Below are 72,089 nucleotides of genomic sequence, written 5' to 3'. Positions count from 1 at the left end.
TATCAATAAATAACACATTTACATAAAGGAAAACTATGCCTTTTCCCTAAATATAACTCTTTTCTAATTTTTAAATATAACAAAACATATTTAAAAATCTTGATAGAAATTAAATAAATTCCCTGACTCATAAGCTTTATAGGAAAAATATCAGAACTTATAAATTTTCAATCAGTAATTTTATAAAATTTTATTTAAGATAATTTTGAGTCATTTTTTAGTGTTTTCGACTGTTTTTGATTTTTAATAAATAAAAACCAGTTCATATAAATGCAAACAACCATGTAGCATAAGAAAACATATTAAAAGACATATTTTAAAAATATTAAACTAAAGAAATTATCATGCCATATCATTTATTTTAGATAAATCAGTTAGACACTTACTTGTAAAACCCGCGGGTCGTCGTCACGTCCTTGGAGACCGTGTCCTCTTGCTGTCTAGCCACTATCCAGCCATTGTGCATCGCAAACTCAACATTTCTCGTCTCTTGAGAGATCTTATCACTTCAGATTAGATAAGTATATCGAAGGTCCAGTTTAGCGTCAAGAAAAGGACATGGTGATGATTTGGAAACATGTAAATCATAATTATGTCTTTGGAAGCGCGTGTCCAATAGTCCAGCCAGGAAATTTAGTCCACTGAGTCATCTCAAATAGCAAACTCCTTGGGTTTTCTTCTTCTCTTCTTGATCTCTCACTTTTCCAAATTGATCCACAAACTCTTGCTCTATGTGACCCGAACCTTAAGTAATATTTAAATAAAGGCTTGAATATTTAAAAGCTTAAAAGATTAAATTCTTCTATGTCTCTTCCAACGACTGATGAACGATCTGATTGAGGACATGTGGGATCCTGAATAAGTGATATTTTGCAGGCAAAAGATTAGTCCAATTATGCTTCCAATCTCTCTACGACTACTCCTCATCACGAATGGCTTCCGTTTGTGAATTGGCCTTCATCGAATTCATTTTTTAACACTATAACGATGAGGCCTTAATTCAATGAGCATAATAAAAACCCTAAAAGCAGCCACCCTTAGTCGAAGCGGCCATCTTCTACAAAGACGTAGAAAGCTTCAATAATTATGATTGTCCGACGAGGTTATCGGAATCAATCTCTGCATGAGCACACCACCAAAGGGACATAACATGGACTCGTCTTGATATTTGCTAAAGGCCAGTATCCCCGCGAAGAACATGCTACCTTGCAACATGTTATCCAGGCCATCACATTGTCATCCTCCTCTCAGCCCGCCGCCACTTCTGCAATACATGGCTTATCCAGAATCATCGCTGCTGCTACTGCAACTCCACGCCACTTTCTTCTCAAACATTACTGTTGAATACCATGCCATCGTACAGAACCCAAGTTTCTCCTGCAACTACGCATCAATTATTCCTCCGTCTCAAGACTCGATGTTTGATAGTCCAAATCTTCACCAAAAATCTCCCTTTGATCTCACAGTCTCAAGACTGTGCTTCTTTGATCTCTCCACCACTCAGAACACCATGGTGTAGTAGAGAAAGAAGATGATCCATTGAGATGGTAATGGCTAGCCTCCTCGCTGTTTTGCGTGTCCACACCCTTCGTGATCCCCTCTTCAAAACGACCATCTTCGTAACGGTCCTTCTCTCCCATGACATTCATTTTGTTTTTTTTTTCTCTTTCTTTTTCTTTTAAGTTCCTTCCATTAAAGTTTTTACCTATTAAGGTTTTTTTTTACTCTCCCCCAACACACAACCCCCTAAGGCAAAGTCCCAATTTCAATTGTAGCTGTTCCAATTGCAAGATAACTGCATCAAGGGAAGGTCTTTGAAGTGGATCTCGCACAAGTACAAAATGGAGAAATCCCATTATAGGCTTGAAGTGATTCACCTTTGCTGCCTTCTCATCGGGTATAAGATCCTGTGTTTGTAATGATTTCATGTTGGCATTGGATTCATTATAGCTAATTGGAACTTTCAGCTCTCTATTGCATTTTCTTATGCACTACTCCTTGATTGCATTGATGCAGTGGCATTCATCTTCAGTTGAAATAAATTGTGTTTGTAATCATTCGATGTTGGCATTGTGAGTCGTTATAACTGCCCTCCATGACCTAAACCATAACCTAAAACTACATAATCTGCCATGAATAACACGATTTCTAGTGACTCTAAGAATATGGATTGCATAAGCTCAAAGGACTTCATTTCTGCAATGTCCTACAGTCCCTAAGTCTTGGTCTCCATAGCCTATGCCTTGCAAATGAGATATAAGAGTTTCTTGTGGTTGTACACAGACCAAAAGATTGAATTTTGTACCGACATTTCTTGGCCAAACTGCAAGGACACGGCTTCCAAAGACAGCAACAACGAACACCGCATCTGCATTGAATTCATGTAAAAATTTAGTAATAAGGTGTCAATTGTATACAGTTTTGCCAAAAAATTGTTGCAATAAATGGCATGTCTTTTAGGTGTTGTCAAAGCCTCACACTCCCTTTCCTCATAGGTGCAATCAGCTCCAACGGCAAGGCATACCTACAAAGCTTGAATTTTTTTTTTGGGGAGGGGGGAGGGCGCATTGCGACATGGTGTGTGTTGAGGGAAGGGGGGGCCAAATTTTGGAGGGGGGGTCAAGTATATCAAGATGCCCACCGTCTATCAATACATGGTCACATTCTCATTGTAACGTGTCCGCTCGTCCACTTGTGAGACACGTCTTAGCAGCCCATCGGGAAGAGAGTCTAGAAAGCACCACCTGGCACTCGCAAGGAATGTCACAGGGTTTGGGATCTAGGTCTTCCCGAGTCTGCCCCGAGCGGAAGTATCCAACCGTTCCCACTTAGGACCGACCTGAAGTCAGGGTTTCTTTCCTATCAGCAAAGTCTCTAGGAAGTAGCTAGAGTCGAGCTCTAGATGGCCCACTTTGAGTAGGAACAATAGAGTCGAAGCGGATTTATGTTGCACTTGGTTCATGGAGAATGGGAAACGAGAGGGATGCGAAGCTCCACCTCTCTGCCCATAAGGCGTAGTCCGATTCCGCTCCCCTAAAACAACATAAATCGGGATTCTAACTCTATTGACTCTAGGTCTTCACAGTATCGTTTTCACATCTTTTGAGAAAAGTTCCCAGCTAACCGGGACCACCCTTCTGTAAGATGGACCCAAGTCACGTCCACCGCACTTTCCTCGGGTTGCTTAGTTATCTAATTACCTACCACGTTATGCTTGACATGCAAAAGCAGCTTCCTTAATTAATCAAATTAAACACAGGTTCCTTCACACAACTTAGGCACTGACATTAAAAAAAAAATTCAAGCAAGTTCCTTTTCAAAATATTTGACCTTTATTTATCATAGTCTTGAAAATACATCAAGTATCTTGCTCGAAGGCTATCCTAGCAATCAACAGGATTGCTACTCCAAGTTTAGCCCGTAGACTAGTACACGGGCCTCGAGATCCCATCTCGAGTCACGTCGACCTCTTGTGTGGGATCCGAAGGCAAGGAATTTATAGCCAGAGCCTCCCCTAGCACCCAAGCGTCCTCCCGCTCCAAGCAACACCCACGGAGAGACCTCTCGCGATGCGTTTGGTCCATATACTTGGCATGGCTAACAACCCCTTTGGATAGGGCCAGGCAGGCAGTCTGAGGTAACTGAACCTGCCTCTCCCTCCAGGCTCTTAACTTGAAGCATTAAGTGTTTTGCCTTGAATTAGTTTCTTGAGCAAAGAAGTTCAAACAATGTACCTAAGTGTACAATCATGATCATTTCAGTGGTCGTTCGTACGACGATTTGCTAAGGTGTGATTCCTTCTTCCCAAATGCTCCCAGCATTCGGTCCTTGATCGTTCGCGATTAGGCGAGATTCCAAGGGCTTGGCAAGCTAGGTTGCTTGTTTCCCCTTTTTCTTTGGGTTAGGGTTTGTACCCTACCAACTCTAATTGTCCTTACCTTAGGTCTCCTTGTAAGGTAGATCATGGATAACCTCGTCGTCCTCGTTTGGTCAACTTGCTGGTTATCTCCTAGATCCCTTGAAGTACCTATGTACCTTTATCTTTGATCTTAATTGATCAAGATTGTCTATCCCCTTGACCATGGTTGGTCAAGATGGTTCTGTTTAGAATAGTTCCTACTCCGTCTTAAGTATAATTTTCTTAAGCCCTCCTAATAATGCTCACATGCACTAAGCTTTTACCTATCCCTCTTGAAGTCACCAAGGACTTTGACATGGGAGTCATGGATCTCAGTCCCATTTGGTAAATTACAAACAATGTTGAATTTTCCCAACAACTTTAATGCACGCAGCATAATGCCAGGCCTTCATTTCAATGCTTACAATTTTGATATAATCCATATGATATTTTATGTCACACATGCGAATGTATTTTCTATGCATGCAATCTTAACATTATCCTGTATGTAATTATTTACACAATCTATAACCTTCTTGAATGATCTGATCTTTATAACTTTATGTGATTATTGTATGAGTCTAGCTACACTTTAATTTTTTCTGCAACTTATTACATGTACCTTAGAATCCATCTTGTAATACGGAGATGCACTTTCTTTCTTTCAATGTCCTTTGAAATGCATTTTAAGCAAGAACTTGTGCAAGGAGCAATGCACTTTATGCAAGAATTCATGCACGAAATTTTTGGGTAATTTATGATGAATTACCTAATCAATTTCACCTATTATGATGTCATCCTACAATGAAATTTATCTTGTTTGTTACAAACATCACAACTAAATCCATACCAAGGCAATTACCCATCAATCGCACAATCAATGTGATGCATGTGAATACGATTTTCATCATGACAATTATAATCTATGATTTAATAAATAGAGCAACCTGGGTTTGGAGTGATGTCTTGATTCTAGTGGTATTTACGCTTGATGATAGACCATTCGTGGTTGCGGTACCGCCTTGATTCAAGCCACCATCCACTCTTGCGGTGTTTTCGGCTATCGCACTCCGGGTGGGGACTCCTACATGTGCTCCTCTTACTTCCGCGTGTGCTCCTTATGTGTGGCACTTTGGGGCCATCGCAATCGGGGCTAGGGTAGGTGGAGGGTGTGCTGAAATTCCCTGCAACTGGTAGTCCTTCCCTCCTGCAAGGGAACTCCCTTCACAACAAATTATGTCCTTCACCCGATCTAAGTCTTTCGTAGGAGGCTTCAATACATCGACTAAATTGAAATTAGAACAATTTAGAAGTACATTTTAATAATGACGGCAGCATCGGATGCCACATAGTTCAAAACATATACACGGGCCCCATGCTTTAGCTAGTGTAACATATCATAGCATGTTTTACAACTAGTTGCAAACGATTTTCCACACATGACTATATTTTTAATTCACATCACAATCTCAAACATGATCACATCCAACACCCCAGAAGCCAATGCGAGGATTGGCAAAGGCCATCTTTCAAGGCTAACGTCCGTGTGTTGTGCTTAGTGTTCGTCTAGAGACAGACTCTAGTGTGATTAGAGATGTTAGCCAAAAGCTAATCTAACTCTCGAGTGTGGGGGACTGAGAGAACCAATTCATCCCTCTCGACACTTGCATCCTATCTTTTGCGATTGTGAATTAGATTAACATCATCTACGAGGCCTTTATCTCCAAGGCTCATGGAAAGCAACCTACAAGCCATAGGTGTGTAAGACGACATGTGAGATGAGACAGAGCACCAAAAATCGTTTACGAAAGTGGCACTTGGTTGGGAGAAAATTCTGGATGGCATCGAGTTGAGAATGGGGAGGAAAACCAAGATGATGATAATGTCGATGATGGGGGGGGGGCACTGAAATCCCGAGCCAGGGGGGCAGAGCTGTTGATCCTGAGGGGGGTTGCCGTCCAGGATGACGAGGGGGGGGCTGCCTGATGACTAGGGGGGAGATATTACACATTCTCTATGTCATTCCCAACATCAATTTGCAGCTTGACATTCTAATCAAGAGGTGTCTCCATAGGCTTGCATTCAGGCATACCATACTTTTGTAACATGTCATGAGCATACTGCTTTTGTAGTAGCCATATACCTTGAGGCGTAGATACTACCTCAATTCCAAGAAAATACTTCAGCTCACCAAGGTCTTTGACTTTGAATTCAGCCTATAAACATGATTTAATTTCAGCAATTCCCTCTTCATCATCTCCAGTGGTGATAAGATCATCTACATAAACCACTAGAAACACATATCCATGATCTGTCTTCTTCGTGAATAGGTTATGATCTGCATCACCCAATCTAAATCCATGTTGCTCTAAATAACTATTGATTCGAGCATTCCATGCTCTAGGTGCCTATTTCAGTCCATATAAAGCCTTTTTCAACTTACATACATGTGTAGGAAAGTCCAGGTGAACATAGCCTTCAGGCTGCTCCATATATACTTTCTCAACCAAATCACTGTTCAAGAAAGCATTCTTGACGTCCATTTGCCATAATTTCCAGCCTTTACATGTTGCCAAAGCAATGACAATTCTGACTGTTGCCATTTTAGTCACCGGATTGAAAGTCTCCTCATAGTCAAGGCCATATTGCTATGCATACCCTTTTGCAACCAGCTTGGCCTTATAGCATTCTAATGAACCATTTGACTTGCACTTAACCTTGTACACCCATTTGCATCCAATGGGGACTTTGCCTTCAGGCAACTCAACCAATTCCCATGTCTCATTTTCAGCCATGGTTGCATACTCCTCATCCATGGTAGCACACCATTTATCATCTGTAACTGCATCATCAAACTTTGTAGGTTCTTTGTAACCTGTCACACTAGCCATATATGCATAATGGTGGGATGAATAACCAGTGTATGTAAATCTGTCAACTTGTTTTTTGACTCTCTCAGATCTCCATAACTGTGGCTCACTTTGAGCTTGCCTCTCATGAGGTGGTACATAACGACTCTGCCTTGCTCCAAGTGTCATAATAGATGGAATGCCCAGGTCACTATCCAATCTATCACTGTTAGATGACTCATAACCTGCTGTAAGTGGATTTGTCACATCCTCAAGCATATTTTCTTTTCCCTTATCCAATCTCCCCCTCATTGACATATCCATGTCAGTGGACGTAGGAGTACGAATCCGCAAGCATCCTAACCAAGGACTTACTGTAGGTGACCCATCACTTGTAGGACCACTCATCATAGATGTACTCACTGGAGGTGTATTTTTAGTATTACTAGTGCTGGCTGATCCATCAGTAGCCACTGCAATAGGATTATCATACCACGATGCCAGCTCATAAAAAACAACATCTCTGCTAATCAATGTCTCATGTGTAGACGGTACATAGCACTTGTAAGCTTTCCGATCTTGTGCATAACCAAGGAACACACTCTTGATAGCTTTAGGATCCAATTTCTTCCTCTTTTCATTAGGAACATGCATATATGCAATGTTGCCAAATACCTTCAAGTGTGAAATGTCAGGCTTATGACCATACAACTTCTCATATGGAGTTACATCATGAATCCTTGCTATAGGGATTCTATTTAGCACATAGATAGTAGTCACTACTGCTTCAGCCCAATAACCATTTGGCAAACTCTTCTCATTCAGCATAGCTCTTGTTGATTCTATCAGTACCCTATTTTTCCTTTCTACTACACCATTTTGCTGTGGTGTATATCTGCAAGTTAATTGTCTTTTGATCCCATATTTAGCAAGGTACCTGCCAAAGTAATTAGAGACATATTCTCCATCTCCATTTGATCTAAGACATGAAATTTTACAGCTCAACTCATTTTTAGCAGGCTTCTTGAAATCCTTGAATGCATCCAACACATCATCCTTATGTTTCAGTATGTAAAATGAAGGATACATAGTAACGAGCACCACCAAATGAAGCATTATGAGAGACGGACCCCATACATCTGAATGTACCAACTACAAGGGTCGTAAGCTATTTTGTACATGTCTCATAAATGGAGACCGTGCTTGCTTTCCAAACTAACATGCATCACATACATGTCCAAAGTCATGATACTTGAACTTAGGTAGTCCAAGCACAATCTCCTTCTACTACATAGATTTAAGCTTTTGTAGATTCACATGGCGAATTTGCTTATGCCATATCTCAACATCTTGTATAGCACTATCATCATGTGCAAACATGGCTGCTTTCAATTCTGGAATTGATGCATCAAGAGTAAACATTCTGCCATCTCTTGAGCCTCTAGCTATCAATTTGCAGCCATTACCATATTCTTCAACAAAGCATCCATCTCTATTGAGTCTCTATTAAATCTCACATGCAAATTCTGTTCTACCATCTATCCAACTGACAAAAGATTCTTGTAGTACATCATGCAAGATCTTTTTCTTGCCATTAGGCATCAACAACATAACAATTCCTGTGTGCTGAATGTCATGTTAGGTGTCATCCCCAGTACACACATAACCATGTGAACCTGCAACCATCTCATCAAACCATTCTCCATGGGGTGTCATATGATTTGAAGCCCCTGAATCAATGTACCATCTCTCATCTCTGTTTTGCCTAGATGCATTCTTAGACACATGTTGCATGGCAAACAATCTGTCAACCTACTTATCATGAGCATCGCTAGAAGATGCATAATGCCCATGCTATTTGCCCTTTGCCTTCATATCTCCCTGTTTCTTCTTGTAACAATCCTTTGCAATGTGTCCAAATCTGCCATAGTAATGATAGTCCTTATCTCTATTTGATTGATCATTTGACTGCCATGAACCAGATCCACCACATCTACCATGGGGTGATCTCCCCCTGCCTCTAAAGCCACTAGATCCACGCTAGCCATGTGTATTTGTGCCATGCCAGGCATTCTGTTGATGCTGTCCCCATAAGCATTTCGAGTGTCTCCTCGACCTCAAAAAGAGCTACAGCCTTTGCCGCCTCTATCATGCTAGCTAGAGTAAAGAACAATGTCTCTGCTTTGAGACGTACTAGAACTTGTATTCAGCCCAAGCTTAACTTCCTCATGCAGTAGCAAAGCAATCATCTCATTCCAATTAGGGGATTTAGCTCTCACAGAAATAGACGTATCAAATGCTTTATACTCTTTGCCAAGTCCATTCAATGTCACTGCAATCATATCATCCCTAGACATTGAAGATCCAATGGTGGCAAGCTGATCCGCTATGTTCTTGATGTCTGTAGTGTAGGCATGAATGCTTTTGCCATTCCTAAACATGTTATTGAAATGTTGCTTTAGCTGAATCTTTCTTGCATGTGTTACATTTCCATAATTCTTCATGAATATGTCCCATGCATCCTTTGGGGAATTGCATCCAATAACTTGTATAACCATAGCATCCGATATACATAAGGAAAACCGATGTAACACCTTGCATGCTCTCTAAGTCCATAGCTTATGAGTCCTTTTTTGATCATTTTTTGGATTCCTTTCATGCATTTCAAGTTCAGCCTCATCACCTGTACATAAGTCCCAATAACCTCTACCAATCAAAAAATTCTTTATACGAAACTTCCGTAAAGCAAAATTTTTGTTGTCTGGCTTTTCTCCCACAATTTGAGTGATATTGTCAGTGCCTTGGGCATTTGCCATAGTTGCAACTTAGGTATTCAGTGATGTATATAACCTGTAAATATCTGACTCCTTTTCTTGCAGTTCAGGATCAGTTTCCTGCTATTCAGGACAGTTTTCTACAGTTCAGGACGGTTTTCCTGACAACCTGTTTGCTGTAAATTGTATTCCAATGATGAAAAAACATAGTCAAGTGAGCATAAACCAAGCTCAAATCAATTCAAAACATTCTATGGTAGTGGCAAAACATCCCAGCAACAAACTATGTCCATACACAAGTATCAATGCTTGTACTGTATGCAAGTAGCAGTACCAAATATAGCCAGTAGACCATTGCTATAACTAGCAGTATTTTCTCTATTAAAACAAGAGTATTCATACCTCAAAACAGCCCCAAAACATCTCATTGAGTTGCCACTCTATGCAGGAGTTGATACATGTCCAACTGGTCAGAATATATTGCATGTACGTCAAGTGAAGATGATAAGTATCCTTCCTGCAGACAATAACCAGTCAATACCTTGGTATAACTAGCAACAAATCAATCCAAACTTTGGACTTTCAGCACTCACAATATCCCAAAAAAAACATCTACCACTCAAGTGGTATGATCCAAGCATTTGTAACCAGCAAATAAGCATCACAGATACTTCAATCCTGTAGGTATATTGTTTCCAAATTCAGGACACCAACCAGTTCACTATTTCCAACCTGCAAATAAGCTCCAAAATTGAGCATTTAACACTCCAATATCATGCTCAAATGCACGATAATGAGGGCATAAACATTGTTAGGATGAAAGTCACCAATGCCTTGGAATCACCTACTGTTTACTGCAGTAAATAGCTCGTTAGCACAAGTCTATGCTAAATATCTAAAAATCTTTGAGGAATTTGAAAAAACTTTCTTTTGCAAAGTTGTAGACCACGTCGAAACGGTCAGGAATCGCAAGCTATTTCTCCAAAAACCATTTTTGTAGCAAGATATAGCTTCTGCAAAAAAACAGGATGCAGTCTCCTTTGATGACGTTTTCTTCAGATTTGATGTCTTGATGTCAAATGGCCACTGCCAAGCCTTTAGGCTTTAGGCATTCAAGCTTCGATACCATGTTGGAAGAGAGGGAGAGAGACAGACTGGAGCGGAAGATGAGCCTTAGCTCATTGTTGTTCTTCTTCCATTATTCTTCTATCATACTAACTGAAAGAGACTTACACACATAGGTATGACTAACCAAGACTAATTGTGGTTAAGTCATTGACTACACCGACTTATTGAATGTCACACATGTGTACAATTGTATCCAGCTAATGTTAGTCGCTAATGTCTGTCACACACATAAAGATAGATTGACTGAAGAGTAACGAGAGCTTGATATTCTAACAAGCCCAATATCTTCTTTAATGAATTTGTTCATTAGTTCATCATCATCTAGATTTGTTTTTTTCCTCTCTCTTATTTAACATCTCTTCTTGATGTGGATAGCTCATCGACCATTTATTTGATCTTAGTGTCCCAAGGAGAACAAAGCATCGGCTCAAACCCAAGAACCTGCCAAAACCTCACAAGGTGACACACAAACTATCTCTTATTTTTATAGGTATTTTTTCTTCATATTCCACGAGTAGGTATCCCAAGGAGAACAGGGAATCCCCCTATCTCAAACCTAGGAAGCTACCAAGTGCTCGCAAGGCAACAAGTATCCTTTATATTCTTTTTTCCCCATGATGGGACTTGCGACAAATTTTAGCCCATAGGCCACACTCAAATCATCCCAAACCCTCACTCACTAGGGCAATTTATTGTGATAGAAAATCAAGCTTAACACTCGTATCTACATGTTGGCTACCTTACAAAAGAAAGGTGACCCCCTATTGACTATCAACAAACAAACATGAATGACACCTAAGATCATCGCTTGAGTGCCTTCAAACAAGCAACTAGCAATTGAGGTATCCCCCTTAGTAGGTCACTCAATCCAAGCCCAAATCCTAGCCGAAACAAACATAGAAAATCCACAGCCGCATCTCTCAAAAACATAAAGTAATAACCAATAAGAGACAAGGTGATAGAGACACATGGTATTGAGAATATCCATGTTGTTGTGCAAAACACCTCCTTAACTGCAAATGAATTAATGGGAAAAATAACACAAGCTAAGAATCCATAGGTTAAAAGTACATGCATCAAGAAAGAAATTAACTATCCCTCTTAGCCTAATGAAATATGAGGCAAAAGCACCAAGCTTTAAAAAAAATGCTCATCTAAACCCTTGATGCACATGCAAAAAACTCACCTAAAACCCAAAGCCTAGACCAAGGGATAGGCCACTTATGCTCTACACTAGATGCATCAAGTTGTTGGCCAACCCCCTATGTAAATAGCAAGGGGCATATGATGAATATGGCCTTGAATAATTTGACACATCCCCATGAAAGTATCGAAAGGTGATCTATCGCTGCCTGACTCATTACCCACACTAACCATTGGTGGCCAAAGCAAGATATGTTAGCAACCAATCCCCAAAGTAGTCCTGGGAGTATATCATCAAGTAATTATAAAAGACCCTTATGATCACAATTAAGAAATGCATCTTCAACAAAGATGTAATTAGCCAAGGAGTCTACAAAGCAATTCCATTGACGAGGAATCAATTGACAAGCCATTGACTTAAAAGTCTCAAGCATATCCAAGGCTGCTAGATGGTACATGTGTAGAATGGGGTCCCTCACACTGTAGGTCCCATTCAATTGGTTGATCACTAGCATCGAGTTACCTTTCACCAACAAATGACAAATACTATGGGATTTGGCTAAATTTAGCCCCATGAGTAAGGCCTTGTATTCTTCCATATTATTAGTGAAAGTAGTGCCTAAATAAACTTCCATTTTCATGATCACTCTACGATAATGGTCTTTAATGACAATCCCTATACTCACATGTTGGTGGGCCATCAGGAAGCTCCATCAAAATACAATGTATAGACTAAGGCATCATTGATGTGCCACACCATATAGATTGACCTACTCGTACTTATGATAATCAAAGTCTAACCTAGAGAGAGAGCATGTGATGGGTATAATTCCTTCTTCCTCACTAAACTCAATGTAAACACTAGTGCGAACCCTATGACTGTGGTAATAATAGACCTCGATGTCCCACGTAAAAGATCCATCTAGCCACTTAGAGATGCAGTGACCCTTACTCCATTAACTCTACCTTGGTGGTAGCATCAATGGATGCTCAAGATAAGAAATGACTTTTCCCATCCAATTTCCTCGGTACACTTTACAAGTTTAAGTTGGATCATCCTAGGAGACCTACAAGAAGCCACCAAGTCCTAAGTCAACCCCCTATACATAATAGGGCTTCAACTTATTGAAGTTTACTTTAGTCTTAATGCTACCCCTTATAAGTCTGCTGGAAGGGTGGTAGAGCCATTTTTCCCTATGCAAAAAATTTTCTAAGGGCCATCCAACTCAGGTTCTAACTTTCTTGGGAGTAGCTCATGACATGCATCATAATAGAGGACCAATTAACCCTTAACAAATTTATACTTCTTGGCTCAAAGATCATGCACCACTTTCATCTACTTCTTCCCTACCTCTTGATAAAACAAAATTTGCAATCTAATCTCATCAAGATGTGCCAAGAAAGTTAACCATTCTTTTAGTGCCTCCTCTTTGCCAAAAGAATGATTTAGAGGAAATCTCATGGTAAGTAACTGTGGGAGCTTCTCGCTTGACCGCTAAGATCCATGGACCACTTATCGTTTCAAGTGTTTCAAGCCAAGTGCAATGGCTATCTCTCACATAGATATACTATGCGCTCTCACACCTATGAGTGTAGTGAGCTTATCTTCATGCTTGATCAAGTTGCCTCCTCCCACAAGCTCTCTGGTAGCTCCATGATCCAAGGTGCAAGATCGATCCTTAAGCTCCAAGCTCCAAGCTCCAAGCTCCATTACCGCGTGTGAGACAAGAGAAGAGAAGAAGAAGAGAGGAGAAGATGGAGAGCTTCTCCACCACGGTCCCTCACCCTCACACACTCACTTCCTCACACTCCCTATCTCAAGCACAAGCATAAGCACAAACAAGAGTTGCCTTTTTATACATGCCCTACTCCTCTTGGGCACCCATCTCTTTTTTTCATCACCGACCATTTTAGCCTAGGTCCTCTTTCCCTATTCTCTTCCTATTTAGATTATTCATTTAGCCATGCTCGTCTACATTTACAAATTGTACAGGAGGGAGCCTGGTGCACTTTTACAAGGATTTAGGGTGTGCATTTATATTTAAATTGCACCCATCCCTTTTTGCTCTTGCCTTGGACTTTTTAGTTTGCTTCTTCTGCTTTGGGATCTTTTCCTTCTATTTTTCCATTGGGTTTCCTTTTTCTACTTTATTCTATGTCTTTTTAATTTTCTTTACTTTCTTTCCACTTTGTTTGCACCATTGGGGTTAACATTACCCCCTCCCAGCCGAGTGTCAATCCCATTGCACTTATTTTGCTGTGGTGAGGACTCGGGTGATTCAAGGTTTACCATGTGGGTCAATGTGGATTTGGGGAGATTGGCTATGGAGAAGAAACATAACAAAATTGATGAGAGGTTGCGAAGGCTGATGATAGATTGAGTGGGTGATGGGGGGCCTTTGATGTCAATGGTTGATTGCAGTTTGTTGAATGTACTTGAAAAAGAAAAAGGAAGTGCACTACCTAGGGGTGTGTCTATCTCACCATGTAGTGTATGGTGTCCATGCTAGTGGAACTAAGAGTTAGGTCTTAGGCAACCCATGGTGTTGTCCCACACTTGAGGACAACACCATGCTAGTGGTGTATGGTGTATGGTGTCCATGCTAGTGGAATTGAGAGTTAGGTCTTAGGCAACCCATGGTGTTGTCCCACTCTTGAGGAACTAGTTCATGTATAAGGGGAGGTGCTATGTGTGTGACTTAGGGAGAAAAGTCTCTAATCATAGGCGAGCGGGAGCTCCCTAGGTGTGTCATATCCTTGATGTGCCCTAAGCATGTGAAGTGGGGGAAGGGGCTAGGGTGGTTCCCTAGGTGCAATGCTTATGATACTCGTAGAGTACAAACTGGCTAATTTCATTGTGGTGTTTCTTTGCTTTCCACTTCTTTCCTTCTTATCCCTCTCCTCTTTCTTTTCTTTTCTTTTCTTTCTTTGGAATATTCCTTGGCCGACTAGTGGAGGCTCATATGGTATGTTGGTCAAGCTAACCTAACTGCCTTTGTAGGCTATAAAAGCTAAATCCGTTCACAACAATCTATAATCTATCTTTCACCCAGTCAGAGTTGTTCCAGCTAGCCTTAAGCTCTTCACCTATCTTTTGTCTAGATCACCATCTAAGCTTCACAGTGGAAGCACATGGGTGGACAGAGCCATCTTTGTATCAGTTGTTTGGAGCTAAAGAATTTACATATTATCCTCTTATTTGTTGTATACTCTCTATCTCTTTCTCAGATTTTGTTCGCTGCGCCATGTAATTTTTTACATGGTATCATAGTGCAGGGGGCTCTAGGGATCAAAGAGTGTGCAAGAGACAAAGGCGTCAATAGCAAAGAGGAACTATGTCGACTTTTGAAAGTAGTTCTCACACACCAGGAAGCGGTGTAGGAGGTGGTGCTACTGTACTAGCTATTCAAACACTAAGGATTCATCCACCAACCTTCAGCAAAGGCAAGTTAGATGGTACAAACTACACCTTGTGGAAGTTCAAAATTACAACTATTCTTGATTCTTATGGACTTTTGGAGATTGTGCTGGGGACTGATGTAGAACCTCAACCTACCCCCGACCCATCAAATTCTAGTGTGATTATTCCTCTGAATGCAGATCTTCTATGAGCTTGGAAAGAAAGGAATGCAGATGCATTGTGTGCCTTGGTTACAAGCTATTCTAATAGTGTCCTAACTTTGATTCAGCATACAACCAAAGCATCCGAGGCTTGGAATGTAATGAGGAGTCAGTATGAAACGCGAAACCAAAAAGGATTCAAAACTTGGAGAATCAACTTGGAGAAGTTTGCTGAAGGAGAGACAACTAAATCATTCATCACTCGGATTAAGAATCTATACGACCAAATGACTGGTGTTGGGATACAAAAGACTAGCAAGGAGCTAGCTCGGAGGTGTCTTTGGATTTGTCCACAAAAGTTTGATGGACTAGTAATTGTCCTTAATACTTAGGTGAGACCTCAAGCTTTGGGTTTTGAGGAGTTTTGTGCATTATTGCTGGAGGAGGAGTTGAGGTTGAAAGCTCGAGAAGGAAGAAAGAATGGAGATGCTGCATTCTCTGCCAATGCAAAAGGCAAAGGTGGTTCCTTCACCAAAAATAATGGTGACAAAAAGAAGAAGGGTGGTAAGAAGAAGTTTCAAGGAGAGTGCTTCTACTACAAGAAGAAAGGACATGCAATCATAGATTGTTGTGTCAAGAAGGCAGAGTTGGAGTTATGCATGGCAACCATTGAGGAAGTGTGTTCCTCGGTGCAAGAAGAATCTACCACCGACTCATGGGTGTTGGATAGTGGGGCCTCCCATCACATGACCAACAAGAAAGATCTATATAGTTATATGCAACCTCTACAAGAATCCATCACTGTGACGGTTGGAAATGATGCAAAATGCCCTACTGCGGACACATGTACTATTTCTTTTGTTGCTACAAACGGTGAAGTCAAAAAGCTTTCAAATGTGTTGTATGTTCTCGAAATTAGGAGAAATCTATTATTAGTTGCTACCATAACTGATCTTGGTCATGAAGTGAGGTTCAAGAAGATAGGTGTAAAAATTCTCGATAGTGCTAGCAAAATTGTTGACAAAGGAGAAAGAAGGAACAACCTGTATGAGCTAAGTGCTCTTACAGCCACCACTGGAGTGGGCACAAGTAAGTTTTGGCATGAAAGGCTTGGACACATCGGATTTGTAGTGTTGAAGGAGATGCACAAGCAAGGTATGGTTGCTCACCCACCTGCAGTGACTGAATTGAAGGAACCATGTGAAGTTTGTATGATGGGCAAGCAACAAAGAAAGGCATTTCCATAGGAAAGCAAAAATAGAGCACAGGCTCCTCTAGAGTCGGTGCATGCTGACTTGTGTGGTAAGATGCCTACATAGTCCTTGGGGGGATCTTCTTATTTTATGTTGATTGTTGATGACTACAGGAGGAAGATGTTGGTGTACTCCCTTTGTGATAAGGCTCAAGCTTTTGCTAAGTTTAAAGAATGGCTAAAACTTGTTGAGAATGAAATAGGAAAAAGTGTGAAGAAATTTGGAACAGATGGTGGTGGTGAGTTCAACTCAAAGGAGTTTGAAGACTTTTGCAAGAGCAAAGGGATCAAGCGTCAATTGATGATGCCTCACACACCTTAGCAGAATAGTGTTGTGGAATGCAGGAATCGCACCATTGTGGAGATGGCAAGATGCATGCTAAAGGGCAAGGGATTGCCTAACCATTTTTGGGCTGAAGTTTTTGATATTACCGTCTACATTCTAAATCGGAGCTACACAAAGGCTCTCAAGGGAAAAATACCTCATGAAGTTTACACTAGTAAGAAACCATCTATCTCACATTTCAAAATTTTTGGATGTGAATGTTATGCACATGTTTCAGATGAGAAGAGAAACAAGTTAAAACCAAAAAGAAGAAAATGCATCTTCTTGGGTTATAGTGATGAGTAGAAGGCTTACAAATTATATGACCAAGAGGCAAAGAAGATCATCACGAGCCATGATATGGTGTTCAAGGAGGAGCCACATACAATGGAGGAGGAGAAGGAAAGTTTTTCCACTTTATCATCAAGCAAAGTAGTCCACTATGAACCTATCTTGAGAGCTATCCCTATCCTTAAGGAGGAGGAAGCATCATCTTCAGATGATGAGGAAAAAGTTCACCAACCTGACATCACTCCATCGGAAAATCCATTGCCGTGTTGGGTGAAGCAGCTCTATGACTACAATAACCTTATGCCTACATCTATTGAGGAGAAGGCTGACGGACCAAGGAGATCTTAGAGAATAGAGGAGCAAAGGAGAACTTCTACTCACATAGTCAATATGGCCTTGATGACTGAGATTATGAGAGAAATAAAGAAGTCAACTGACTTAGAAGGAGCACTTATTGCAGATCCAACATGGAAGGCAGCTATGCAAGCCAAGTATGATAGCATAATGAAGAATGACACTTGGGAGCTAGTGGATCAGCTAGCAAAGTGGAAGGTTATTGGGACCAAGTGGATCTAGAACGTAAATTACAAGGTTGATGGTATCTTAGAAAAGTACAAAGCTAGACTAGTTGCCTAGGGATTTTCACATGTTGAAGGGTTTGGTTTTCGAGAGTCATTTTTCCCAGCTGGCAAAATGACCACTATTTGCACAGTACTTGCAGTGGTCACCCACAAGCAGTGACCAATTTACCAAATGGATGTTAATTCAATGTTCTTAAATGGTGACCTCAAGGAGGAGGTGTACGTGGCTCAGCCACTAGGGTTTGAGGCACCCCATTCTGAGAACAAAGTGTGTAAGCTGAAGAAGGCATTGTATGGGTTGAAACAAGCCCCTAGAGCATGCTACCAGTGGATAGATAAGTTCTTTTTAAGCCTAAACTTCAAAAGCTGTGCCTCAGATGCTAACTTGTATGTTTACAGGGATGGTGAAAAGTTTGTAGTAATTGTCCTATATGTGGATGACCTTCTTATTATAGGTGAGTATGAAGATATGATCAACCAAACTCAAAAGGCTTTGAGTTTTGAGTTTGAAATGATAGGCTTGGGCTTACTACACTATTGTTTGGGGATTGAAGTCTGGCAAGAGCCAGGAAGGATCTTCATCTCTCAGAAGAAGTATGCTTGGGAGATCTTGAAGGCATTTGGCATGACCGAGTGCAAGGAGATAACTACACCTATGGAGGTGAATGCAAAGTTATCCGTTGAGGATACATCAACACTAGCAGACATTGGGAGGTACAGGAGGTTGGCTGATCTACTTGTGATCGTAACACCAGACCAAATATTAATTTTGTTGTTGGTGTTTTGAGCACGTTCTCAAACAAACCTCATGAGAGTCATTGGAAAACTGGGATGCGGGTGCTCAGATACTTGAAGGAAACTCTTGACTATGGTATCACATATAGTTCCAGAACTTCTTTTGTGGGAAACTACGACTCAGATTGGACAGGAGACAGTGATTTTAGGAAGTCAATTTCTGGTTATTGTTTCTCTTTAGGTTCATGAATTTTCTCTTGGATTAGTAAGAAGTAGCTAATAGTGGCATTATCTTCTACCAAAGTAGTGTTGAGATATCGAGCTCCACTCGTGATATGCCAGGGTGACCATTGAGCATTTATGTCATCGACTTGTTAGCTGCAGATGCGGTTGGTATACTGCCCATGAATAATAGCTAGATGAGAGCTATCCTTATCTACTCTAGTTCGTGGCTCAGCTAAGACCCATATATAGGGTTCTTCTATTTCTATGTACTAGAGTTCTTTTTGGCTTACACAACTAAGAAGAGAAAAACTGTTTTCAGCCTCCACCTTTATGTGTATTCCCCCATTGTACAAGTGAGAAAGCTACAAGTGAGACTCCTTCCCTCTCTCCCACAATCTTGACATGGTATCAGAGCCTTGTTCGTGGTAAGGAGCTCAAGAAAGCAAACCAAGTTCGCGGTGTTCTGGTAAGAGGACCATTGTTGCTTTCATTTTTCTGTTTTGGGAGCAAGTCTCTGCTGGTAGCACAGCCAGAAAGTGCAAGAGTGCATTGTCTCAGATTGAGACGCCCTTTGCGGTGTAGCAAGAGGGCAGTATATGCTGCAAGGCAAGGCTTTAGCCCTAGGTTGCCCTGTTTTTTTGATTTGAGGCCATTTCGGGGCCTGTTTTGGAGGCGGAAGTTTTCCGCACGCACTCAGGAAAGGGCCCTGTTTTTTGCTGTGCGACCACTGTTCTACAAGTCGATGAAAAGTTACCGTAGAAATTGCATTGTATGCCTGTGTGCAGAGACATTGGGAGGCACATAATCATCCTTGTTGCCTGTTGATGCAAAATCGTCACTAGGAAGTGACTGTGTGGTCAAATACCACTTTCATCAGTTTTGCAGATTTGCCCTTGTGAGACTGAAGCTGTGTTTTTTGCAGTGACAGAATTCCTTGCAGTGTTCTGTAATGGTGTCTGATTCTCTTTCACAGATTGTCACTGAAAAGCTTGACAAGAACAACTTCCAAGCATGGACGTTTAGAATGACGAATTTTCTTATGGGAAAAGGATATTGGGAATTTGTTGCAAGAAATGAAAAAAAACTAGTTCTTCCTGATGTTCCCAGTCAACAGCAAATGCAGGCATTTAAAGGATGGCATGAGAGAGCCAGAAAAGTTATGTACTGACTGTCTTTCAGTATTTCAGACTCTATGATCGTGCATATTCAGGATGCAAGTACACCAAAGGAGGCATGGGATACTTTGTCAAAAATGTATAGCACAAATACGCAAGCCAGGAAAATGCAGCTCAAGCAAGAGTTGCATAATGTGCAAAGAGAAAGTATGAGCATCAATGACTACCACATGAAGGTGAAGAAGATTGCAGATGCACTTGCTTCCATTGGGTGGCTAGTGGAAGATGATGATTTAGTTTCTGTGACCTTGAATGGTCTAGGAAAGGATTTTGCACAGTTTTGAACATCCATTTCCGTCCGTGAAAGATTTCCTGATTTTGAGGAGTTGATTGCTCTTCTAATTTCTGAGGAGCAGAGAAATGGTGGTGCATCTTCTTCAGGAGGAACTTCAAAAGAAATTGTCTTCTACTCAAATGCTGGAAGAGGTAGAGGAGGCCGTGGAGGCCGTGGTAGAAATCAAAATATGCAGCAAACTCAAGAAAACCAATCCTATGGAGGAGGACGTGGTAACTCTAGAGGCAAGGGGAGCCAAAGAGGTCGTGGTGGATGGCAAAGAGGCCAAAATGCAAACAGCAATGTTGAATGCTACTATTGTGGTAGAATGGGTCATATGGCTAAAGGCTGCTATAAAAAGCAGAATGACATCATGAATGGAAAATTGCAACAAGGGAATTATGCATCTTCTAGTAGAAAGGGTGATGATAGAAATGAGCATTTGTTTATGGTGCAGCACATAAACAATTCTGTGACAAGTGCAGAAGAAAGCAATGAAGTGTGGTATGTTGACTCAGGTGCATCAAACCACATGACAGGTCATGCAGAATGGATGCAAGATGCAAGGAAAATGGAAAAACCAAGATTTGTGGAGACCGGTGATGATACTGCACATCCTATTTTGCAGATTGGAAAAATTCCTTTGTCTATGCAGGATGGGAAAAAGAAATACTTATCGGATGTATTTCATGTCCCGAATATCACCAAGAACCTAGTTTCTGTTGGTCAAATGGTTGAGCAGGGCTTGTAGGTCAGATTTAATCCTCATGGATACTTTGTTGAGGATATGAAAAATAAAGGTCACTTGATAGTAAAAGGAAAGAAGAAGGGCAGAATGTTTATGTTGGATGCAGACATGCCTGAATTGAGTGCAACAATGTTTACACATGGGACCGGTGTAGTTGTAGATATTGATATCTGGCATAAACGCATTGGTCACGTTAATGTACAATGACTTAAATCAATGTAGGCCCAAAATATTATTGCAGGATTGCCTAAATTCAAGGTTGCAGAAATGCATAATGTATGGGAAGCTTGTCAATTTGGAAAATAGGCAAGGAAACCATTTCCTAGACATGTTCAAGACAGTAAGAAGCCATTGGAATTAATGCACTCTAATGTGTGGACTACTAAAGCTGCATCTCTTGGAGGCTGTCATTATTTTGTCGCATCTATTGGAGGCTGTCATTATTTTGTCACTTTTATTGATGACTATAGCAGAAAAGTTTGGGTGTATTTTATGAAAAAGAAAGGTGAAGTGTTTGGGCATTTTAAAACTCTTAAAGCTATGGTTGAAAAAGAAACAGGCCTGCAAATAAAATGCCTAAGGTCAGATGGAGGGGGAGAGTATCTCTCAAATGAGTTTGCAAGGTTCCTGAAGGAGCATGGCATAAAGTAGCAATATTTATGCAGTCATACCCCACAAAAAAATGGAATTGTAGAAAGGAAAAACAGGCACATTGGAGAGGTATCTCGTGCCATGCTCAACGAAAAAAACTTGCCACATTTTTACTGGGCTGAAGCAGTTGCTACAGTAGTCTACATAATGAATAGGACTCCCACTGCAGTAATACATGGGATGACTCCAGAGGAGAGGTATACTGGTAGGAAACCAGATATTTCTCATTTGAAATTTTTTGGTTGTATTGCCTATGTTCATGTGCCACATGAGTTGAGATCCAAGTTGGATCCAAAAGCTGAGAAGTGCATCTTTATTGGCTACTCTTTACATCAGAAAGGGTATAGATGCTATAACCCTTCTACTCGTAAGTTTACAGTGAGCAGAGATGTTGTTTTTGATGAGATGAGTAGCTGGTATAAACCAGTAAATGTGATTGATGATGTAGATGCACAAAATGATAATGCTGCACAGATTTCATAGCAGCAGTCACAAAATATTAGTGGACCTGGAGTGTCCTCTAACAGTGGTTCACATTCTTCGCCATGGACAGGCAGATTGAGATCATGAGAATCTCCTCAAAAAATGCAGATAGTGGTATGCAGGTTTCACGAAAAGGAAAAGAGAAGGTAGATCGGCCCATGTTTGATGTGAATGCAGGTCACTCTTATGTGGATGGTGAATCCGATGGCTCAGAACAGAGCATTGATGATGAGTTGGGTATTCCTTCTATTGTTACACCTGGAGTAAGGAAGACCAGGGATGTTTTGAGAGCACCTGGAAGTGAGCCTACTTTGCGTAGGTCTACTAGAGCTAGGTATCTTGTGGATAGGTTGAAATATAATGGATTTACAGCCATTCATTATGCCTATATAGTCAAAGTGATATAGGAACCATAACCCACTTCTTTTGAGCAAGCCATGGGAAAAGAAAAATGGGAGAAAGCCATGGATGCTTTGGAAGCAAATGCTACATGGGAATTTGTACCTTTGTCTAAAGATAAGAATGCAATTGGTTGTAAGTGGGTTTATAAGGTGAAGCACAATGCAGATGGTTATGTGAACAGATACAAGGCAAGATTAGTAGTCAAGGGGCATGCACAAACATATGGCATTGATTATAAAGAAACATTTAGTCCGATTGCAAGGATGGCAACCGTAAGAGCAGTCATTGCTATGGCTGCATCAAAGGGATGGTCTTTACATCAGATGGATGTAAAGAATTCCTTCTTGCATGGTGATTTGCAAGAAGAGGTCTATATGGAGCAGCCACTAGGTTATGTGCATGCTGTTCATCCTGAGTTTGTTTGCAGATTGAAGAAAGTCTTGTATGGCTTGAAGTAAGCACCTAGAGCATGGTCTGACAAGATAGGACAGGATCTTGTCAGTATTGGCTTTCAGATTTCCAAGGCAGATTTCTCACTTTATGTGAGAAAAACAGAGAAAGGTATTATGCTGCTTGTTATTTATGTTGATGATTTGATTATCACAGGTGATAGTGATGAAGATATCCTTCATGTGAAAATGCTATTGAAGCAGAAGTTTGAGATGAAGGATTTGGGAGAGCTGCGTTATTTCTTGGGCATTGAGGTGATTAGATCACCAAGTGGGATATGGCTCTTTCAGAGGCAGTATGGATTGGACATGCTGTCCAAATATGGGATGACAGGCTGTAAGCCTATTTGAGTTTCTTTGGAGCAGAATGTGAAGCTGAGCGCAGATGCAGGTGAGCTTCTGGAAGACCCTACTATGTACAGACGCATAGTAGGAAGTTTGATTTATATGACTATTACCAGGCCAAATTTGAGCTATGCTGTTGGATTGGTTAGTCAGTTTATGCAGGCTCCAAGGAAACCGCATTTAGATGCGGCTAGACGCATACTCAGGTATGTGAAGTCCACATTGTAGTATGGACTATTTTATGAGATTGGGGTTCAGATACAGTTGCACGGATACACTGATGCTGATTGGGCTGGTAGTATTTCTGATAAATGATCTACCAGTGGATATGTGGTTTCTTTGGGGAGTGCTGTAGTCACTTGGAGCAGCAAGAAACAACCTACAGTTGCCTTGTCGAGCACAGAGGCTGAGTACAGGGGTGCAGCAATGGCTGCATGTGAGGTAGCTTGGTTGCATAAGCTACTTTATGATATGCATCAGTCTACAGATGGACCAGTTGTCATTTATTGTGACAACATGAGTAGTATAAACTTGGCAAATAACCCAGTCTATCACTCTAGAACAAAGCACATTGAGGTGCATTATCACTATGTGCGAGAGAGAGTTTTACTAGGTCTTATTGATCTAGTTTTACTAGGTCTTATTGATCTAGTTTATCTCGGCACAGAGGATCAGGTGGCTAGCATATTTACGAAGGCATTGGGCACAGAGAAGCTGCGCAAGTTCAGAGACCTGCTTGGTATGCAGGAATTGGGATTGAGCTCGAGGGGGAGTGTTGAGATATCGAGCTCCACTCGTGATATGCCAGGGTGATCGTTGTGCATTTATGTCACCGACTTGTTAGCTACAGATGCGGTTGGTACACGGCCCATGAATAATAGCTAGATGACAGCTATCCTTATCTACTCTAGTTTGTGGCTCAGTTAGTATGCCACCTTAGTTAGTTGAGTTTGATTTGAGACCCATATATAGGGTTCTTCTATTTCTATGTACGAGAGTTCTTTTTGGCTTACACAACTAAGAAGAGAAAAACTGTTTTCAGCCTCCACCTTTGTGTGTATTCCCCCATTGTGCAAGTGAGAAAGCTACAAGTGAGACTCCTTCCCTCTCTCCCACAATCTTGACAAGTAGAGTACAAGGCAGCTTGTTTTACTGCATGTGAAGCAATATGGTTGAGAAGGATCCTATGGCATATGGGAGTGCAGGATGAAGAACCAACTGTGTTGAGATGTGACAATCATAGTTGCATCACCATTGCCAAAAATCTAGTGTTTCATGCGCGCACCAAACATATAGAGATCCAATATCACTATGTGCATGATTTGATCAAGGATGGGATAGTGGAACTGGTCTACTATCCAACAGAGGATAATGAGGTGGATATCTTCACCAAAGCACTTACGAAGGATCTGCTTCAAGTTCATCTTGAAAGAATTGGCATTGGGCCGATGAGATAGTTCACCTTTGGGTGGACATTGAGAGGGGGTGTTAGATATGCTCAATGCCCCACCCTCATAAGGTGCCACCAATGATCCATGATGCTTAAAGTTGTAAGGCCCCCATTATGAGGAGAAGCCATATGTGAGCCCGGACATTGGTTGAGTCCTGACTTGTATGTCAGATGAGGTCTACGTGATCGGATGGGAGAAAGGTGACCATTGTGGGTCTAATCTTTGGGTTATATGGAGTAGTTAAGCTGGTAGCAACTCGAGGCACATTGCATCGAGTTGCAGGGTAAGGGAGTTAAAAGGGCCCCTGTTTTGGGGTTTGGGGGTCGTGGAAGTGGCCCTTGGCTAGGGGGTGCCAGGGGGGACTAGTAGCCCCCTGGCGGGGGTCTGAGGGCAGTGCCCCCGGCCCGACGATAAAGGGAATATTCACTAGCCTACTAGTGGAGGCTCATATGGTAGGTCGGTTAGGCCGACCTAACCGCCTTCGTAGGCTATAAAAGCTAAACCCCAGCCATCTATCATCTATCTTTCACTAGTCAGTGTTGTTCCAACTAGCCTTAAGCTCTTCACCTATCTTCTGTCTAGATCGCCATCTAAGCTTCACATTGGAAGCATAGAGGTGGACAAAGTCATCTTTGTATCAGTTATTTGGAGCTAAAGAATTTACTTATTCTCCTCTTATTTGTTGTGTACTCTTTATCTCTTTCTCAGATTCTATTCACTACGCCGTATAATTTTTTACAACCATGTACCTCCCAAGATTGAAATCAAATCCAATCCTTCTTGGATAGGGCATGTAGATAGGATCATCCTATTCATGGGGTAGGGTGTTGCAGAAAGCGATACACGTCTCTAAGCTAGAGTCCCACATGTTTTGGCGCCACCTAGGCTGTGCCTCATCCATTCCTCTACCCATCTTCTACCTAGCCTTACTAAAATTTTAATGACATCCTCCACCACCCTAGGAGATATACTCTGTCCAATGTGAGAGGGAAGGTGAAGGAGAACTCAAAGGGGTGGCCACGATTTTCCCATTGCTCCCACATTGCAAGTTCATGACCCCCAATTAATAGGATTGCACTCCTCACTTTGAGGGATGGCCACTTGTGGAACTTGTAGTGTCTTGGCTTGAAACTTCCTATGGGCATGGTCCACTTACTCTCTGTGCTTATGCCTCATCTCCACCATCCATTCAAGTTGCCCAACTTCCTCCCATTGTCCTTCTAATTGTACTTTTGTCTGTAGTGGGGGCTTGGTTCTTGCACTCGTTCTTCCTCTTGTTAGTTTGGTTCAAAGTCAGACCCTTCTTCATAGACCACCTCTAGTGGCTCCTATTGAGATGGTTGCATTTGCTATTCTAGCTCCCAGGCCCTAACAAGGAGAGTGCTCCTCCACTTCCAAGCTAGTGCTAGGCTTGGGTGCCTTGGCATGGAGTCCATGTTGCAGCGCCCTCCTTATTAGTTCTAATTTTCTTTTTTAGTTGTTTCAATGTCTCTTCTCCTCCCGACTACGTGACATTCAATACTACGCTCAAGAATGTGCATTGTTGCTCCATCATTCATGTCTTGATAGTCACGGCTTTACTTTTTGCCATAGTTGATGCGCCCTCGATCCTACGAGTATAGTTAGCTTACCTTGATGCCGATATGAGTTGCCTCCTCTCTTCCACACTTCGGTAGCTCCACGATCCTAGATGCTAGCTCAAGCATGCTCAAGCCTCCTCCTTCTCCAAGCTCCAATTGCCATAGCCGTGCACACAAAAGAAGGAAAGAGAAGAGAAGATGATAAAGAGCTTCACCCCCTTGATCCCTCCCTTCCTCCCTCCCTCACTCTCACAATCACTCCCTCTCTCAAGAGCACACACAAGCAAGGAGAGGAGAAGAATAGAAGAGCTCTTGTTGGGCACACACCAAAGAATGAGCTTTCATTCACTTTTGAACTTTATATATACAAACCCTAAAACCCCATGGGCACCCATCCTTTTTTACATGACCGGCCATTGTGGCAAGGTCCCTTTTTCTAATTCCCTCTTTTTGCTTCGTGCCCTAGGCCTATATTTGACTATTCTTTTACAGGTGGCACAGGAGGGAGCCTGGCACTCTTTTACAAGAGTTTTGGAGTTTTTGAGGTGCCTTTTATTTAAAACTACGCTTTTGGCCCCGGCTTAGCTTTGGAGCCCGCTTGCGTGTCCTTGCTCCTTTTCCATCTTCTTTCTACTTTTTCATTCGTCTTTTCGCCTTCTCGGCTTAAGGTTAACATTACCCCCCTTCGAGACAGGTGCCAGTCCCATGGCACTCTTGTCGACTGTTGGTGGTTGAAGAGGCAGTCGGCGGAGCAGTGATGTGAGGGCAGAGCAGCATGTAGACTCGAGCGCTCGTGGAAGCGTGGGAGTAAGGTTGGTTGGAGAAGCAACGAATGTTGATGGGGGCCTCCAAAGTCGGTGGGTGGGCGCGGTGGTGGTGCTTGGAAGGACAGGGGGTGGTGCTCCACCTAAGGAGGGGGATGTTTATCTTAGTGTGCAGTGCGAGTGGCTCAGGGTGATAGGTCTAACCATAGGCGAGTGGCCTCCCTAGGTATGTCCTACCCTTGATGGACCCTAAGCGTGAAGTGGGGGAGTAGAAAAGGGCTAGGGGATTAGGAGTGGAGCCATCGGCCGACCGAAGCCACCAGGCACGCCTAACTTGAGGATCCCTAGGTGCGGTGATTGTGCTTTATGTAGTGTTGAGTGTTTGTGGAAGTGAGTTTTTTGGTTTATTCCATGCATAAGGATGCACAGGTATTCCATGTGTAAGGATCCGCCTACGTGGTTTGGTGTTTTTTTTTTTGCTACTATTAGGAGAACGACAGCCTATACCTAATCTTCCTTGTCTGATGGAGGCGGAGAAGGGGGTCGGATGGACTTGCTAAAAAATTGACGGCTTTGCATGTACCCGCGGATGTGGAGAGAGGTAGTAGAAAGGAAGGGATGGTTGCACTTGGTAAACTGGCTGTCGTTCATATATTTTAGGAGAGCTAGGCAAAAGGAGGGAAGAAGGCTAGCTCTCATCATTAGGCGTGCCATGGTGCAGCTATCAATAGCATTGGGGTCATAAAAAAGGGGGGGCAAGCCACGCTCTTGTGGTGTCCGGTCTTGCTTGAGTAATAGCTTAAGAAGCCTAAGGTAATTACATGTAGTTATAAAGGCGGGATCTGGATAGGAGGATAAGTCTACGAGAAAGTGCATCATGGAATCAATTAGGCTTCCTAAATCAAAGAGGGCATGCTCGAAGGAGGCGGCGTTGGAGTTGTAGATGATGGGGAAGTCATGCCGCCCATGGAGGGTGGCAACAAAATCCACGCCTACCCTACGAGGATACGCCATGAATGTGGGGTCGTTCCTCTCATAGGGTAGGATGTTGCAAAACACCATCCAGGCAAGCATGCTAATATCGCATACTCGCCTTCTCCAAAGAGGTTGGCAGTTGTAGCCTTGTACAGTATGTGGTACCTCAAACACCTTGTCTTGCCAAAACTCTTCTTCCTCTGTGCCCCATAGAGTGGGGGTCTTCGCTCTGTCTTCTAGCCATTTGTGGCCTAGTTGGTCGCCAGTCGTGATCACCTCCTCCATTACCTTAATTGGTAGGACCCTTCTCAGGCCGTTAGGTATAAGGAAACTGAAAGTGAAAGGGTCCTTTTCGTTTTCTTGCTGTTCCCAAATCACCAGCTCCGTGTGGAATTGCCTCGGGAGATCATCGGGGCACGGTGGGAGGGGTGCAGATGGCCACACGACTGTGGTTTGGCTCTTAACTGCCTCCTGGTTTATTCAACTAATTTCCTCTATCTCTCCCTGAGCGCGGTTTGTCTCTGTCCGAGGTTGGGTCGATTTGTTGCTGTTCTTGATCATGCGACGAAGGGGGTTGTGGGATTATTTCTTCACTGGTTCTTGTTATGATGAATTCAATGTTAGCCTCCTCCCCCTGCCGGTCATCTAGTTGTGCTCCTTCCTCAAAGCCGAGTGCGTCCAACTCCTGGGGGGTTAGGCCGGCCAATAGTAGGTACTTTCGTTGTTCTACTAAGCCGAGACTAACCTCTGTAGGTTGGGGTGGCATCTGTAGCCCCGCATGCAGGGCCCTGCGTGCGATGCTCACTTTCTTCTGCACCACCTCCAACGACTCCTTTCCCTCTGGCCGGGTCGTGTCCAGTAATGTGTTGAGGAAGGCCTGTTGGCTGGGCAGTGAAGGCTATCTGGGCGGCGTCCGCTTTGCTTTCTGCCAAGATTTTTTCTTTTTCCACCAAAGCAAGGCGCCGCGCCAGTGCCTTCACCCGTTTCTCGTTTTGTGCGGCCCATTCCTTGGCCCTTTTGTTCATTCCTTCCATGCTCTCCCCCTGCTTTTGTGCTAGGGTTACGAGCTTCTGCTCCTGGGCTCTGAGTTCTTTGCTCATATTCTTGTGCTCTTTCCTTCCGAGGTGCAATTGATCGGTCATAGATCTCTTGTCGTTGTTGCTCCCTCTCTCCTCTTCTCTCCTCTTCTTTGGCATTTAGTTCCTCCATCATTTGCTCAATGTTGGCGGTTTTTGCCTCTAGTTCCCCATGTTGCATTAGGAGGAGCTTGTATTTCCGCTGCATCTGCACAAGTTCTTGATTTTCGTCCTCAAGCCGCCGTTTGTAGCTTTCTTCCATGTCTTCTTTTGCTTTCAATTCTTGCTTGAGGTCAAATATTTGTCGTTGTTTCATGGCTATGATGCGGGTTTTCTCCAGTTGGAAGGCGGCTACTCTTTCTCTGCCACCACCGCCATTCTCTTTTCCTCCTACTCCCTCTCCAATTGGGAGAGTAGCTCGGCGACGTATTTGTCGTCACTGGCTGGTGGCGTCATTGTTGCGTGGGTGGGGGTGGTCGAGGCCTCCACACGTGGACGCTTCTGGTCCTGCCTCGATTCCGCATCCGCAGCTAGCCTCTTTTGCCCTGTGGCCATGGATTCTGTGCTCTTCCCTTGGGCCATTTCTTTACTGATGAAGTATTGCATCCAGGCCACAAAGCTGGAAACTTTCATGCTGGTGGGGATGCTAGGGGTGAGCATAGTGGGCTCAATGGAGGGAGCCATGAGGGTGGAGATAGGATGGAGGGGTGCTTTTCCTTTGCCTTCTAGGACTGTGAGCGACGCGACTTCTGGTACCTACGCGCTAGAGCTAGGCCCTTCTTCCCTCAGTTGGCTCCAGGCTCCTAGATCATCAGCCCTGCATTGTTGCTCAATGGACCGACGTGTGGCCTTGGCCAAGTCCTCCTCTTCCTTTCTTCTTAATTCCTCTTCTTCCTCTGCAGCTCTTCTTTGCCTTTCTTTTTCGGGCTTCTTGTATTCTTCCTCCACTTTCTCATTTTCTTCCTGCTCCTCTCTTTTTCTCTTTTCAGCCTCCCGCTTTGATGCCTTCTTAGCCCGTTCGACTTGCTCTGTTGTTTCTTCTTCTTCCTGCTTCCTCTTCTTCTCCCTCTCCTGGGCCTCCCTGAGGGATTGTCTTTTTACTTTTTCTAAATCTTCCTTCTCCTTCATGCGGCCTTCATTCGGTTTCTTTTTCTTTTGCACTGTCTTCTTCTTGGTTTCTTTGACCTGCTTTTTGCTTGATTGCTCTTCTTGCCCCTATCCTTCCTTATTAGTCTTAGTCCTGTTCCTGGTACTGATGAGGGGGTGACCTGTTGGGCATTTCCCCTTCCCCCTCTTTTGCATCTTGTGTCTCTTTCACGGCCTCCTAGATGAGCACTGTTAAGATGCTTCCATAGACAATGAACGAGGCCTTGGATGAGGCCTTCTTTCTTTCTGCGGCCTTAGACGCTGGAGACTCTCCTCCTATGGGCATGCTTCCTAAAGCCAATGCTTTAGCTGCTTGGTCGATAGTTTATGCACATAGCCGTTCCAATCGACTTCATGCAGGGTATGAGCCGCCACATTCTCCAGCGCCGGCACACTGATTTGGTGCATCAATGCATTGTAGTGCTAGCTGGAGAAGAGTGCGCATACCAGTTTTTCCTGCAATCTGGTTTCTGCATCAGGGATATCTTGAATTCTGATGCCATCATTTGTCATTACGTCCTCCTTTCTCATCCCCAGCATGGCGTACACATCTCTCTTCTGCTTCTTTTCTATTTTCGATTCTAGTCCCAGCGCCTTTTCCACTAAGGCGGGGGTTAAGCGAATTAGCATCTGCTTGGCGTTTTGTCCCCTTCCTATTATGACGGTGCCGCACTCGTTGTCGAGGTCGTAAGACCTGAGAAATTCCACACACTTTGTGTGGTCGGGTTCTTGTGCGAATCTTTCCAGGTATTTGGTGAAGTTGCATTTTTCAACGACTCTCCTGGCCGCCTCCTCCTTGGCCACCAATCCTTCTATGTTGTGAATGGTTCGGAATTTTAGTTGGTTGTAGGCGCGGCTCTCCAGGTTGATGCTGTATTGTGCTCTCTCCTCTTCCGTGAATGGAAGCCGGTGGGCACGGTCTTGTTGCGACATTTTTCGTTCCTGTCATGAACCCCAGTTTCCATTAGTTCTTCCAAATTGACAATACAAAACATCATAGACTGAAAAGGAAAAACTTTATGTGTTTATTGAATGGAAGCCTTAAAATCCTGTCCAATGTGGAGCCCCCCTTTTCAGCTTTAACTTTTTGCCTTTTATTTTAAAGTTCTCTTGACATTTTTCTACCTCGCTTGTTGTCCATGTGCTTATGCGTTTTGCTTGATTTTCACTGGTTTTAATTGATCTCTTGGTTCAGCTTATTCCCCTTCCCCTCCTAGCTTGAGAAGAATCCTCACTAGGATTGAAGGGGTGGGAGGTTGAGGACCTTCGGCAAAAAGGTCTTAGGAGTCATCGGTGTAGGAACCAAGTGTAAGTGAGGACATTTGTTAGGAAGTCACTGGAGGCATCGCGGCTAGCAATGTGTAGTTCCTCCTCAGTCCAGTAGGCAATGGAGGTAAGGATGTCCCTTGATGTGCTCTTCCAGGGGGCGATTGCGAAGAGTGGTTAACACTCTGTAGGAGGTTGGCAGGATATAAGTGGGGTCGTACTCCGCTATTTTGATTGCGTGGGATTGCTCCGCGTTGGTCATGACTTGGCATCCCTCTACTTCCCATTGCAACCTAAGAGTGTACCAGTGCCGCAAAAATGGAGATTCAATCCCAGCAAGCTGGGATAATTTTGCGATTTCTTGGTCAGTGATGGCAGAAGTGGTTCGCTGATTGTATGACGTTATGAGACGCTGTTTGAGTGCCTGCTCTTTATCCAATGAGTTTTTGTTTGCACACAACTCACATGTACATAAATGAATTACTCCACAACCGAATGAGAGGGGTTAGCCACGTTTGTCATAAAGAAATTTTGGCATTATCTTTTGGCTATGCCCTTTATTTTCTTCATTGACCATCAAGCCTTGCTGTATCTAGTAAACAAACCTTATGCTACAGGATGCATAGCTTGATGGATACTTCTCCTTCTCGAATTTGACTTCTCTGTTGTCATACACAAGGGAAAGAAACACTATATGACTGATCATATGTCTTGCATACCCATAGGAGAAGTCACTGGACAGGGCATTGGAGACGAATTGCCCGACACACATCTATTCACCCTATCTAGTAAAAGAGATTTGTTTAGAGCCAACTTAACACCATATTGGGTAGACGACATAGTCTAAGTGTTGGAGCATGGACTACCTGACTGACCCATAGAAAAGACCCGATTGAGGCAACCCATTCTCAAAATCCAACCTTATCAATTAATAGCAAGCTAACTCTATCGGCTAGGGCAAGACAGATTGCTGCGGAGAATCATGTGTGAGCACAAAATGCACGATGTACTAGTTAGGCACACAACGGAATTGTAGGAGGAAGTGGAGATACAATAGCCTGCAAGGTGCTGTAGTCTCAACTGTAGTGGCCCACACTTTTTTGAGATGCGGCATGATTTGTGAAACATTGTGACGAGTGCCAACGGACCAAGGTGCTAGTTTGCAAGGACAAAATGGAGTTGGGTACCATCATAGAACGACAACCATTTGAGAAATGGGGGATCAACTTCATTGGGCCTATCAGTCCCGCGATGTAATATTCTCAAGCCAAATACATAATCTTTGCCACCAATTATCTCATAAAGTGGGTGGAAGCTCGAGCCACCAGGAAGAACGACGCAGAACCACTGTTAAGTTCTTATCAATTTGGCTGCCCCATTGAACTTGTCAGTGATCAAGGCATGCACTTCATCAATGAGGTGATTGCTCATCTCTTGTGCACCTTCCTGATCATCCATTGGAAATCCTCGCCCTACTATCCTCAAGCAAACAACCAAGCAGAATCAACAAATAAGATCCTGGTAAACGTCCTGAACCAAGGCAGTCTTTGCTTCGTGCAACGACTTGGATAACAAGCTAATGCCAGCCTTGTGGGCCTATTAGATAGCCTATAAAAAGGATGTGGGATAGACCCCCTTGAGATTGACCTACAAAACAAAGGCAATTATACTTGTAGACTTCAAGCTCAGCTCTACTATCTTTAGGTTTTGTGTACTCGACACTTAGCTTGTCCAGTTGTACTACATGTGGACATTAAATAAGTTGATGACTTTAGACTTAGTCTATACTTGGCAAGAATGGTCTTACAGACCTTAGTGTGTTGTATTCACTTTAGTATATATGGGTTATGGAATAGGAAGAAAATGAGTGTGAGCATATAGCTCCTCTCTGTTGCTCCAACACTTCTCTCTGCCTCTGTCTCTCAACATGGTATTAGAGCTTGCTACCTGGGCTCTCTAGAGTAGGAGGCAATGAAGAAGACCTAAAGAAAGTGAAGATCCAAGATTCTTTAAAGACACACTTGCTGCCATTGGTTCTTGAAAGGTATGCATTCAGACATTGAGTAAGCATTGTTTGTGGCTTGTCTGGGAGTGCACCAAGGCTCCATTGAGCATGCAGAAGTTGTTAATGAGCACCATGTGCTGCGGGTTTGCTACAAATACATCTTGTCAAGAAGCATGAACTGTGCCTGTTGTAGGCTAAGCCTTATTGATTGCAAAGACACCACATAAAGTGGCCACTAAGTGGTTAAATGCTGGCCCATACTCTTTGAAAGGTACTTGAAGATTATTGTATGAAAATGCTCTAGAGAGGGCTTAGTTATGAGCTAAGATATGAATGTACAGATCTGAAATTCAATCTTGAACTATTGGTAACAGAGAATACACAGCATGTATGTTGCCTTGACATGATCTTGGAGCTCTATATCATGCCAAGAAAGCATCATTGAAGCATAGATATATGCACGAAGGACATATGCACTTGTTCTTGTGCCTTGGAGCTAGAATTTTTTGCTAAAATAATCAAATCTGGAAAATTTTCATAGGTTGAAAACTATCATTTATTGTGGACAGCAAGCATTGTCTTTTACTAAAGCAATATATGACATTAAAAGGCTTTTGTCATTTGTATAACCTGGGATATGTTCTCTAAATATCTGGTGGATTAAGAAGAGTATTGGAGGCTACTTAATGTTGAAGGTTGAAGTTGGAAACAAATGCATTGACATCTACTTGGCTGGTTACAAATGGTAAATGGATTATATGATATTGCTTCTTGAAGACATAGTTTATGGATGCCGATAAGGTCATGTATTGATCTCGACACACTGAAGCAAATGTATGAAGTGATTTGAAGACATTTTGGAGATGGATAACCTTGTTTTATTAAGTATTTGTTGACTGGAACCTATGATAGAAGTTTTGACACTTGTACTTTGCTGGTTATGCACTGATTTGTGCCCGCATGGTCATATTTGGATTGCTACCTGTACTAGCAGATGTCTATGAATTTTTGGAGCATGTATGACATGTGTACATCTCAGTTTTAGTTGGAATCAGCTACTGGTCATTGATAGTTTATAGATTTCAGACTGTATTTATGTGCTCTGACATTAAGGTTGCATGAGATAAAGTTAAAGCAACTACAAGGTCTATGCATTTGATTGATTTACCTACGGGTTATGCCACATGTGTTTTTTAGATGTTGATGGGCTAGAATACTCTGGTTTTAACAGTGAATCTATTGCAAAAAATTGTCATAAATAGTCAAAGACTATAGTTAGTCAGTTAGACTTGTTGGCTTGTAGGAAGCCAGGCAATGACTAGATATTGTCTAGTACAATATGGCTAATGCAGATAGAACCGACAACATAACCTAGATAGTGGGGGAAAAGCTTGATAGTAACAATTATGCCATATGGAAGTTCCGCATTGATGGGACCTAAAATGGGCTGGCACTGGCTATGCCACTAGCCGGACATCATGCACACAACAGACAACCCCACCACATGGCCTCGCGACCACCAGGAGCGTCTAAGACTCACTCTACACTAAATGCTAATGTCGATTCTACGTTTGTATTAGATCATAGTCCAATGTTTACCATCCCTTCTTCAGAGGGAGATCCCATACCATATAGGCATAATACCTCGTAGCACAACCATAGAGAAGTATATCTCAGTTGATTGTCGCGGTTCCACTGCGACTCTTCTACACCTCGGGGATTGGCCCCAAGATGTGACACCCTAACATAAAGTACACATGATACAAGCTCCACTCTTTCATTTTGAATGTATTCTGGGAGATACCATGTGCCTTTACCAAACAATTCTCCAAAAACCAACCAACTAACCTTTGTCTCCCACACTCAAGCATAGGTCATCATAACGGAAAACGGATGCTATGTATCCAGTTCTTTATATTCTGATACCATGATTGATATGCACATGCAAAAGTGGATGATCCTAATGTGCTCAAACATAATTTTCAATCAGAAATGTGTCGTACACAACTAGGCTTTCCATTGCTCATTTACTAACTCGTTGTGACGATGTAAGGATAGCACCGAGACAATGCTCATACTACTATCCTCTTCATTAAAATACAACGAACCCTATATCATGATATACATAAGAAAAATTAGCAATAAACATAACCCAAATCGCTTCATTCAAACACCCCACCCCTACTTTTAGATAGTGCTTCCGTTGCATAGGTGTAGGGGTTCATTTTGTCATGCTTTGATGTATGAAAAGTGATAAATCACAAACTTTGACAAAGAGATAGGGCAAACTAAGGCTAAACCTCATGCTTCGCCACTAGTATACATTCACAAACACTCATTATATTTTTCTTTATTTTTATGAAGCGTATTTCTATTTTTTCATATTTTTTTCTTATTTTTAGCATTTATTTATCAATAATTACTATTATTTTTTGATTTTTTCATACAAATAATTTCAGCATACCAAAATTCAATTTTATTTTTCATTTTTCCCCATATTCATCCACCCGAAATGACAAAACCATCATTTTACCCTTAAAAATCGCATTTCGAGTTTTGTGGGATTTAAATAGCGCGTGTAAATCATTATGAAATCAGAATTTTTTGATAGACATCAATTAAACATGATGCAACCAACACTCAAACAATTTTTCATTGCATAAAAACACCATTTCCATCATAAAATATCAAAAAACCTTCATTTTCTTCATAAAAAATAGTCATATCGTGTTTCTACAAAACCCGAGACGCATTGAATGACTGTGTGACCAGCGGACGGAGCCTCCATTGCTCTCAATTCCATGCTACACATCAATCTTCAGCATCTCCATTAAACTCCATCATCATTTTTTTCAATCTCCTTTCTGATTCTTCCTTAAAGATAATGCGCATGAACAACCCATAGAGAGGAGAGAGAGGGAGGAGAGAGAAAGACTAGTTTCTGATCTCAGCAACTAGGCAGCCATCAGAGGAGCGGAGAGTTGCGATGGAGGGAGAATAAAGAGTGTAGATCATGTATGTAATCAGTCTAGGGGGTTGTGTTGAGGCTCCATAGCTCCCTCCATCACAAAAAATCGACGGTCTATCTCAAAACGCTTTCATTTCCTTCACACCCGTTGAAAAAATGCCCCCCCCCCTTTCATCAAATTTTTGGGGGGTTGGAGATCCCAAGGGTCACCCCCTTCCCCCTCTAATCCTTTTACACTAAACCTCTTTGGTCCTCCACTTCGGTCACTCCCATTCGCGCATCTGGTGTTTAGTTCGAGGTCCGAAAAATCCTGCATGTTTGTCTCAAGGTCCCGCACTGCTTGGCACTTCCTAGAGTCTCATGTGACATCCCTAGAAATGCTCTCCATGGTTTATTTGTGTGCATATCGTTTTGTGGGTTTGACGGGCTAAGTCACCCTATCCCATGGTTGCCAATGAGAGTGGGATTTTAAGCCAGATAAATGGCCCAAAGTGTGTCAAAATTTATTATTTAAAAGTGGAAATGTGAGCCCATTAGAAGCACTAGTAGAGGTAGATCCAATCATTTTCATCATCCATGAAAGATGGGTTTTAAAGTCGCATTTGAAGATGAATCCCGTAGTGGTTCTAGATTTTTATAAATTTTTTCAAGCGACAAGATTGAGAACAATTTTTTTTTTTTGGAGGCCATTGTCTTGTAAAATGAGTCACATGTGTTCTAACGTAGTATTGAAGGGAGTAGAGCTCTAGGCATTAATGAGTTTATATCAATTGTAGAATTTCCTTGTTACACATGTGATGGTTTTTAGAACAAAGAAAGTAAGCATCAAGTTTATGCCTCTTGCAAGCATATTAAATGTTTTGGGCTTGGACCCCTTGTCACATGAGTTTATTCATCATGTTGCTTTGACAAAGAATTGTTTCAAGATTTGGGAAGATGAATGATCAATGTGGTTGCTTAGAGAGACATTTGATGCAATGGTAATAGTTATACCTAGTAGTGCATTTTTGAGTGCACAAGGTTTCAATGCTTTCGACTCTTTGGAGAGACTTGTGGTGATGCAACACTGAACCTACTTAAAAAGATGTGCAATGCTATGAAGCTGTGCTGCTATGTTTTTTCTCATTTTTATGTATTACACTTTGATGTATAGACAATTAGAAGATCAAATATAGAGGCATGCTTCTCGTTCATGTTGTGTCACCCATTTGTTAATTTTGAAAATCCACCCTTAAAGCAAACTCCTATTCATGAAATTGATGATTTGGCATTCTTAATTATAACACTCTTTCGTAACTTTGAAAATCCACCCTTAAAGCATACTTCTTATTCATGAAATTGTTATTTTGGCATTCTTAATCATAACACTCTTTCCTTGAACTAACCTTTTGTATTCATTATAAGATGTTATGTTGCTCAAACTATGGCCACAGATGCTTCCATATTGCAATGTCTAATGCCTTGAGCATTGTTTGCTCAATTTAGAGCTAGTTTGCTACTAGTTATAATAGGCATTATATTAGTTACTATTCTTGGCAAGGATCTCGTTCATGTTTGCATGAGTTCTATGCATCTACTAGTGCTCGTATGGACATGTTTTAATGCTGGGATGTTGTGGTGATGTCTAAGATACTTTTGAGCTAATTTGGGCCGATGTTGAGCTTAGTTAAATTGTTATTTTGTTGTTGTAATATAGTTAACAACCATCACTCATCTAGATAGGTAATCCATAAAGTGGTTTGATATAGATGGAGTACTTTTAGTGGATGTATTCAATCTTTGGGTATCACGTACATGTATGAAGATGTTTATGGGAGTTTTGAAGCTGAAGATTTGAACTATGTTTTCTATCTTGGAGCTTGGTTATACTACCACTAATTGTGGTAAATACACTTGGTTTATGTCTTGAGTAGTTGTTTGATGAACCTTCCCCTCCCTTGAGAGTTAGCAATGCTTCCTAGATTGCAAGGGGTGAGTGGGGGAAGAATCGGGGTGGCTTAAGGCTCAAGACATGTTATTATAGAATGATAGAAAATATAAAAATAAAGAGAAAAATTAAAAAATGAAACTTGTACACGGTGACTAATAAAGATGCACATGAAAACGGAGTTTAAGGAGATGGTGTCAGACCTTTCTATAGAAACCAATCATAAAAATGAGGATTGTATTCCATGGTAGCATAATGGTCGATGTCAGTTGGGCTCAAAACCACATGTGTTATAATATTTGCAACTACAACTAGTAAAGTGTAATAGGATTGTGGAGACTGTTTGAAGGCACTGCTGTTGCCTAACTAAAAAGACATTGCATTGTCTTGAATTGGTACCATTATGGCTAATGCAATAGAAATTGATAATATCACTCAAATTACGGGGGAGAAGCTTGACAATAAGAACTTTGCTCTATGGAAGTTTAGAAATGTAAAACTTCTTGGTTGCAAGAGATTATTCGGATTTATGTACTAGAGAGATGAAGCTAAATTGACATTGTCGAATTAGAAATTCTACTCTTGAGCAGTAGAGAGCTCATAAGTAGTGGATGGAAAGAGTCAAGAAAGTTCTATATTGGTTCTCTTCATGCATATCAAATACTATGGCTATACAAATCACTAATTGTTGGACTCCAAAGGATGCATGGGAGATTCTTATGGAAAACTATGTCAATGTCACTCTTGCACATAAAATTCAGTTGAAGCAACAGCTTAATAACATATCAAGAAATGGTAGAAGCGTATAGGCTTATACTATGGAAATTAAAACTATTGTAGATCAGCTTGCTTCTATTGGATCGAAGATTGAGGATAATGACATGATTGTAGTTACTTTGAATGGCTTGGGTAGGGATGTTAACCTCAGAAGAAGGAAAAAGTGAAAAAAGTGGAGAAGCGCAAGTTGGGAGCTAAAAGAGGCGGCCCAGAAGGAAATCAAACACAATGGAAGAAGTAGGAAGGAAAATGGCCGAAAGCGCAAGGGTGGCCTCAAAAACTAAGTAAAAGGTAAAAGCACACTTTTAAATGCAATGTGTCCCTAAAACTTTTTGTGAAAGAGCGCGAGGCTCCCTCTTGTGCAAATTGTAAAGGTAGATGTGTGGTAGGAAGGAAGCTAGGAAGATAGAAGGACAATGGGAAAGAGGGCCTACTAGGTCACGGTCGACTATGTAAAAAGGGGGTAAGGGGATGGCCGCCCAAAGGGAATTAGGGTTAGGGTTTTGTATAAAAGGAAAAAAGTGAATGAAGAAGCTCATTCTTGTGTGTGGCCAAAATGAGCTCTCTTCTTCTTCTTCTTCTTCTTCTTCTTCTTCTTGCTTGCTTGCTTGAGCTTGTGCTTGAGAGAGGGAGTGTGAGAGTGTGAGAGGGTGAGGGGCCATGATAGAGAAGCTCTCCATTTTCTCCTCTCTTCTTCTCTTCTCTTCTCTTCTCTTGTCTTGCTCACAGCGAAAATGGAGCTTGGAGCATGGATCTTGAGGATCGAGCTCGCTTGAAGCTTGCACTTGGATCGTGGAGCTACCGGAGTGCTCAAGAGAGGAGGCAACTTGATCGAGCATGGAGATAAGCTCACTACACTCATAGAGAGAGATATCATGTCGGCTATGTGAGAGGTATCCATTAGTGCTCGGCTTGAAACACTTGAACAATAAGCAGTCCGTGAGTCTTGGCGGTTAAGCGTGAGTTGCCTCTACATTTTGGTTCCATTGTTGTCGGGACCAACGGATTCAAGCCTTGAGTGCTTGCGTACTCCAAATCGAGCATTGAAGTAGGGTCTTCCTCGAACTAGTGATTGAGATAGATGGGTAGGAAGCGAGGGAGTTTGAAGAGGTATTCAATCTCCTTAGCAAGTACATTTTTGGTTTTTTGGATTTGGAAAAGTAGGTTGGAGTAGTGTAGGTGTTTGCTTTGTGATTTGGATGCATTAGGGTAGGAAAAAACAAAGAAAAAAAGGAAAACAAGCAATAGGGTTCTGCTATGAAACAAGCCCAAACAGGGGAAAAGATGGGAAAAAAGAATGCTTAGAGATGTTAGAATCACATGCGAGTGATCGAAAAGAGTAAGGTTGAGCCCATCAAGGGTTTAAGACCCTAGGAAGTAAAGGGAGACCTCATTTTCAGGTTCTACATAGTAGAGAGAGAGCTTGAGGGCTTGTGAAAGGCTTGGAGCTTCCGGCAAATCGATCAATGGCCACATGAGTTTTTTTGTTGGGATCAGGTGTGTAGAAATCTTTATATATATCTACCCTTGGATTTTGGAGAATCTTACTTGTGGGCGTGGCAAAAAATCATTGCCCCGAAGCAATTTTCATTGCCGCTGTTTGCATGCCGACGGAATCGGACACGATCTGCACACCTGTCCAATTTCGAGAATCAGACGGATGGTCGCCAACTCATCCTGTCTATCCGATCGGACATACCATGTCCGATTTTGAAAATCGAACATCCCATAATCAGACATGAAAATCTAACCATCTAGAATAAGACACTCCAAGTTGGACACCTATCAAATTGGACGTCGGATTCCTAGAATCGGACTCCCAAAATTGGATTCCCAGAATTGAACGCACGCACAAAAATTGGACATACAAAAATCAAACCAACCCATAATCCGAGCACTAGAATCGGACCAACCAAAATCACGGATCACTTAGACTCGAATCGTCCAATCGACCAATCGGACCAACCCAAAATCAGACGTCCGATTTTGATAATTGGACCTCTGAAAAATCGAGCATAAAACTGCCAAAATCAAACAGGTGAACAGAATACAAATTGGATACATCTAACCCCTTGAAATTGACCTAGAGACTGTATAGAGCCGAAAGCACATCATAGATTTATCATTGGGTTGAAATGTAGAGCAAGTAGTTCAAAACTTGGCTATGAATGGGGTCCTTCAAATTGCACATGGTATTCAACGTAATGGCCCTACGAGCCGGGGAGACTGCCCCACCTGAACCCCCATAGAGGGGCCTTTGCCCCCTTTGCACCTCCCCCCAGTAGGCTAGAGAGAAAACACATGCCGTGACGACAAGTCCTCCAAAGTAGATCCTTGTGTAGTAGTAATGGCTCTACACAAGCATACATTCTCACTTGCAAAATAGCAACCAAAAGCCCATACCCGAATAAAGACAAACACAGACCCTAGAACCTCAATAGGCCAATGTAGCCAATAAGGGAAAAAAGGCCACACCACAAAAACATGTATATGTTGCATTCGGAATGCATCTAGTCAAAGTAGAATGCAATAGCATCAAACTACAACTGCAAGGATGACTAAGCATGACAGCCTTGATGGTAGATGCACCTTGAACGGAACTGCACAGAGATGGCCCAAGACATCAATGGAGAATCCACGTCTGGTTGTGTAGTTGGGGACTCAAAAGTATGTATCAGAAGGCTTGAACTTATAAGCCAAGACATGGAAGATGAAGACATACTACCACTTATCTTAGGGTCAAACTCACCACAAAAAGAGAGCACAATATCAATGCTCTCATTGATGAAGGAGCAGATTTTAATATATTGACCTATGAAGCATGGACTCGACTAGGCCAACCACACCGACTAATGCAACTCTTAATCCTTACGGGGGATACCCACAAGCACTTATAGGAAAGTGCAAAATCCTTGTAACTATTGAAACTGAAAGCTTACCTATCCTATTCCATGTTCCTCCAAATAGTGCAAATTATGGAAAGGAAACCCTCCTCTAGGAAGACCCTTCAAAAGGGCGACGAAGTGTGAGGCCAATTATATAGCACAAAGGATACACTTGACACTACCGGGTGTGAGAATAATCACAACCTTTAGCAAGGGTGACATCCTCAAACCTCGAAGGAAAGACAATGAATATTCTGACATACCGGGAAAACCCAGTAATGAGAGCAAGGACTTGTTGAAAGAGTTGATACAAGCGCATGTTGAACAGAGAGAACTAGTGAGTGAGGCCAGGCTTGAAACAAGAAGGTCAGGAGACAATGCCAAGGATAGGCTTTGGACTTACAAATATTATAGAAGATCACAAAAGAAGCCCAAGCCTTATAGACAAAGGTATCGATGGAGAGCTAGCACAACGCCGTGATGGATATCCAAAATGTTGCTACGTGCTCAAGGGTATTACGTAGGTAACCTCTGTCAACTGAAGGCCAGATCGTATCAAAAGCAAAGAAGTGCAGGAGGAAATCTAAAAGAAAATAGAATTCTCGAGTCAACAACATTGGAGTGACCGAGTTTCTCACAATTGAAATTAAGAAACCAAACACGACTATTCGAGAGGTAGATCCTCAGCTTAGTGTGCTTAACAAGGGGATATCAAATGTAGTCGTCGGTTGTGCACAAAGAACACTAGTGCCCAAGGAGCCTTTGACTTTCCAAGAGGATAATGAGCACCAGAGGCACAATGCTTCTCATGATAAGGCTGATTGCTCCACAAAGAAAATGGCAGAATCGTCTAAGAACCACAAGCAAATCTTCCATCCCTAGTGCCAAGTCCACCTAGGAGCCCAAATATCCTACACCTTCTTTCCCTAAATGGAATAGGAAGCACAAAAATAGTCGTCAAGTGTAGCTACTCAATCCCAATCTCTATCTCCATCTAAGCTTCCAAATGTCCAAGATGCGGGAGATGATATCGCCCCTAATTCTCAACCTAAGGATATGCTTGTGCAATCCACAGTGACTAGCTCAACTGATGCTTGATTTGCACAAGTAAATGTGCAAAGGGCAACAAAAGACATGACCACTTTTGATTTGCCTAAGGACTTGACACCGCAGTCTACCAACACTAGCCAGACCATTGAACTAGCAGCTAACTACTTCCAATCAGGAATCACATCAGTCATAACCTTTGGCCATGACCATGCCTCTTTGCAGAACATGTCCTTAGCAATTCACCCGTGGAAGAGATGTCACAACCAACATCCTTGACACCTCCAACACTTCCGAAGAAGCATCTGAAGCCTAGGCTTGAGGAGAAATGTCTTGAAGATTTGGCTAAAGAGATAGCGTATTTGACCAATGAACCAGAGATGAAGTGCATGATGAAGCTTGATCACAAGTTGACAACAACAACATGTTTGCTCCCACTATATAGCTATCTCGTTGAAGAAGTCATAAAGGACATCCCAAAAGCCACATTTAGAGAGTTCACTTTGATACCCTCACTATATACTGCTCAATGTGAGACAACTAGGAAAAGCTCGAAGAAATCAAATGAGAAGGGAAAGGACAAGGTCGACCTCATTAAGAGTGTTGGCAATGGTCCGCGAGGTCCAACTTTCTACCATTGTCCAAAAATATCCCTTATACGATAAACTACTTCTAGAAGAAGATCTGCATCTGGCTAGTAGGCTAGGAGTAGGGAGCACGGTACTTGATGTTAGCGCAAATGTCTTCTGCCTCACTCAAGACCTTGCAATCCTAGATCTCTATACTTCCCATCAATACAACATAGACTTCTTTAGCTGGTTTTGTCCAAGCCTATATGACAGGAACCCTAAACCATCTCTTGGTTCTAGACTAGAGTCACTTGAACCTCTAGAGCAAGAGAAAAATAGCTCTAAACACAACACCCACTCTAATAAGAAGCAATGGAGGCATGTTCCAATGGGTAAGGACAAGACTCTAGAACAAATGCCCGACGAGGAGCAATTGCCAATGCAATCAGATGAGGGGATAAATGGAGGGGAATTAGTTGAAGAGCTAGACTCTCTAAAAAGAGAGGCAATTATATCCTCACAACCTCATGAGGCCGTTCAGCAGGCCATGGCTATGTCCCATGAGGACACACCAGAGAAAGAGAATGCTGAGGCCCAACCAAGCACATCAACGGTTAACCTAGTTTAGGGTCTTGAGTCTTTAAAGGATACACCTCAATTGCCCAAGAAAAAGAGGAGAAAACAACAAAAAAAATGGTAGTTGCAAGTGGCTAGATGCGAAGAAGATTGAGACCAAGAGTGCTGAAGAGCTAAGGAATAAAGCATCGAGTCCACCCACGAATGAACCCATTTCCATCTCTCCTAATGATGATGGAACCTTAGACACATCCATGTATTCTGATAAATCAAACCCATCATTACCTTCAACGGTTGCTTGCAATGCTCAATCCACCGACATCAAAACTTACATTGACCAATCAAGAGTGGATACAACATTGTCACAATAGCTTGACGAAACTATACCAATCACATCCAAGGAGAACCATGACACAATAGTAGCAAAGCCTCAAGAGAAACATGAAAATCTCAAGGACATGAGCAATCCTAGCATTGACCAATCTTTCTCATCTAGGTCTGAGCCCCCAGCTATGCTAAAGCATAGGGAAACTCCTAAAACCTTGCATGAGATAGCAACCGAGCAAGACCCCAGCAAACATAGAAGTGTCATAGAGTGCTTGACCGAGTTGGATGCTAAACTCAAATTATTTGCACGGGCCTACGTCCTTGTGGACATGGGCACATTCCCTAGGGAGCAGCTTGAGGAATATTTGTCATATTCGCTATCTGGGAAGAGCAATAATATCTTAACGAGCACTATGATAAGATCCTACATGAACGCATGCAACTTATCTCTGATGAGGAAGCTGACAAAATAAGCTTAATTGTGACATTCAATGAAGCACTTTACCAACCCAATGTCTTAGAAATAGAGCAACTAAAGTGACAATTAGAGGGTTAAAGTCAATTCAGAAAATGTTGGTTTGAAAACCACGCCACAATGGCCAAACTTGGAGCCCAGAATATGATAGTCTCAGAGGAGTGACTGGCCAAATGGCGGTCTTGACCTATGTGGCACCATGCTTTAACCTTGCCAAACATTCACGCACATAAACATTATTTTTCCACATTTTTTGAGCTTGAAAATCTCAATTTCCTCTATTTTTTGCTATTTATTATTCATGAAAAATAGGTATTTTATGATTTATTTGTATTGGCTTATCATTTTGACTGAAACTTAACCTTTTCTCTGAGTTTGTCCCATTTCCATCCCTTTTCTCCAACTCAAAATCGAAAAAAACCACTAATTTCCATTAAAAATGATATTTTACGGGTTTTAAAGAATTAATAACGGCTCTAAATCATTACAGTTCTGTATTTATGTAGTTACAATCCTCAAACATGATGCAAACAAGGTTCAAACAAAAATTCATTGCATATGAACAACATTTGGACCATGAAACCACAAAAACAATCAAATTTCTTCATAAAATGGGAGCATACCGCGTGTTTTGTGTGTTACGGGTTTTTTAATGATTATTCTGAGCAGCCCACGGACTGATCATCAACCATTCTTCAGTGTTGAACCTCTTTCCTCAGCCTCCTCTTCATCTTGGAGCAATCCGATCACAGCTGGACAAGCATCCTTCAGCCCCTCTCCTTCTTGATTTCTTGCACACGAATTGTCTCTATGCAGGAGAGAGAGAGAAAGACTAAAAATCAGAATTTCATTCCCTTCATCATATTGCACGTAGTTACCATCAAATTCTTGCCCTCTTTGTATGGATCAGGGATCTTCCCTTCTCTCTCTACATGATTGAGTATCTAAGAGGCACATACATCTCCCAAAAAATGGGGCGTCAATCAAAAACACCCCTCCCTGCATCATGACATGTTTTTTCATGTTTTCTTCATTTAGAGTTTCATTTCATTTCATTTCATTTATAAAATATCCACTTAGAAAAAACCACTTTCACACTACTATGGAAGGGTTTTCAGCCTGTTTGGGGGTGCAACAGACTTCGATTCGTGATCCGATTAGACGGTTGACTCTGTGGCATCGAAATCTACAAAGCTGGGCTCCGTCATGCTCTTTTCGACTTCCAGATCTAGTAGTCGCTTTACAACCCCGAACCTTGCGGGGATTAAATGGGAGATCAAACGACCTCGTAATGGAGATCTGAGACTTGCGTTGGATTCTTGACGTCGTTTTGCATCTTAGAAAACTCCAGCTCGGCCATCTGCCACCGTTTGATTTCCATGAAAATTAGCACTAGCGCTTTAGGGACTTGTTGCTTAAAATCGTACTGACTGCCACCCGTTGCCTTCGACGAAGTCTATTTTTCCCCTGATATTCGTAATTTTTGGCTATTTTTAAGCACTTCTCGGCATAAAAAATCATCTGTTAAAATTCTAAAATGCAAATCGGCAACCGAATCAAACCCTCATGCCCTGCTATGACAACAGAAACCCTAATGCTTGTTTTTCTTCTTTTTCTTTGTTTTTATCCTACCCTAATGCACCCAAATCACAAAGCAAATAACTACCCTACTCCAACATGCTTTTCCAAATCCAAAAAATAAAAAACCTACTTGCTAAGGAGATGGAATACCTCTTCAAACTCCCTCGCTTCCTACCTATCTACCTCAAGCACCGGTTCGGGGAAAACCCTTACTTCGATGCTCAATTCGAAGCGCACAAGCGCTCAAGACTTGAATCCATTGGTCTCGGCAACGGAACCAAAATGTGGGAGTTTTCGCTCAACTGCCAAGACCCACTGACCACTTATTGCTTCAAGTGTTCCAAGCCGAGCACTAATGGCTACCTCTCACACAGCTGACACGCCATCCATATCTACGGGTGTAGTGAGCTTACCTCCATGCCGATCGAGTTACCTCCTCTCTCGCACACTCGAGTAGCTCTATGATCCAAGTGCAAGCTTCAAGCAAGCTCCATCCTCAAGCTCCACACTCCAAGCTCCATAGCCGTGATTAAGAGAAGAGAAGAGAAGAGAAGAGAAGAGAAGAGAAGAGAAGAGAAGAAGAGAGGAGAAGATGGAGAGCTTCTTCTCCCCAGTCCCCCGCCCTCACACACTCACTCCCTCACACTCTCACACTCCCTCTCTCAAGCACAAGCTCAAGAAAGCAAGAAGAAGAAGAAGAAGAAGAGAGCCACTTTTGGCCACACACAAGAATGAGATTCTCATTCACTTTTCAACTTTATATACAAACCCTAAATCCCTTTTGGGCAGTCATCCCCTTATCCCCTTTTTTACATGACCGGCCGTGGCCTAGGCCCTTTTTCCCATTGTCCTTCTATCTTCCTAGCTTCCTTTCCACTGCCCATCTACATTTACAAATTGCACGGGTGAGAGCCCGACGCTCCTTAAATTAAATCATGATACACTTGCACTCTTTTATAAAAGTATTGACTTGCCTTTTTTCCTTATTTAGGACTTTTTTGCGCTTCTTGTGTTTCTAGATTTTTCTTGGCGTGTCTTCGTCTTCCGTTTCACTTTGCCTTGGCCTTTGTCTTCTGCTTTAGCTTTTCCAAATTTTCCACCTTGTTTGTTTGACAGTTAACAAAAAAGAAAAGAGAAAACAAACAAAAAACCCACACAAAGTAAAAGGAAAGGAACAATGAGATTTTCCATGTATATTAGAGTGCCACAAACACTACACCTAGGGATCCTCAAGTTAGGCATGTTAGGTGGCCTTGGCCACATCAGGCCTGGCTCCGTGCCTAACCCCCTAGCCCTTCCTGTCCCCCCACTTCACACTTAGGGCACATCAAGGGCATGACACACCTGGGGAGTTTGTGCTCGCCTATGGTTAGATATGTCTCCCTAAGTGACACCCATAATACGTCCCCTATACACAAATTGGGTCCTCAAGTTTGGGACAACACCACAAGCTTCCTTGAGGTTCTCGGCCCAACTCCTAGTTTCACTAGCACACGGACAGCATGCAACACTGCATAGTGAGGTAGACACATCCCCAGGTAGTGTAGTTCCTTTTTTTAAAAAAGATATGCTCAACAATGACGATCAACCATTGACATTGAAGGCCCCATTACCCGATCAAATCTCATCTCGGCGCGTCAATGAGCTCAATTATGTTACATCCTGTTGTCAAAATCACAAATGATGTCTCAAGAATCCTTCAAGTGTGATTTTTTTCAACATCGACAAATTTTTCCACCCCATTGAACCCTCGCTTCATCCACACATTGCTATGAGGAACCAGACCAACAGTCTTCTAACTACATAATATCTAAGTATGCATGTGCACTCACATAATATATGCACCACAATCTATACATGTTTGGGTCCTCAAATGCAGGACAATACTCTTGGTTTGCTTAGAGTTCACCTATCTCCCAAACTAATCAAAATATGTATTGTGCATGATAAGAAGACTAGCACTAACCCCTAGGGAGAGACCATATGAGAGGTTTTCAATTGTAGATATTGAAGACTCCAATGAAAATACCATTAGCTCTTCATCAACACTCAGCTTTGAACTCATGTCCTTTATCATCATGCAAGCCTACCAAAGAATTATCACGTGCAGAATTCCCAAAACACCAACACCTATACTAGCCATGAGTGCAACTCCCAACAAAGAACAACCCTATCACCAACTACAACAATCCATCACCAGCCAAGTGCCACCAATGGCCTTCATTCACACCACCACCAAAACTCCTCCATGACAAACCACAATAGTACCTTCCATCCACGTCTTTGGTGCATGCCAAAGTCTGCTACCTATGCCAAAGTTTTAGGAGGGGGTAATGTTAACCTTAGCACAAGAAAAAAGTGAAAAAAGTGGAGAAGCGCAAGTCAGGAGCTAAAAGAGATGGCCTAGAAGGAAATTAGACACAAGTAGGAAGAGAAACGGCCGAAAGCGCAAGGGCAGCCTCAAAATATAAGTCAAAGGAAAAAGCATATTTTTAAATGCAAGGCACCCCTAAAACTTTTTGTGAAAGAGTGCTAGGCTCCCTCTTGTGCAAATTGTAAAGGTAGATGGGTGATCGGAAGGAAGCTAGGAAGATAGAAGGACAATGGGAAAGAGGGCCTATTAGCCAGCCATGTAAAAAAGGGGATAAGGGAATGACCAGCCAAAGGGAATTAGGGTTAGGGTTTTGTATAAAAGGCAAAAAGTGAATGAAGAAGCTCATTCTTGTGTGTGGCCAAAAGTAGCTCTCTTCTTCTTCTTCTTCTTCTTTTTCTTCTTGCTTGCTTGAGCTTATGCTGGAGAGAGGGAGTGTGAGAGTGTGAGGAAGTGAGTGTGTTAGGGTGAGGGATCGTGGTGGAGAAGCTCTCCATCTTCTCCTCTCTTCTTCTCTTATCTTCTCTTCTCTTTTCTTACTCGTGACAATGGAGCTTGGAGCGTGGAGCTTGAGGATTGAGCTTGCTTGAAGCTTGCACCTGGATCATGGAGCTACCAGAGTGCTTGGGAGAGGAGGCAACTCGATCGGGTATGGAGGTAAGCTCACTACACTCATAGAGAGAGATAGCGTGTTGGCTATGTGAGAGGTAGCCATTAGTGCTCGGCTTGAAACACTTGAACAATAAGCGGTCCGTGGGTCTTAGCGGTTGAGTGTGAGCTCACCTCTACAAAGGAATACAAAGCCTTCAACACATTGAATTCTATACCACCAGACCTCTTGATCGGAATATGTTACTTACATTACGCTACATGAAGAAGTTAAACTTGGTTTGAATATAGCCTCCTAGAGCAAGGATACCATCTTTTACTCTAGTTAGAGAGCTAAAGGTGGTAGGACACTCATGGAGCCTCTTGAGGTTGTGGTGACACTCAAAATGCTTATGGATAGTAGTAACAAAATGCTTAGCACAATCAAAATGCATAAGGTCAAAGAGGATTAGGATCCTTTCAAGGTAGGGGGAGATCACATAGAGATAGAGGTGGTTGTTTGCAGTCTCATGATCAGTTGAATAGAGACAACGATTGTCATTACTATGCAAGTCTGGACATATAGCAAAAGATTGCCATAAAACATAGGCAACATGAAAGAAAAAGGCAAACAACATGGTAACTATGCATTCTCTAGCAATGCTACCGATCAATAGAATATATTGTTTGCTATGACACATGTATCGAAGGGTATGCCTGAGTAATGCAAGGTTGATGAAAAGTGGCACATTGACTCGGGTGCATCAAATTATATGACCTCACATGGAGAATGGTTTGATGAGATGAATGCGGCTCTCATGGCTATGTATGTACTAGTGATGATACATAGCATGACATCAACCATATAGGCGTTGTACCACTAGTCATGCATGATGGGAAGAAAAAGAGTCTATATGATGTGTTGCATGTATCATCTATTACTAAAAATTTACTATCTATTTGGGAGAAAAATTTGCAAGTCAAATTTAATAGAGATGGTTGTTTTAATTCAAGACTATGGAAATGGCAGCAGGGTGATTGCTAAAGGAAGAAGGGATGGCAAGGTGTTTACCTTGGATGGTACCATTCTTGAATTAAAGGCAGCCATGTTTGCTCATGACACTAGAGCAACTAGAGATGTAAAAATATGGCATAAGCACATCGGATATGTAAATATACAATGACTAATAACCATGAAGTAGATGGAGATTGTACTTGGTTTTCCAAAATTTAAGTATGTGGAGTTAGGACCTATTTACTCCACTTGTGCCAGTTTGGGAAGCAAGCAAGGTTTCCATGTGTCAGACATGTCAAAAATAGTACTAAACCATTCTATTTGGTGCATTTAGATATCTAGGGACCAGTTGGCACCACATAATGCATCCTTTAGTGGTGCAAGTTATTATGTCTTGTTTATTGATGATTTCAACAGATATACTTGGCTGCATATTCTAAAGCACAAGCCTGAAGTACTAGATCTTTTTAAGGATTTTAAAATACATGTTGAAAAAGAGTTTAGATGTTATATCTCATGTCTCTCATGAATTTGACGCATACTTGGTTTAGTATGGCATTAAAAGGTAGCTTACATGTAGTTATACACCACAAAAGAATGGTGTAGCAGAAATGAAAGATAGGTTGCTTATGGAAGTTGCAAGAGCCATGCTAAATGAGAAGAATTTACCAAATTGTTGTTGGTGGGTTGAAGTAGCTGTAACTGCAGTATATGCCTTGAACAGAACTCCTACAACTGGTGTTCATGATCTTACACTATATGAGAAACTGCATGGGCACAACTAGATATTAGCCATCTTAAAGTCTTTGGATGAATTGCTTATGTACATGTGCTAGATGAGAAGAGGAAGAAGTTAGATCCAAAGGCTACTAAGTGTGTCTTTATTGGCTATGCACATGATATAAAAGCTTACAAATGCTGCAATCCGACTACCCATGAGACATTGGTTAGTAGGGATGTAGTGTTTGATGAGTTGGCTTCATGGTATGGTGGTCCAAATATGGCTGTTTTTGATGGACCACCAAATGATACTCATGCTAAAATTCATACTATGGATAGTACTACTATTAGTAGGCCTACTGGAGACACATCCTCTATTGTCCATGAGGGGGAGATTAGATAAAGGCAAAGGGAAGATGTTTGAAGATGTTATTGGGCTACTTGCTTTTAGTTATGAGTCACCGAGTAGTGACAGTCTTGATAGTGAACTTGGTATACCATTTGTCACTACACTTGGAGTTAGGCAAAGCATGTATGTACCACCTCATGAGACAAAATCACATAGTGTATTGTAGGTAAGAAGGTCAGAGAGAGTCAGAAAGCCTTGATAGTTTGACTTACAATGGATATTCAACCAGATACTTTGATTACATGACTAAAGTGATAGGTCACATAGAGCACCTATAAAGTTCAGCGAAGTAGTTGGTGATGAGAATTGGGGTACAACCATGGATGCATAATATGTAACATTGGCTGAAAATGATACTTGGGATCTAGTCAGATTGTGTGAAGGAAAAACACCCATTGACAGTAAATGGGTTTACAAAGTGAAATGCAAAATAGATGGATCTCTAGAGAGATACAAAGCATGATTGGTTGTTAAAGGGTATGCGTAGTAGTATGGTCTTGATTATGAGGAGACTTTTAGCCCAATTACAAAAATGGCAACTGTGAGAACTATTATCGCTTTGCTAGCATCTAAGGAATGGAAGCTTTGGCAGATGGATGCCAAAAATGCATTTTTGAATGGAGATTTGATTGAGGAAGTGTATATAGAACAACCTAAGGGTTATGTACATGTTGATTACCCAAATCATGTGTAGGTTGAAAAAGCCACTTTATAGGTTAGAATAGGCATTGAGAGCATGGAATACTCGGATCAATTGGTATTTACAACAACTTGGATTTTAGATGGGAAATATGGATCATAGTCAATTTACTAAGTAGACAGAGATAACTTATATGTTCTTGGTTATTTATGTAGATGGACTTGATCATTACTTGAGATGATGACCACGGTATTTGTAATATCTCTGCACAATAAAAGTTAGTTGGTTGGTTTGAAAGTTAGCTAGTCAATTAATAAGTTAGTAAGTTTACTAACTAAAGACTAATTAAGGTTAAAACTAACTAACATTAATTGTTAATAATTTTTATTTAATTTAAAATATTTTATTTAGAAAAATCAAGAGTCGTAAATCCGATATTTTTTTCGGATTGAAAAGGACCATAGCCACCTTTCACGTAAATTACAACGTGAACGAGACTTATGAGTTATATTAATCACTAGGTTAATGTGTACAGTTTGGATGGTCCAAAAATATTAGATTTTGTGCAAAACTAGTATATTTTAGATACTTTAGATATTATCCTAAAAAAAGATATGGAGATTTTTAGAAACTGGATGTCATTTAAAAGAAAAGACAAGAGATATTTTAGTTAGTTTGCAGATTTTATAAAAAGAAAAAAATAAAGAGAGGATTTGTGAAATCACGCGCGCCGCGATCGCAGTACACAGGCAGTGAACTAAGAGCTTTCTAATCAAGTGTCTTGGGGTTTTACCCCCCTTTCGGAGCCAATGGAACCATCAGATTTATGATCTGAGCATCAGATCACTGATCTTTCCAAGATCCCCCTCCACAAAGAGCTCCACTTCTCAACCACAAGCCCTCTTCTCTAATTCACTATAAATATGAGGCATAAGAAGCATAAGGAGACCCTGAGAGGCTGCGAGAGAGAGGTAGAGAGGAGGATACTCCTCCAAGAGATTGTGAGGAAGAGCTTGAAAGAGAGCTTGAGAGAGAGAGGGGGAGAGAAGAGTCATTCCGAGAGGCTGCAAGGAAGAGAATTAGCTCAATTCCCTCTATCTTGATCCTTGACTTAACCATCTTCTCTTACGCTCTCCCATCTTGAATCTATTCCACCTTCTTAATCTCTGGAGTCTACTTGTGGACGATGGCCTCCAAGTAAAGAATGTCGCGTGCGGATGATAATCCTGCAACCAGCAATAAGGCTTCGGGCAAAGGCATCACTGTCAATCCAACTGCAGTTTCGATCATCGTAAGTAATGTATTTTTAAATTGATAGATGCTTGCCTTGATTCTCATATGAGATACGTTAGGCTCCATACTATTGCACAAGAATAGGTCATGGAAAAGGGTAAATTTCATCTCACCTACTCGGAAGATGGAGTTTGTGAAGTGCATATATCAAGGGAAGATAATTGCACCTAGGTACATATGACTTATTTGCTAGTAGAGCAATTACAAGGAAGAATTAGTCAAGCGTTATGAATGCCATAGTCGTCAAAAGAACGGCATTAAAAGATTGTGCACACAAGTGCTAGATTAAAGTATAGTCAAGGGTTATAAATAGCATAATTGCTAAAAGAATATGACATTAAGAATTATGAATAGAGAAATACTAGTTTAAAGTTTAGATACTTCAAAAGTACTTAGCCTAAGAGCCTAGGAGTCTAATTACTTGAGATCATCTCGCACTTATCTTATCAAGTATTTATACATTATGCCTATGATATGTTTGATATATGAGGATAATTTTCTAGTTGCCTCATGACTTGACTAGGAGCTAGTACAAGAAATTGATCATAAGGGTTAAAGCTAGGATGTCTTGAGATCCGTTGGATAACGATGACTTTGCCAATCCAAATCCATGGTTGGGTTATCAATTGAGGTAAGTGACCTATAGAACTTACATCATGAATAGTGTTTGAACCCTTAACATATGCCCTAGTCGAAGGAAGGAAGTGTTAAGAACATGTTTGCATTGTATTGCTCTTAGATCCCAAGGGAGAGAGCAAATATACGATGGAAATGTTATATCATCTATTCTTGCATTGGTTAGAAAGAATGCAATTGGTTTTGTTGATTGATCGAGCAACATCCTAAATGCTTTTATATTCAACTGGTTGTTAGTTGTTGTTTGGATGATTATTCTAAGTGCTTGTGATTTATGGTAAATGCATGGCAAGTGTTTGTGATGACAAGTTGCCATGGGAATAAAGAAATGTTTTCTTGGAAAATGATATCAGGCTGAATGCCTTGTTTGTGCTTGATTCTTAAAGGATTTAATTAAGGAAGGATATATTGTACGGGTGGATCACCTCCATGGTCGCACCGCGTAGTAACTCGAGAGGGCACTGCTCGATTCATGGGCCGAAGGTCAAGTGGTGAAAAGGCCAACCATGGGAATGATGTTTCGCTCCTAGACAGCTTGCGGGTCAGTTGGAGCTCTAGACACCCCTTGCTAGGTCTAGAATGGAGTTGAAGACCTCCGTGGCCCCCAACATCTGGGCATGTTGGGAGACTAGATAAAGGATTGAGTTTGTGGTGCCATGTGAATTGGACTAGTTACTTCTGCATGGCAGAAGGGATACTTCTGTTGGACAGAAGCGAAACATAATTTCTCCTGTATGGGCGGGAGACAAAGATTAACTTGAAGATAAGTTAAGGAACTTGTTTGATCTTGTTTGTCAATAGATTGCTTTGCTTTGTTTTCGTGTCTGTGCTATAAGTTATGCGAACGAACCTTGTTTCCTAAAAGGCTTAATTAATGAAGCTGACTTTAAGTGTCACACATAAATGTGGTAGGACCTAATTAGAAAACTAAAGCTATTAAGGGAAGTGGGTGGGTGAAACCACCGACGGGTTTGTCCTACGGCAGGGTGGTCCCAGAGAACTGGGAGGCTTCTCATAAGTTTTTTTTATCGTCATTCGACCTTTAGGTATTGTTAGGTTAGAACCCGATTCATGCCGTTTTAGGGGACCGGAATGAGACTATGCCCTATGGGCAGAGAGGTTGAGCAGTGCATCCCTCTCGTTTCCCATTCTCTTTGAACCAAGTGCGGCATGGGTCTACTTTGGATTGGGTATCTCTGTGTAAAGTAGGATGTCCAAAACCCGACGCTAGAATGCTAACAGGAGACCTTGACAACTACGAACCCGAATTTCAGGTCGATCCTAGTGGGTTCGGTCGTGAACGTTCCGTTGCGAGGTGGATTCGAGAAACCCTAGGCAACAAAACTCGGAACATTCCCTGGGAGTGCCGGGTAGCGACGCTTAGATTTGTTTCTTGATAGACCGCTAAAAGAGTGCTTCGAAAGTCGATGGGCGGGCACCTCACAGTATTGTTGAAATTAAATCCATGTTACAAGAAGCATTTAAAGTAAAAAACTTGGGAGAGTTGAAATATTGTCTTGGCATTGAGGCAGTGACTACAATTCAAGGGATTTGGCTACTACAAAAATAGTATGCACACGATCTATTGATAAAGTATGGAATGATGGATTGTAAGCCCATGGAAACATCGCTAGATCAAAATGTAAAGCTTGGAGTTCATGTTGGCAATGAGATAGAAAATGTTATTTATGAGGATGATCTATCTTATCATTACTTTGATTAGGTTACAATGTACAAGAATGTTACAATGTACTTGAGCTTGAGGGGGAGTATTGAAAATTGAGCTCATTTAGTGGTATTGATGCCGACTCTTCTTAGTATACTTGTAGCTAGCTGCTACCAGTCATGTGTGTTATAATAATGAGTCAGTTAGACTTAACTTAGGTAAGAGATGTTTGGTCAGTTATTAGTGACCTATTTGTATAACTATATGTGTGACTTAGAATCTTTTGTGTGCTACACAATGAATGAATAATGGAAGAAGAGAGAGAACATTACTCTCTGTTCATGGCTCCCATTCCTATTTGTCTCTTCCCCTCTCTTTGAACACTGGTCTCAATGGATAGACCAAAATAAGATGAGGTTATGAAAGAAGAATTGTCCAAATGGGAAAAAAAGACTATGTTTTTTGTCCAGATGATGAAGTTGAGTATTAAGGATGACATTCTCATGCATTTAATGGATATGCAGAATCCTAAGGAAACCTAAGAGACCTTGAAGAAAATAAATCAAAAAGTACATTAAGACAAATAGCCTTGAGAGTTGAGCTCACCAACATAAATAAAAATGAAGGAGGGACTAGCGCAAAGTTCATCAAAAGTGTGAAGGATCTACATTAGCAATTGACTAATACTATGGGAGATAAAATGATAGATAATGAGTTATCTACAATCATCATTTATGGTTTGAAGGAAGGATATGAAGGATTTGCCCAAGGATTTATCATTTTGAGGCCAAAATCCTCACTTAATGAGATGGAGTACATTCTTAGAGATGAAGATAAAAGGCAAACAAAGACGAAGAACATTCATATTTGTAGCTCTACAAATACTTCAACAAGTACAGCTGATAGAGCCCTATTTTCAGTAAGAGGAAGATCAAGATTTGACACCCAAAGAGGAAGAAACTAAACAAACTAGCCCAACCACAACAATAATAAACTATATCAAGAAGATAATAACTTTTCTTATAGATGAGCCTAGCCATTCCTTTAAAGGTAGAGGTAGAGGTTATCATAACTCCATTTGATGTCATTATTGTGAGAATGAAGTTCTCAATGCTTCTCTCAAGACAATTCTCTACTCTCTATTAAGGATACTATATAAGCCGATAGTGTGGATTTTGGAATCAAAGAAGAACCATGGTGGATTGATAGTGGAGCAAGTTCCCACATGACTTCTTATGATGAATATTTTTCTAAACTAGATTCCACTCATAATGGTAATATTAATAATATAGATAATACTCCTAATGCAATTGCAAGAAAAGAAGAGATATTGTAGCGGGTACTCATACTCATCCACCAAGACCCATGGATCGCTTATTGCTTCAAGTGTTTCAAGTGAGCACAAATGGCTATATCTTACCTAGTCGATGCGCCTTCGATCCTACGGGGATGTAGTGATCTTACCTTGATGCCTGAATGAGTAGCCTCCTCCCTCAAGCAAGCCGGTAGCTCTATGATTCCAGATACAAGCTCAAGCAACCTCAAGCCTCCTCCTTCAAGCTCCATCGTTGATAGCCATGTGCGAGACAAGACAAGAGAAGATAAGATAATAGAAAGAGAGGAGAAGATGGAGAGCTTCTCCACCACGGTCCCTCACCCTCATACACTCACTCCCTCACACTCTCACACTCCCTCTCTCAAGCACACACAAGCAAGCAAGAAGAAGAGACCACTTTAGCCACACACCAAAGAATGAGTTTCTCATTCACTTTTTAAATTTATATGCAAGCCCTAAATCCCTTGGGCACCCATATCCCTTTTTACATGACCAAGCATCTTGCCAAGGTCCTCTTTCCCTATTCCTTTCTAGTTGCCTTATCCCTTCACCTATGCATGTTTAGACATTATAATTTGCACAGTAGGGAGACTGGCACTCTTTTACAAAATTTTAGTGACACTTTTGCATTTTTTAGATGCGCCTTTGTCTTTGACTTGGCCTTAAGGTTTCCCTTATGATTTTGCCCTTTCTTCTCTTATTCCTTTGCATGGCTGCATTTTTCCGTATTATTTCATATTTTTAAATTTTCTTTTTCCCATCTTGCATCAGGGTTAACATTACCCCCCTCCTAGACAAGTGCCAGTTCCATGGTACTTGTGGATCTATATTGTGTTGAGATATCGAGCTCCACTCGTCGTATGCCAGGGTGACCGTTGTGCATTTATGTCACCGACTTGTTAGTTGTGGATGCGGTTGGTACATCGCCCATGAATAATAGCTAGATGACAGCTATCCTTATCTACTCTAGTTTGTGGCTTAGTTAGTATGCCACCTTAGTTAGTTGAGTTTGGTTTGAGACCCATATATAGGGTTCTTCTATTTCTATGTACTAGAGTTCTTTTGGCTTACACAACTAAGAAGAGGAAAACTGTTTTCAGCCTCCACTTTGTGTGTATTCCCCCATTGTGCAAGCAAGAAAGCTACAAGTGAGACTCCTTCCTTCTCTCCCATAATCTTGACATGGTATCAGAGCCTTGTTCGTGGTAAGGAGCTCAAGAAAGCAAACCAAGTTCGCGGTGTTCTGGTAAGGGGACCAGTGTTGCTTTCATTTTTTCTGTTTTGGGAGCAAGTCTTTGCAGGTAGCACAGCCAGAAAGTGCAAAAGTGCATTGTCTCAGATTAAGACGCCCTTCACGGTGTAGCAAGAGGGCAGTATATGCTACGGGAAAGGGCTTTAGCCCTTGGTTGCTCTGTTTTTTTGATTTGAGGCCATTTTGGGGCTTGTTTTGGAGGCAGAAGTTTTTTGCACGCACTTAGGAAAAGGCCCTGTTTTATGCTGTGCGACCACTGTTCTACAGATTGGTGAAAAATTACTGTAGAAATTGCATCGTATGCCTATGCGTAGAGACATTGGGAGTTACAGAATCATCCTTGTTGCTTGTTGATGCAAAATCGTCACTAGGAGGTGACTGTGTGGTCAAATACCACTTTTTTCAGTTTTGCAGATTTGCCCTTGTGAGGCTGAAGCTGTGTTTTTTACAGTGACAGAATTCCTTGCAGTGTTCTGTAATGGCGTCTGATTCTCTTTCATAGATTGTCACTGAAAAGCTTGACAAGAACAACTTCCAAGCATGGAAGTTCAGAATGACGAATTTCCTTATGGGAAAAGGATATTGAGAATTCATTGTAGGAAATGAAGAAGAACCAGTTCTTCCTGATATTCCCAATCAACAGCAAATGCAGGCATTTAAAGCATGGCATGAGAGAGCCAAGAAAGTTATGTACTGGCTGTCTATCAGCATTTCAGACTCTATGATTGTGCATATTCAAGATGCAAGTACGCCAAAGGAGGCATGGGATACTTTGTCAAAAATGTATAGCACAAATACGCAAGCCAGGAAAATGCAGCTCAAGCAAGAGTTGCACAATGTGCAAAGAGAAAGTATGAGCATCAATGACTACCACATGAAGGTGAAGAAGATTGTAGATGCACTTGCTTCCATTGGGTCGCCAGTGGAAGATGATGATTTAGTTTTTGTGACCTTGAATGGTCTAGGAAAGGATTATGCACAGTTTCGAACATCCATTTCTGTCCATGAAAGATTTCCTGATTTTGAGGAGTTGATTGCTCTTCTAATTTCTGAGGAGCAGAGAAATGGTGGTGCATCTTCTTCAGGAGGAACTTCAAAAGAAGCTGTCTTCTACTCAAATGCTGGAAGAGGTAGAGGCAGAGGTAGAGGAGGCCGATCTGGAGGCTGTGGTAGAAATCAGAATATGCAGCAAACTCAAGAAAACCAGTCCTATGGAGGAGGATGTGGTAACTCTAGAGGCAGGGGGAGCCAAAGAGGTCGTGGTGGATGGCAAAGAGGCCAAAATGCAAACAGCAATGTTGAATGCTACTACTGTGGTAAAATGGGTCATATGGCTAAAGACTGCTATAAAAAGCAGAATGACATCATGAATGGAAAATTGTAACAAGGGAATTATGCATCTTCTAGTAGACAGGGCGATGACAGAAATGAGCATTTGTTTATGGTGTAGCACATAAACAATTCTGTGACAAGTGCAGAAGAAAACAACGATGTGTGGTATGTTGACTCAGGTGCATCAAACCACATGACAGGTCATGCAGAATGGATGCAGGATGCAAGGAAAATGGAAAAACCAGGATTTGTGGAAACTGGTGATGATACTGCACATCCTATTGTGCAGATTGGATAAATTCCTTTGTCTATGCAGGATGGGAAAAAGAAATACCTATCGGATGTATTTCATGTCCCGAATATCACCAAGAACCTAGTTTCTGTTGGTCAAATGGTTGAGCAGGGCTTGCAGGTCAGATTTAATTCTTATGGATGCTTTGTTGAGGATAAGAAAAATAAAGGTCGTTTGATAGCAAAAGGAAAGAAGAAGGGCAGAATGTTTACGTTGGATGTCGACATGCGTGAATTGAGTGCAACAATGTTTGCACATGGGACCGGTGTAGTTGCAGATATTGATATCTGGCATAAACACATTGGTCATGTTAATATACAATGACTTAAATCAATGCAAGCCCAAAATATTGTTGCAGGATTGCCTAAATTCAAGGTTGCAGAAATGCATAAGATATGTGAAGCCTGTCAATTTGGAAAACAGGCAAGGAAACCATTTCCTAGACATGTTCAAGAGAGTAAGAAGCCATTGGAATTAATCCACTCTGATGTGTGGACTACTAAAGCTGCATCTCTTAGAGGCTGTCATTATTTTATCACTTTTATTGATGACTATAAGAGAAAAGTTTGGGTGTATTTAATGAAAAAGAAAAGTGAAGTTTTTGGGTATTTCAAAACTCTTAAAGCTATGGTTGAAAAAGAAACATGCTTGCAAATAAAATGCCTAAGGTCAGATGGAGGAGGAGAGTACCTCTCAAATGAGTTTGCAAGGTTCTTGCAGGAGCATGGCATAAAGCAGCAATATTCATGCAGTCATACCCCACAACAAAATGGAATTGCAGAAAGGAAAAACAGGCATATCGGAGAGATATCTTGTGCCATGCTCAATGAAAAAGACCTGCAAGATTTTTACTGGGCTGAAGCACTACAGCAGTCTACATAATGAACAGGACTCCCACTGCAGCAATACATGGGATGACTCGAGAGGAGAGATATATTGGTAGGAAACCAGATATTTCTCATTTGAAAATTTTTGGTTGCATTGCCTATGTTCATGTGCCATATGAGTTGAGATCCAAGTTGGATCCAAAAGCTGAGAAGTGCATCTTTATTGGTTACTCTCTGCACCAAAAAGGGTATAGATGCTATAACCCTTCTACTCGTAAGTTTACAGTGAGCAGAGATGTTGTTTTTAATGAGATGAGTAGCTGGTATAAACCAATAAATGTGATTGATAATGTAGATGCACAAAATGGTAATGCTGCACAGAATTCACAGCAGCAGTCACAAGATATCAGTGGACCTAGAGCGTCCTCTAGCAGTGGTTCACATTCTTTGCCCCATGGGCAGGCAGATTGAGATCAGGAGAATCTTCTCAAAGCAATGCAGATAGTGGTATGCAGGTTTCACGAAAAGGAAAAGAGAAGGTAGATCAGCCCATGTTTGATGTGAATGCAGGTCACTCTTATGTGGATCGTGAATCCAGTGGCTCAGAACAGAGCATTGATGATGAGTTGGGTATTCCTTCTATTGTTACACCTGGAGTAAGGAAGACCAGGGATGTTTTGAGAGTACCTAGGAGTGAACCTACTTTGCGCAGGTCTACCAGAGCTAGGTATCTTGTGGACAGGCTGAAATATGATGGATTTACAACCATTCACTATGCCTATATGGTCAAAGTGATACAGGAACCAGAACCCACTTCTTTTGAGCAAGCCATGGGAAAAGAAAAATGGGAGAAAGCCATGGATGAATAAATGGATGCCTTGGAAGAAAATGCTACATGGGAATTGGTACCTTTGCCTAAAGGTAAGAATGCAATTGGTTGTAAGTGGGTTTATAAGGTGAAGCACAATGGAGATGGTTCTATGAATAGATACAAGGCAAGATTAGTAGTCAAGGGGTATGCACAAACATATGGCATTGATTATGAAGAAACATTCAGTGTGGTTGCAAGGATGGAAACCGTAAGAGCAGTCATTGCTATGGATGCATCAAAGGGATGGTCTTTACATCAGATGGATGTAAAGAATGCCTTCTTGCATGGTGATTTGCAAGAAGAGGTCTATATGGAGCAGCCACTAGGTTATGTGCATGCTGTTCATCCTGAGTTTGTTTGCAGGCTGAAGAAAGCCTTGTATGGCTTGAAGCAAGCACCTAGAGCATGGTCTGACAAGATAGGACAGTATCTTATCACTATTGGCTTTCAGATTTCCAAGGCAGATTTCTCACTTTATGTGAGAGAAACAGAGAAAGGTATTATGCTACTTGTCATTTATGTTGATGATTTGATTATGACAGGTGATAGCGGTAAAGATATCCTTCATGTGAAAATGCTATTGAAGCAGAAGTTTGAGATGAAGGACTTGGGAGAGCTGCGTTATTTCTTGGGCATTGAGGTGATTAGATCACCAAGTGGGTTATGGCTCTTTCAGAGGCAGTATGGATTGGACATGCTGTCCAAATATGGGATGACAGGCTATAAGCCTATTACAGTTCCTTTGGAGCAGAATGTGAAGCTGAGTGCAGATGCAGGTGAGCTTCTGGAAGACCCTACTATGTATAGATGCATAGTAGGAAGTTCGATTTATATGACTATTACCAGGCCAGATTTGAGCTATGATGTTGGATTGGTAAGTCAGTTTATGCAGGCTCCAAGGAAACCGCATTTGGATGCGGCTAGATGCATACTCAGGTATGTGAAGTCCACATTGCAGTATGGACTACTTTATGAGACTGGGGTTCAGATACAATTGCATGGATACACTGATGCTGATTGGGCTGGTAGTATTTCTGATAGACAATCTACCAGTGGATATGTGTTCTCTTTTGGGAGTGCTGCAGCCACTTGGAGCAGCAAGAAACAGCCTACAGTTGCCTTGTCGAGCACAGAGTCTGAGTACAGGGACGCAACAATGGCTGCATGTGAGGTAGCTTGGTTGCATAAGCTACTTTATGATATGCATCAGCCTACAGATGGGCCAGTTGTCATTTATTGTGACAACATGAGTAGTATACACTTGGCAAATAACCCAATCTATCATGCTAGAACAAAGCACATTGAGGTGCATTAGCACTATGTGCGAGAGAGGGTTTTACTAGGTCTTATTGATCTAGTTTATGTCAGCACAGAGGATCATGTAGCTGACATATTTACGAAGGCATTGGGCATAGAGAAGCTGCGCAAGTTCCGAGACCTGCTTGGTGTGCAGGAATTGGGATTGAGCTCGAGGGGGAGTGTTGAGATATCGAGCTCCACTCGTGGTATTCCAGGGTGACCATTGTGCATTTATGTCACCGACTTGTTAGTTGTCGATGCGGTTGGTACACCACCCATGAATAATAGCTAGATGACAGCTATCCTTATCTACTCTAGTTCGTGGCTCAGTTAGTATGCCACCTTAGTTAGTTGAGTTTGGTTTGAGACCCATATATAGGGTTCTTCTATTTCTATGTACTAGAGTTCTTTTGGCTTACACAACTAAGAAGAGGAAAACTGTTTTCAGCCTCCACCTTTGTGTGTATTCCCCCATTGTGCAAACAAGAAAGCTACAAGTGAGACTCCTTTCTTCTCTCCCACAATCTTGACATGTTGATGAGGGTTTGGTGATTTGAAGGGTGGTCATGTGAGTTGATGATGATGGGGCCTCGTGCGAGTTGGTCATGGGGAGAAGTTGATCACATGATTAAGGTGGTGGAGGCTAAGAGTGGATTGACGGGGCCTCCGAAGTTGGTGGTTTTCAGCATTTGGATTTGCCTAAAAAGAAAAGAAGGTGCACTACTACCTGGGGGGTGTGTCTACATTGCCATGTGGTGCATTGTGCTCATGCTAGTGGAACTAGGAGCTGAGTCTAAGCACAGGTAAGGTTGGGTGTTGTCCCACACTTGAGGACATAGTTCATGCGTAAGGGTGGTGTAGTGAGTGTGGCTTGGGGAGACAGGTCTAACCATAGGTGAGGGTGACCTCGGTAGTTATGTCTTGCTCTTGGTGTGCCCTAAGCATGATGTGGGGGATCAAAATGAGCTAGGGGGTTATGGACGGAGCCGACCGATCGAAGCCACCAAATGCACCTAACTTGAGGACCCCTAGGTGCAGTGACTATGGCCTACATGTAGTGAGATGATTCGTTTGCTTTCTCTTGTGATTTTCTTCTCATGATCTCTTATTATTTTCTTTTCTTTCTTTCTCTTTTTTTTTTTTTGAATAGATGAAAATCTAATCTTTGTCATCAGAGTCATGAGAGGGAGGAGTTGGGAGCTTAAGAGATTTGTTAAGGAATTTCTAGCCTTGCATGTATTCTTTGAGGTTTATTTGTGGCTGGAGAGGAGTAGTGAAAGAAATGGATGATTACATTAGGTGAAGTGGCTATTATTCATATCTTCTAAGAGAGCTAAGCAAAAAGAGGGGAGGAGGGTATCTCATATCATTAACCTAGTCATAGCACAAATGTCTATGCCATTTGGATAAAAAAAGAGTGGCGATAGGTGGTACTCTTACAATGTAGGCTCTTGCTTTAGTAGGACTCTGAGCAATCTAAGATAATTACATGTAGTTAGGAAGGCTAGTGGGTCTGGGCATGAAGTGAATTCATTAAGAAAGTGAGCTATTGAGTTGTATAGGTCTTGCAACGTGAAAGTGAGGGCTTCCTCAGGCTTGGTGGCATTGACAATGTATATCCTTATGAAGTCATATCGATCATGGATGTCTAGGATTGTAATCCTCTCCTACCCTTCTTGGATATGGCATGAAAGTAGGGTTATTTCTTTCAAAGGGTAGGGTGTTACAAAACGACATCCAAGCATCTGTGTTGCCTTCCCAGATGTGCCTCCTCCACTTTGGTTTGGCACTCATAGCCCTTTATTGTTGTGGGCACTTGATAGACTTTGTTCTCCTAGTAGTTTGGAGCCTTTGTTCCCCATTGGATAGGATTATTCTCTCTCTCAGAGGTCCACCTATCTCCCAATCTCCTTCCGACATTGATCACCTCTTCCACCACCTCGATTGATAATACCCTGCTCAATGCAGTGGGAAATCGAAAATCAAAGTCAAACAGTTCAGAATTATTCTCTCTCTGTTCCTAGAATATGAGTTCAGCATTATAATTTACTAGAAAGCAATCTTCCCTCGGTGAGCTGGGTGCTGCTGGCACCACTGTCGGTTGAGCATTTAGCCTTCTTCGTGCTTGCTCTAGCATTTTCTTTCTCTTCTTTTTGAGCTCGGCTTTCCTCCTTTTAGTAGAGGTGTCCACTTGCTGTTGCAATTGAAGTCATGGGGGAGGAGGTTGTGGGACTAGCTCCTCCTCTTGTTGTCCCATTTCAAAGTGTTCTACCTCTTCCTCCTCCCTGTGTTCATGTGGTGCTCATTTGGTGAATCCCAGGGCATCCACTTCTTGCATCGTCAAGCTTGCACTCAACAAATAGTTCCTCTGATCATGTAGGCTTAGGCGGACTCGTGCTGCTTGTGGCGGCATATGCAGCCCCTGTCTCAAGGCCCTACGGGCAATCCCCAGCTTTCTTTTCAATAAATCAATGGCCTCCCCTTCTTCCGTTTGGGTGATGTACACGATAGTGTTGAGGAAGGCTTGTTGTCGAGTCTCTAAGCTTACTTGTGTGGCCTCTGCCTCGCTCTCTATGAGTCCTTTGTCCCCTTCTATACACAAGCTAGACATCATGCTAAGTATTTTACTCTTCTTTCACTTCTGGATGTCCATTCTTCTGCCTTCTTTTTCATTTCTTCGAAGCTTTCTCCCTGCCTTCGAGCTGGGATCATTAGCCTCTGCTCTTGTTCCTCAATTTCCCTTTCTAATTTCTTCTGTTCTTCTAGCTGTAAGCCTACCTTCTTCTTCAAAATTTCTGTCTTCTTGATACCTTCGAGCCCTCTCTTCTCTTGTTGGTTCTAACATTTCCATGGCAACCCTTGGACATTCTTCATCTCCCCTTGCATCTCTTTGTATAACACTACTAGCTCTTCATTCAGTCCTTGCATGCTCATGAGAGTCTATGTCTCTTCAACTAGCTTTGCTTGCCACCTTTCTTCTTCTCCTTCCTTGGCCTTGAGCTCCTAGCTCATTTATTTCTCTTTGACACATGGCTAGTTGACGGGTTTTTTCTAGTTGAAAGGCTACCATAGTCTCCTTTTTAGCCTCTAACTCAGCAACATCTATTTTCTTTTCTTCTTTTGCTCTCTCAAGCTGTGACCCAGGAGTTCCTTAACATAGTTGTCATAGTTCGTGGACGGCGACAGTGCGGTGGGGGTAGTGGTTGTGGATGTTTTAATTCTCTATCTTTTAGGATCCTACCTCGACTCGGCATCTCCCTCTCGCGGGAACTCCTTCACCTCCCTCTCTTGGGCCATTTCTTTGTTGACCGAAAATTGCACCAAGGCCATGATGTTGCTAGCATCGACTTTAGGTGGAGAGGCTTGGGTGGTTGTGGTTGTTGGGGTGGTAAACATTAGGCTTGTTGGAAGTGGGTGCAACAAACCTTTACCCTTGCCCTCCATAACTGCTGGTGTTGCAGCTTCTAGCACTTGGGTGCTAGAACTTGGGCCTTCGTCTCTGGGTGGCATCTCTGGGGGGCACATGGCAACCAGGTCTTCTTCCCTTGAGGGCTGCTCCACTAATAGGTGAATAGCCAGGGCTATGCCTTCTTCTTCTCTCCTCCTAAGCTCCTCGGCTTCTTCATGTGCTTTCCTATTTCTCTCCTCTTCATCAGCCCTCTTGGATTCCTCTTTTATCCTTTTTGCCTCCTCCTTTTCTTTTCTCTTTCTTTTGTCTTCAGCATTTTTGGACTCTCTTCAGGCTCTTTGTAGGTTTTCTCTCTCTTTCTTCTTGCTCTTTTGTTTGTCGTCACTGTTCATCCTCTCACTAGATTGTTCCCGTTCTTGGTGGAGAGGGGATCTGTTTGGTGTTTCATCAACTCCTTTGTCTTCTTGTGCTTCCCCCACTGCCTCTTTGATGATGACCGTCAATACCCCTCCAAACCCAATGGTCGAGGCCTTTGACGATGACTTCTTCCTTGGAGGTCAGAGACTCGCCTCCTGCCGCCGCCGCTGGTCTTCCACCTATGGGGCCATTGCTTTTATTGAAGTTTTTATTGACTTTCGCACGAAGTTGTTCAAGTTTACTTCATCCAGGGATTTGGCTGCAATGCTTTCCAACATAGGTACGTTGATCCACCTCATTAGTGCATTGTAGCTATGACTAGAGAGCAAGGCATGGACCATCTTCATTTGCAGTTGGACTTCTGGATTTGGGATGTCAGTTAGATTGATGCCGTCGTTGGTGTGGACCAGAATCTTATCCATTCCCAGCATATCATGCACATCTCTTTTGGGTCATCTCTCGACCTTGTTGGGTAGGCCCAATGCTCTCTCCATCAACTCAGGGCTCAACTTGACCTCCACCTGGTGGGTTTCTTTTTCTTGACACACAATTATGCTGTCGTAGTTCCTGTTGAAGGTTCAGAGGAATTCCACACACTTTTCATAATCCACAGCTTGCCTGACTTTCTCTAAGTACTTATGCAGATTGCATTTCTTCACTATCTATTTTATGGCTTGTTCTTCCATGGCCTCATCCTCCAAGTTTAGAACATGCCTGAACCTGAACTGGTTGAAGGCCATTGTCTCCACTGATAGGCCGTAGTTAGCTTGTTCCTCTTCTGAGAATGGAAGCTTGCTGCTCTTCTCTTGACTAGCATTGTGGGTCCCTGTCATAACACCACATCTCACCATTAGTTTTCTTAAGATAATGAGTAGAGAGTGATTGTGTGCTTATAGAAAAATGAAAAGCTTAAGTACAGAAAGAGAAAATTTCTTCACAATTTGCACAATCCAATGAAGATCCATGAGAATTTTCTTAAAGTATGATTTTCCACCTTAAGAGAAAAATCCTTGCTAGGATTAGAGGTTGAAGGGTTAAGGCCATTCAACATGCCTTTTCATGGTGTTTCACTTTTGCATGAGCCAAGTGTAGGCGTTTGGGTTGTACTCCATGTTAGCATAGTGGTCCATGTCGATAGGTCGAAAGCTTACATGAGTGATGTAGGTGAGGACATGCATTAGGAAATCACCACAGTCTATTGTGCTAGCATTGTGTAACTCCTCTTTTGAGAGCTGCATTTTAGAAGCCAACTTTGAAGCATTCTTGAAGCATTTAAGACCAATTTTGGAGCAGAAAAGTGCTCGAGAGATGCCAAAGAGTGAATTTTCATGGAAAATTAAACGGTGGCGGATGGCCGAGCTGGAGTTTTCCTAGGTGTATTCTAATGCTAGGAATCCAATGCAGGTCTTAGTTCGTCGATCAGAGGTCGTTTGACCCCCCATTGAATCCCCGCAAGGTTTGGCGCTCTAAAGCAGCTATTGGATTTGGAAGCTAGGAAGAGTGGAATGGGGCCAACATTTGTAGATTTTGACATCACGAAGCCGCTGGCCAATCGAATTTCAATTCCGAGTTCGTTAGGGTTTTCAAAATCAAAATGTCCATTTGCCGGTAGTGTGAAAAGGAAAATAGGAACTAGTTATTTGCAAGGTTAAGTTTAAACCTTGATTAGTAAGGAGCTAAGCTCCAAAAATGAAACGATGTGGGGGGGAGGGGCGCATTTTTTTCACGCGACCATTTTTGGCCCAAAAAATCGGATTTTTGCAGTCGCATGAGAGATGGGAAATGGAGAGGGCATTGAGTTCAAGAATCCTTCGCTCTCCATGACCAGAATTTGATCAAGAATTGATGCACTATGCAAAGAAAATGAAAACCAGTCTTTCTCTCTCCTCTCTCTTTCCTCTCTGTGGGTTGTTCATGCGTACTACCTTGAAGGAGGAATCAGAAGAAGATTGAAGAAAATGATGATGGAGATTAATGGAGATGTTGAAGATTGATGTGCAACATGGAATCAAGAGCGATAGAGGCTCCGTCCGCTAGTCATGTAGTTATTCAATGCATCTCGGGTTTCATAGAAACACGGTATGGCTATTTTTTATGAAGGAAATGAAGGTTTTTTTGATATTTATGATAGAAATGATGTTCTTATTCGATAAAAAATTGTTTGAGTGCTGGTTGCATCATGTTTAATTGTTGTTTATCAAAAAAATCTGATTTTTTAATGATTTACATGTGCTATTTAAATCCTACAAAACCCGAAATATAGTTTTTAAGGGCAAAATGATAGTTTTGTCATTTCGGGTGGGTGAAATGTGTTCCTATGGGGGAAAATGGAAAATAAAATTGAATTTCAGTATGTTGAAATGATTGGTATAAAAAAATCAAAAAATAATAGTGATTATTGACAAATAAATACTAAAAATAAGGGAAAAAATAGAAATACACTTCATAAAAATAAGAAAAAAATATAAGAAGTGTTTGTGAATGTATGGTAGTGGTGAAGCATGAGGTTTAGCCTCAGTTTGCTCTATCTCTTTGTCAAAGTTTGTGATTTATCTCTTTTCATACATCAAAATATGACAAAAATGAACTCCTACACCTATGCAATGGAAGCAATACCTAAAATTAGGGGGTGGGGTGTTTGAATGACGTGATTTGGGTGTTGTTTATTGCTAGTTTTGTTGATGCATATCATGATATAGGATTCGTTGTATTTTAATTAAGAGGATAGTAGCATGACTATTGTCTCGGTGCTATCCTTACATCGCCGCAACAAGTTAGTAAATGAGCATTGGAAAGCTTGATTGTGCACTACACGTTTTTGATTGAAAATTATGTTTGAGCACTTTAGGATAATCCAATTTTGCATGTGCATATCAACCATGGTATCAAAATACAAAGAATTGGATGCATAACACGTGTTTTTTGTTATGATGACCTATGCTTGAGTGTGTGGGATGACCTAAGCTGTAGGTTAGTCGATCGTTTTCTTGGGGAATTGTGTGGTGAGGACACATGGTATTTCATGGAATATGTTCAAAATGAAAGAGTGGAGCTTGTATAATGTGTAATTTATGTTGGAGCGATGCATCTTGGGACCAATCCCCCTGAGGTGTAGGAGAGTTGTAGTGGGGCCACGACAATCAGCCGATGGGGTGCCTCCTATGTATGTTCTTCGTGGTATTTATTACCAATATGTATGGGATAATCCCTTTATTGGAGTTTGGGGAAAGGGCCATTGGACTATATAGCAGCTACAAATGCATAATTAAGTCTATTTAGTGTACATAAGTGTATTATAGACGCCCCTGGCCCGTGAGTAGTGTGGTGGGGTTGTAGTTGTGTGCATGAGGTCCCGCTAGTGCCATAGCTAGTGCCAGTCCATTTTAGGTCCCATCAGTGGTGCGTTTGTCGAGAGTTTCCTAGAAGTGGTGATTTTCAAATCTTGGTCATATACAGGACCCATTAGCCTTATACTTTAATTGAGAGCCGCCTTGAAGCGGTGGATGTCAAGTTAGACTGGTTAAAACTTTAGTCATTAATCATCATCATTATGACAATTAATCTAAGAAATCCTTAGAACCCAAGAGATACTTTGTCTATCCTAAATGGTCTAATGGGATCTTGGATGCATCATGTGATTGACTATTTTAGCCTTTGCCTCGAAAGTGACACCATGCTTGAGTTTGGGTCACTATGGAAAAATATCCATAGAGCTACCTCTAAGATTAACAGCCCATGGGGATTAGAGAAACGAGAAAGTGAAAGTAATGCTAAGATGGCACAGTTAATGACATAGAAGGAAAGACCGTGACAACGATGGTCAATATGCGCATAGGAAAATAGGCTGACTATGATCTCAAGAAACATCCGATGCTAGTGCCCGACACAGTTGGGTATCATAGTGTGATTGCTAAGATCCATAAAGCATTTGATGAGGTCTATGTGTGTGGAACACCATTGTTAGCACGGAAGACTTTATTAGGATCGAGAAAAATGGGGGCAGATGAGAATAGGCTCACTAAAACACCACTAGCAGATGATGGGATAGATTCCATATTGCATAGTGTTGGCCTCCCTAAACCACTTTATGAGTTGGCAGAAAGGGAAGTTCATGGAGCCAATGACTTTTCAACACCAGTAAAGGTCAAAGTGGAAGAAATTAAAGACCCTAACACGCTGGTACTAGGTCAATAGGAATATGAGGATTTTAATGCCTCAGTGCTGATCCCAAAGGTAAGGACTAAATGCCCTCCTCCTTATAGGGATCTCCCAGTGTTTCATGGGCTAGTTAATGAGGATCTGATGGTGAATTTACAAGAATACAACCTAACTTACCTTGCAAGTGGGTATGATGATATTCATCAGATGCTTGTGTTCTCTAGTACCCTGAAGGGAGAGGCTAGAAAATGGTATTGGGTCCTCCCAAGAGGGTCTATTAAATCCTTTGAGGAGTTGAGTGATCGATTTTTAGATGAATATGAGAAGAAGGTGCCTATAACCCAAGTTTTAGGGCAGCTTATGTAGATAAGACAAGAGTCTTACCCTTCTGCTAAAGAATACGCTAGAGCCTTTGACCATATTCTGAGGCTTTGGCCAAGAAGAGCTATTGCATTGCTAGGTGATGTGCTATCTGAGCTCTTTTTGAGTGGCTTAGAGATTAACATGCAAATCCAAGTGGGAATGCAGAATCCTAAGTCATTAAGGGAAGCAAAGATGCATACCATTGATGATGAGAGATATATTCAGAGATGCTGGGAAAACTTTTGGAGTTTTCACCCCCGCTCAGTATAAGTGCATCCTAGCTTCCAACCATTTCTACAAGGAGACAACTCACTTGTTGATACCAAGGCAGCCTATGAGGGGAACCTTGGTAGCCAAAATCTCCAAGCAGAAAATGGCAATAGTAGGGATAATATACCCCTTGGGGATCAAAAGATTCCAAGCCCAGTAAGTCTGGTCAAGGCTTGCAATGCTCCCATGAGAGGTAGTTGTGACAGTAACATTGATAGAACCATTGGGCCTGTGAGTGTGG

This window comes from Lygodium microphyllum, chromosome 17, assembly GCF_053477565.2.
Source record: "Lygodium microphyllum isolate KBCC chromosome 17, Lygodium_microphyllum_v1.1.10, whole genome shotgun sequence".
Lineage (NCBI taxonomy): Eukaryota > Viridiplantae > Streptophyta > Polypodiopsida > Schizaeales > Lygodiaceae > Lygodium > Lygodium microphyllum.
Note: the sequence above shows the minus strand (reverse complement) of the source record.